The sequence below is a fragment of the Chlorocebus sabaeus genome, chromosome 23 (genome assembly GCF_047675955.1).
Source record: "Chlorocebus sabaeus isolate Y175 chromosome 23, mChlSab1.0.hap1, whole genome shotgun sequence".
NCBI lineage: Eukaryota > Metazoa > Chordata > Mammalia > Primates > Cercopithecidae > Chlorocebus > Chlorocebus sabaeus.
The window spans coordinates 1,483,739-1,544,686 of NC_132926.1; the positions used below are offsets into that span (position 1 = coordinate 1,483,739).

General features: G+C 57.9%; 1 protein-coding gene across 1 annotated transcript; it reads left to right on the top strand.

Annotated features, from left to right (window-relative positions):
• Nucleotides 1-8,814: 8,814 nt before the first annotated feature.
• FLT4 (fms related receptor tyrosine kinase 4) lies at nt 8,815-55,549 on the top strand. Its single transcript, XM_008015555.3, is given in 31 exon segments — nt 8,815-8,917; nt 25,587-25,683; nt 26,880-27,124; nt 27,323-27,435; nt 27,680-27,842; nt 27,950-28,089; nt 28,356-28,524; nt 28,822-28,939; nt 31,667-31,821; nt 31,909-32,071; nt 34,606-34,732; nt 35,809-35,917; nt 36,722-36,837; nt 36,839-37,085; nt 37,374-37,520; nt 37,619-37,750; nt 37,912-38,018; nt 38,319-38,454; nt 38,888-38,992; nt 39,309-39,422; nt 39,654-39,742; nt 39,871-40,018; nt 40,449-40,543; nt 40,942-41,064; nt 42,144-42,255; nt 43,117-43,216; nt 43,616-43,721; nt 44,631-44,779; nt 46,087-46,207; nt 47,382-47,467; nt 53,355-55,549. Coding segments are annotated over 31 exon segments (4,089 nt in total). The 5' UTR covers nt 8,815-8,859; the 3' UTR covers nt 53,554-55,549.
• The last annotated feature ends 5,399 nt before the right edge of the window (nt 55,550-60,948 follow it).

Here is a 60,948-nt window from a genome sequence, read left to right on the forward strand (position 1 = left end):
GCCGGACGTGGTGGCGAGTGCCCGTAGCCTTAGCTATGCGGGAGGCTGAGGCAGGAGAATGGTGTGAACCCAGGAGGCGAAGCTTGCAGTGAGACAAGATCACACCACTGCACTCCAGCCTGGGCGACAGCGCGAGACTCTGTCTCAAAATAAAATAAAATAAAATAAAGCTACAATAGTTGCCAAAGGATACATTGCATAAAAAGACATTAAGTGCAGCATCAAAACCATAAAACCTGGGAGGAGGAAGAGTAAAAATGGAGAGTTTCTGTATGAGATTAAAATTAAGCTATTACTATCTTAAATTAACTTGTTATACATATAAGATGTTTTACGTAAGCCTCAGGGTCATCACAGAGTAATCACAAAGCAAAAGCCTATAACAGGCACCCAAAAAATAAAAAGGAAAGAACCAAACCGTACCACACTAGAAAGCTGTCAAACCACAGAGGAGGAAAACAGAAGATCTACACAACTAGAAAACCATTTAACAAAATGGCAGGAGTAAGTACAGGCCTATCAATAACAACCTAAAATAGAAATGGATTAAATTATCTAAACGATGTCGAGGAGCTGAATAAATAAAAAGACAAGACCCAGTTATATGCTGCCCAAGCTCAGCTGTAAGAACACACGTAGACCAAAAGTGAAGGGATAGAAAAAGATATTCTATGCAAATGGAAACCAAAAGAGGAGAAGAGTGGTTATACTTAGATCAAATAGACTTGAAGTCAGAAACTGTAAAAAGACACAAACAAGATCATTAGATCATGACAAAGGAATCCTTTCAGAAAAAGGACATCACAATTATAAATATAAATGTACCCAATACCAGAGCACCCAAATGTAGAAAGCCAATGTTAGCAGATTTAAAGGGAAAAACAGGCTGCAATACGATGATAGTAGGGACTTCGACACCCCACTTCCAGCAGTGGGCAGATGATCCCAAGAGAAAATCAATAAAAAACACTGGAGTTAAACCTAAACTCTAGACCAAACGGACATGACTGGTATTTACAGAACATTTCATCCAACAGCTGCAGAATACACATTCTTTTTTTTTTCTTTGTTTTTTTCTTTGTTTTTTTGAGATGAAGTCTTGCCTTGTCGCCCAGGCTGGAGTGCAATGGCCTCCCGGGTTCAAGCAGTTCTCCTGCCTCAGCCTCCCGAGTAGCTGGGATTACAGGCTCACACCATCACACCCAGCTAATTTCTTTTTTTTTCTTTTTTCTTTCTTTTTTTTTTTTTTTGAGATGGAGTCTCCCTCTGTCTCCCAGGCTGGAGTGCAGTGGCGCGATCTCGGCTCACTGCAAGCTCTGCCTCCCGGGTTCACCCTATTCTCCTGCCTCAGCCTCCAGAGTAGCTGGGACTACAGGCGCCACCACCACGCCCGGCTATTTTTTTTTTTTTTTTTTTTTTTTTTTTTTGTATTTTTAGTAGAAATGGGGTTTCACCGTGTTAGCCAGGATGGTCTCGATCTGCTGACCTTGTGATCTGCCTGCCTCGGCCTCCCAAAGTGCTGGGATTACAGGTGTGAGCCACCGCCCCGGCTAGTTTTTCGTATCTTTAGTAGAGATGGGGTTTCACCATGTTGGTAAGGCTGGTCTCAAACTCCTGACCTCGTGATCTGCCTGCCTCACCCTCCCAAAGTGCTGAGATTACAGACGTGAGCCACCGCCCCTGGCCAGAATACACGTTCTTTTTCTTTCTTTCTTTCTTTTTTTGAGACAGAGTCTTGCTTTGTCCCTCAGCCTGGAGTGCGGTGGTGCAATCTCGGCTCACTGCAACCTCTGCCTCCGGAGTGCAAGTCACTCTCCTGCCTCAGCCTCCTGAGTAGCTGGGACTACAGGCGCTCGCCACCATGCCTTGCTATTTTTTTTTTCTTTTTTTTTTTTTTTTTGTATTTTTAGTAGAGACAGGGTTTCGCCGAGTACACATTCTTCTTATCAGCACATAAACATTCTCCAGCATACACCAGATCTTAGGCCACAAAATAAGTCTCAACAAATTCTAGCGAACTGAAATCAGATCCAGTATCTTTGCTGACCACACTGGAATAAAACTAGAAAATCAATAACAAGAGAATTTTGGAAACTGTACAAATATGTGGAAATTAAACATGTTCCTCAATGACAATGATCAAAGGAGAAATTAAGAGGGTAATTTAAAAATTTATTGAAACACACCAAAACCTAAGGGTTGCTGCAAAAGCAATACTAAGAGGGAATTTTGTAACAATAAGCTTCTACATAAAAAAAAAAAAATAGAAAGATTTCAGATAAACAACCTAACAGTACACCTCAAAATAACAAGAACAAACCAGACCCAAAATTAGTAAAAAGGAAAGACATAATAAAGATCAGAGCAGAAATAAACAAAATGGAGATAATTTTTTAGAAGATCAATTAAACAAAAAGTTTCCTTTTCACAAGATAAATGAAACTGACAAACCATTAGCTAGACTAATTTAAAAAATATGGAGGAGGCTGGGCACAGTGGCTCATGCCTGTAATCCCAACACCTTGGGAGGCCGAAGCGGGCAAATTACCTGAGGTCGGGAGTTCAAGACCAGCCTGACCAACATGGTGAAACCCCATCTCTACAAAAAATACAAAATTAGGCCGGGCGCGGTGGCTCACGCCTGTAATCCCAGCACTTTGGGAGGCCGAGGCGGGCGGATCACAAGGTCAGGAGATCGAGACCATGGTGAAACCCCGTCTCTACTAAAAAATAGAAAAAAAAAAAATTAGCCGGGCGCAGTGGCGGGCGCCTGTAGTCCCAGCTACTCGGGAGGCTGAGGCAGGAGAATGGCGTGAACCCGGGAGGCGGAGCTTGCAGTGAGCCGAGATCGCGCCACTGCACTCCAGCCTGGGCGACAGAGTGAGACTCCGTCTCAAAAAAAAAAAAAAAAAAAAAAAAATACAAAATTAGCCGGATGTGGTGCCGCATGCCTGTAATCCCAGCTACTCAGGAGGCTGAGGCATGAGAATCACTTGAACCCGGGAACCGAGATCGCGCCATTGCACTCCAGCCTGGGCAACAAGAGCGAAACTCTGTCTCAAAAAAAAAATAATAATAATAAATAAAATAAAATTTACGTTCTTTCAGTCCTTCCACGTTCCTCTGCCTGCTTTGTTCTAGCCACACTGGCAGCTGATTAGATGGTGGCCACCCACACTGAGGGTGGATCTGCCTCTCCCAGTTCACTCACTCAGATGTTAATCTCCTTTGACATTTGACAACACCCTCACAGACACACCCAGGAACAATATTTTGCATCTTTCAATCCAACCAAGTTGACATTCAATATTAATCATCACATACATTAAAAATAAAAATGAAGAGATATTTCATGTTTATACATTAAAAGAAAGTTGATTTGCCCCAAATTGGTCATAGATTAATTGTAACTCTAATCAAAATCCCAGCATATCATACATGTGTGGAAACTGATTAAAAATAAGTCTAAAATTTAAATGAAAATTCAACTTGTGAAAAATTGCAAAGTCACTTTTGAGGAACAGGTTGGAAGGACTTACACTTCCAGATATGTAGATTTTTATATAACTAAAGTAATGAAGATATGGTAGTATTGAAACCAATTCAATAGTCCCATAGATAGTTTTTTTTTTTTTTTTTTTTTTTTTTTTTATAAATGTATAAATGGATGTTTCTGGTCTTAAAGCTTGAGCCTTACATTTGTTTTAGCTGAGTTCCTTCCTCAGGAAACAACCTTCAGTCCTCTCAAAAAAAAAAAAAAAAAGTATCGAAGAACTGAAAATCACCAAATCTCCACATCCAGACAATGAGATGCTAGACCCCTCATTCATCATGATTGCTTCCTTGCCCCTCTTTAGTTTGTTTTGTTACACATTGTGTCATTTCTTCCTTGCTATATAAAACCCTAGTTTTAGTTGGTCGGGGAGATGGATTTGTCAGCCACAGCACCTGATTAAAACGTTCCTCCTTGACAATATACTTGTCTCCTCTGTCACTGGCTTTCTGTGTGGTGGGTGGCCAGACCTAGACTGAACCTCTCATGTTTTGGTGACAGTATCAGTACAAAAATAGGCAAAGCCCAGAAAATGAGCCATCAGTGTAGATCGTTAATTTATGACTGAGGTGGAACTAGAGAAAAGAGTAGAAAGAATGACCTTCTCATAATGGTCATGGGGTAGCAAGATATCCCATGGGGTGAAAGACAGAAACTCGACACAATACTCCTACTTCACCCCACACAGAAAAGGCAATTACTGGGCCCATAGGTCTAAATATGAAGGAAAAAAATAAAATTTATAAATGATAAAAAGTAAATATCTTCATGACATCAAGATAGAGAATGGTTTCTTTAAAAGAACACAAGGTCGGGCACGGTGGCTCACGCCTGTAATCACAGCACTTTGGGAGGCTGAGGAGGGCAGATTACCTGAGGTCAGGAGTTCAAGATCAGCCTGGCCAACATGACGAAACCCCACCTCTACTAAAAATACAAAATTTAGCCAGGCGTGGTGGCACACACCTGTAATCCCAGCTACTTGGGAGTCTGAGGCAGATGAATGGCTTGAACCCAGGAGGCGGAGGTTGTAGTGAACCAAGATCTAGCCACTGCACTCCAGCCTGGGCAACAGAGCAAGGCTCCATCACAAACAAAAAATAATAATAATAAAATAATAAAAGAACACAAATAACACCAACCACAAAGAAACTAATTCATAAGGGTGCTGTGTTAAAATTAAAATCTTCTGTCTTAACCCCGCCTCCCAAATAGAGACCATTAAGGAAGTGAAAAGTCAGACACTGAATGAGAGAGGATATTTGTAGCACGATGTCCTCAAGTACCTTTTCCACAGTATCTGCCATCCCACATGCTGTTCTGCGTGCGACCTTGCCTCCCTCTAATAATCGTGGGGAACACGTCCCCTAGGCAGGCTGTGACTTCTTTGAGACTATCTAGTTTCCACCTAGTTCTCTTGGATAGTCACTCTGGGGCAGCCACCTGCCGCACAAGAACTTCACCTAGCGTGGGGTTGCCATGCTGGAAAGGCAGTGAATGCGCGCACTGGTTGGCAGCCCCAGCTGAGCTTCCGGACAATAGCCACTCCAACCACCAGGCATCGAACCCAGCTAAGTAAGCCCTTGTCAAATTCCTGACTCTCAAAAGCATGAGCAAAATGAAATAGCTGCTGCTTTGCCCCACAACATCTTGGAGTACTTCGTTATACAGCAATAAGAAAGGAACTAACAAGAGATTCATATCCAGAATATATAAGGAACTCCTACAAATCAATAAGAAAAAGACAGATGGGGAGTGGTAGTTAAGGAACAAAAGACTTGAAATCTACATGGCCAATTATAAAAATGTGCTCAACCTCAAGGGTAATTAAAGAAAAGTTAATAGATCAGGCATGGTGGTTCCCCTCTGTTAATCCCAGCACTTTGGGAGGCTGAGGCAGGTGGATTACCTGAGGTCAGGAGTTTGAGACCAGCCTGGCCAACATGGTGAAACCCCGTCTCTACTAAAAATACAAAAATTAGCTGGGTGTGGTGGTGGGCACCTGTAATCCCAGCTACTCCAGAGGCTGAGGCAGGAGAATTGCTTGAACCCGGGAAGAGGAAGTTGCAGCAAGCCAGGATGGCGCCATTGCACTCCAACCTGGGAACAGAGTGAGGCTCTGTTTCAAAAAAAAAAAAAAAAAACACCTAATGAAACCACAATGAGATGCCAACGCAAACCAACTAGAATGGCCACATTTTAAAAACCAAACCTGACAATACTGTAGGTAAAGGTGTGCAGCAATGGTAACTGCTTACACTGCTATGAACATGCAAAATAGTACAAATAACTTGAAAAACTACTTGGCACTGGCTACCAAAACTGAAGACAGCATATGTACACCAGGAAACATACACAAGAGTGTTGTGGCAAAAGTTGGAAACTGGTAACCACTCAAACTTCCATTAATAGTAGATGGACAGGCCGGGCGCATTGGCTGACGCCTATGATCCCAGCACTCTGGGAGGCCGAGGTGGGCGGATCACGACGTCAGGAGATCGAGACCATCCTGGCTAACACAGTAAAATCCTGTCTCTACTAAATATACAAAAAGTTAGCCAGGCGTGGTAGCGGGCACCTGTAGTCCCAGCTACTCAGGTGCTACTCGGGAGGCTGAGGCAGGAGAATGGCATGAACCCGGGAGGCGGAGCTTTCAGTGAGCCGAGATGGCACCACTGCACTCCAGCCCGGGCGACCAACGAGTCTCAAAAAAAAAAAAAAAAAAAAAAAAAAAAAAAGTAGATGGACAAATTGTAGTGTATCATACTGTGGAAAACTATGAAGTTACAAAAATGAGCAAAATATAGGTTATCATAGCAATATAGAAGAATCCCACTAATGGTGTTGAGCAAAAGAATATCAATGGTATGAATGCATTGAGATAAAGTCAAAAAAAAAAAAAAATGCAAAATGTTAGCTAAACAGTAGGGACACATAAACACACAGACAAGAGTAATAGACACTGGAGACTCCAAAAGCAGGGAGGGAGGGAAAGGGGCAAGGGCTGAAAAATCACCTTTTGGGTAGAGTGTCTACTGTTCAGGTGATGGGTACACTAAAAGCTCAGACTTCACCTGTACACAATATATGAATTAAGAAATCTGCACTTATGTCCTCTAAGTATACTTTAAAATTTTAAAAGCATATTCTGGCCAGATGCAGCGGCTCATGCCTGTCATCCCAGCACTCTGGGAGGCTGAGGCAGGCGACTCACTTGAGCCCAGGAGTTCCAGACCAGCTTGGGCAACATGGGGAAAACCCATCTATGCAAAAAATTCACGGGGCATGGTGGCGCACACCTGTGGTCCCAGTTACTTGGGAGGCTGAGGTGGGAGGATTATTTGAGCCCGGTGGGGGGTCAAGGCTGCAGTGAGCAGAGATCATGTGCCACTGCACTCCAGCCTGGGTGACAAAGTAAGACCCTCTCTTTAAAAAAAAAAAAAAAAAAAAAAAAAAAAAAAAAAAAAAGTATATTCTGGGCCAGGCACAGTGGTTCACTTCTATAATCCCAGCACTTTGGGAGGCTGAGGTGGGCGGATCACGAGGTCACAAGTTCGAGACCAGCCTGGCCAACATGGTTAAACCGCCATCTCTACTAAAAATACAAAAATTAGCCGGGTGTGGTGGCAGGTGCTTGTAATCCCAGCTACTCAGGAGGCTGAGGTGGGAGAATCTCTTGACCCCGGGAGGCAGAGGTTGCAGTGAGGTGAGATCGTCCCACTGCACTCCAGCCTGGACAACAAGAGAGAGACTTCGTCTGAGGGGGGAAAAAAAAGTATATTCTGAGAAGAAAAAAAGCAAAACATACATTTTGGTGATAAAATGATAAAGAAAAGCAGGGAAATGATAACGCCAGGGTAGTGGCCATGTTTGGGGTTAGTGAGGGGTCTGTGATGGGTGGTGAGGGGATGTGGGGATGTCATTCTATGTCCCTTGGCCTGGGGAATGGAAACGCAGATGCTTGTTGCTTTAAAATTCAGGTTTATAATATGCTGATATATTATGTACTTTCCATAAGTGTGTTACATCTCATAATAAATCTTTCAAAGCTAAAAATAATCAATATATGATTGATAAATACCTAACTTCATGTATCATTTGGTTACCTAGTTTCCCCAACCTTATTTATTAAATTTTCTAAACTATCCTCACTGATTTGCGATTCCAGCTTAATAATATAGCCAATTCTTACCTGGGTTTGAGAGAGCTAGTAGTGGTTATCGAAAATCTGCTCTTGCTTTTTGGCGAGGATGAACGGGCTTTGGGGGGCGGGGGTGGGGGGATGGAAAATGTGAATGAAACGAAAAGCAGGGAGGGAGGATGAGACAGTCATGGTCATGGGCTTTATTATTAAACAGGAAAAATCTAGAGACAAACTGAAAAGAGAACGGAAGTCTGTGAGAGGGTTGCCAAGTCAGAAAGCAAAAGCAAAGTGTCGCTTTATTAAAAAGGTGGGGGCGGGTCCTGATTGAGCTGAGAACAAAACATTTGGGAGGGTTCTAAAGCTTGGAGGCCAGGCCTGCAGGGTGGGGGTGGGTTATCCCGGGTGTCCCGCTCAAGGGTGCAGCTTCCATCGGCACTGTCCATCGCCACTGTGCAGGTAGTTAAAGACTGCTGAACGGGTTTTGTTTGCTTTTGTTTTTGTTTTTTTTGAGGCGGAGTCTTGCTCTGGCTCCCAGGCTGGAGTGCAGTGGCTCGATCTCGGCTCACTGCAACCTCCTTCTCCCGGGTTCAAGCGATTCTCCTGCCTCAGTCCCCCGAGTAGCTGGGATTACAAGCGCGCACAACCAAGCTCGGCTTATTATTTTATTTATTTATTTGTTTATTTTTGAGACTGGGTCTCCCTATGTTGCCCAGGCTGGCGCCAATATTTTCAAAGATTTAACATACCGCTATTTTTACATGCACTGCTTTTTTGCTTACTCTAGATTTTATTGATGGAAAGAAAGGACAGAAAAGGGCGCGTGCCGCATTTTGTGCCCCTTGCCCACCAGGCTCCATTCCCTCCGGAGCGCACACCGAGGCCGTCTGCGTTACCCGCGTCCCCGCGCCCGGAGCCGCCCAGGAGGGGGCCCGGACCCCGCGGTGCAGAGCGCGCACTGCTCGGGTGGACCGGACGCCCCGCGGCGGGCTGGGAGGGACCGGGGGGAAGGGGGGGCGCGGGGGCGGCCTGAATCCCTGGCCCGCCTCCCCGGGCCCCCGCCCCGCCCCGCCCCGCCCCGGGCCAGCCCGCGCCCGCGCCCGCGCGGACACTTTCAGCCCCGAGCCGCGGCCGCTCAGGTCGGACCCACGCGCAGCGGCCGGAGATGCAGCGGGGCGCCGCGCTGTGCCTGCGACTGGGGCTCTGCCTGGGGCTCCTAGACGGTGAGCGCGGGGCCGCCGGGGAGGGGGACGGCCGGGGAGGGGACCGCGCACCTGGGGCGGGCGCTGAGACCGCTCCGATGGGGACGGGCGGGGGACACGGTGGCCCCGGTGCGCGGACGCCTGAGGGAGCACGGCGCTCGGGGCCCGGGACCTCGGGATGAGGAAAGGGCGGGCGGGGACTGCAGCCGGGTCAGGGCCAGGGCGGCCGGGCCGCGCCTCGGCGCAGGGTTCGCCCTCCCGGCCCCGAATCGGCTTCTCCGTGGGTGGCTCCGGGTCCTCCAGCCGGGCCCCGTCGGGCTGCGCGCTGAGCCTGGATCCTTCGTGCCCTTCCTCGCTTCCCCGCGGGGTCTCTGCGCCGCGCCGCTGGCCCGACCCACGCGCACCGGAGATCCTGGCCATCCCGGCCCCAGACCCGGGTGCGCACTTCCCGACGCCCGACGTCTCCGCTCGCGGGCGGTCCCCCAGAGGGCGCTCGAGCCGGGCTTCCACCTCCCGCGGCCGGGGCTGCGGCGCAGGGGCCGGGACTCCCGTGCGCAGGAGGCAGACGGGTGCGGGTGCAGGTGCCGGTGCAGGTGCGGGTGCGGGTGCCGGTGCAGGTGCGGGTGCAGGTGCAGGTGCAAGTGCAGGTGCAGGTGCAGGTGCAGGTGCAGGTGCGCGCTGGGACCTCAGAGGAATCTTGAGGCGGCGAATCGTGGGCTGTCAGCGCGGCAGAAGGGGCGGAAGGCCAGGGGTCCCCGGATTTGAGGGGACAGGGGCCTTGAAGGCCGGCTGAGGAGCAGAGGCCCCCACGGGAGGGTCCCCTGCCCAGGAGAGGCGGGGTTCGGTTTGTGTTGGGAATGTGGCTCTGTCAGGGAGGGACCCAGACCTGAGGCGGAGGCGGAGGGGTTGGAGAGAGGGACTGGGGGGGATGAGGGAGGGGCAGAGGGAGTGGATGGCGATGTCAGGATAGGTAGTGGATGGCGATGTCAGGGAGGAAGCTGAGAAGATGAGCTGGGAGTCCACACGGAGCTGGTGTCCCTGGAAATCAAAGGGTGGAAGAGCGGGGTCAGGGGTTCCAGTGTCTGAAAGGCGAGTGCCGGGAGCTCTGAAGCCGGCGATGGGGACCTCAACATTTCTGCAGCCATACGAATCAAATACTGGCTTTACATGCTTGTAATTCCCACAGGGAGTGTCAGACTCATTTTACACATGGAGAAGCTTAGAGCAAGGACGTGTGTCACTTCCCCAAGATCCCCAGGAGGCCCAAAGGAAGCCCGACAAAGCCTGCCTTCTGCCCACCACCTGTATGTCCACTGGCTGAAGGGCAGAGGCCAGGAGAGGGGACAGGTCTGGCTCCACCAGGGGAGGAGGGAGGAGAACGTCCGTCTGGGCCCCTGAGTCGGGCAGGTCAGATCAGGGCGCTGCCCTTGGCCCTCCTGGACCCAGCCCAGGACCAGGCTCTCACAGGTGCTCAGGATGTATTTGTGAGTGGCTGTTAGAGCTTGGTTGGACTGCAGGGCTGTAGAATGGGAGACACTTAACCCAGAGGAGACATGGGATGGGCGCCTGAGTGCAGTGTCTGAGGCTGAGCTGAGGAGCTGGAGAGGAAGCAGAGAGACCCAGGAGGGGACCCTGGAGGAGGGGCCCAGAGGCAAGGGGGCTTCCGGGGAACATTCTGCAGGTCTCAGGAGAACCAGGAGGGGCCAGTGTCCTGTGCTCCCGGGTGGAGCACAGCGGGATATGGGGTGAAGGGTGATGAGGCCATTTTCTGCAGTAGGTGCAGTGACTTAGCGACCCAGTTATGAAGAGGAGAGAGGGCGTAAGGTGGGGGCCCCATGGAGAGGGGTGTCCTGGGCTGGACCTGGGTTTGGCTGGTGGGGAGATGGCAATAGAGACTGAGGTCATCCCTCCCTGAGCCCTGCACCTTGCTCTGCCCCTTGCTAGGCTGAAGGCCCCGGGAGCCCCCAGCTTGATGGGGGATGCCATGGCGGGAACACAAGCCCTCAGCTGCAGTCGGGTGTCAGGGCAGCTGGAATGGGAGCAGGCCGGAAGCCTGAGCACCCTGAAGCTGACCCCTTAAACGTGTGCTGTTGGTCATAGAACCGGACTTGTCCTGCCTCCCCCGTAAAGTCATTTCTGTGTGACCTGGGCCCCCTCCTTTCCCCTCCTTGCACCTCAGTTTCCCCAAGCATAACCATGGCATAAGCTGGCAAGCACCGGGGTTGTGTGGGTTGTGTGTGCTTGGGCTGGACTCCAAGACTCGGTTTCCTGCTTCAGTTCCACAGTCTTGCCCTGGTGGAGAGGGTAGGTCACAGATGTCTCTCGGGGCTTCGTCTAGAGAGAGGCCATTGGCACCTCTGCACTGTGGCTGCCAGCTTAGGGACATGCAGGAGCAGGGTCTGCTGGGCATCTGGAGTGGCCTGGTCTCGGGATGTTTGCCCTTGCTGTGAGCTGAGTCACACAGGCCCAGGAGTGGACAGATGTGTGCCCAGGGATGCAAGTCAGTGCAGGCAGAATGTGGGGACCAGGCCCACTTTACTTGTGCCTGGGGACCTTCTGCTGCAGCTCAGGACTCTGAGGACTCGAATGCAGGTGCTGTTCCCTCCTCCACCAGGCCTGTGGCAAAGCGCCAGTGTAGCTAAAGGGGTCCTGTGCCCTCCCAGAGCAGCCCCACATGGCTGGGCCCAGACAGGGTGTGAGGTGTGATATGTGGTCTGTCTGGCTAATTCTCCACCGTGACCCCCAGCAGTGGCACCCCGACCGAGGGAAGGAGCCTGCAGTTCTATGCAAGACCCCAGCATAGTGCCTGTTCAGGGTGGCCCAGGGAGGACTTGGACCTGGCCCCATCCCACAGGGGTTTCCTGTGCCTTGCAGGGACACATGCTATCAGACGTCTATTGCCCAGGGATGAAAGTGTTCAGGGGCCCTGGTGAGGCCCAGCTGGTGGCTGTAAGCTGCACAGGAAGGCAGTGTCGCTTCCAGCTAAGGGCTTCCTGGTGGGGTCTGCAGAACTCCAGGACAGGGAATTCCAAACAGGGCAAAGAACCCCGTGAAGTCTCAGAGGCAGGCAAGTCCAGATGGTGAATGTGGCCAAGTGAGTCGTCCGGTGAGGCTAGAGTCTGGGAGGAGTGGATGGGAGGTGGGGGAGACGAGGCTGGAGACGGGGCAGCGCCAGCAGCAAGGAGGCTGGTGTCCAGGGGAGACAGGAACTGCAAGTGGATAACCCAGGGGATAAACTGGGGCGGAGGCAGGTAGCAGCGGGGGATGGTGGGGACGGAGGGTCTCAGGTCTCTGACTTCAAGGATAGTTTATCAAAGGGAGACCCTGGAAGAGGAGCAGGGCCTCGGGGTGGAGGTGTCCAGTGGGATTTCCTGGGAGGCCTCAGCTGATGCAGCCAACCAGATAAGGAAGGAGGAAAGTTGGGAGCACTTGAGTGCGATGCGGCAGAGGGGAATGGGGGAACCCCGGGAAATTAAGTGAAGTCAGCTGCAAGGGGAGGTTCTTCTCTGTGTCTGGCTCACTCCCCTCCTGCTGTCTTTTGGGTATTTTCCTCCACAGGGCAGTTTTCTCTCCGCCAAGGAGTAGCCTGTGCCCCACGTTCCTCTGAGATGCCACTCAGAGTTGGGGGTGGGCAGGGAGAGGGGTCTGGAGAGCCGCTCACACCCCCTAGACTCTGAGCAAGATTCAAAGTGTCCAGCTGGAGCCGGGGATTCCTGAGTTTCGATCCTTTTCAGACTCTGGCTTCCTCTGGAATCCGGGTTTTCCGGTCACACTGAGGAGACAGGTCTGGAGCAGGAAGGTGCAGGCGTTCATTCCCGGTGGGGGAGCAGGGGCCAGCCCTGGCCAGGCTGGACGGGGCTCACCGCAGGCACACTCCCGGCCCCGTCTGAGGCCCACAGCACCCTAGCCTGCAGCCAGGCCTGGGCAGATCCAGGTGGTGAGTCGGGGGCCCCGCCACGTGGCCAGCGAGGTCAGCAGGGGTTCATGGGAAAGGACTTGTCGGCCACAGGAGAGGACATCCTGCTGCGTTTCCCTCTTCCTGCGGCAGGAGCTGGTGGCCCCGATTTAGCAGCACTGGGGGGCCACCTCTGCGCCAGCTGGGTTGTCTGATAACGCCGCTCGTCCTGCCGGCCAGCAAGTAGAGCCCTGACCCCACGGAAGCCAGGGAAACTGCGTGGCAAAGCGGGCTGCCCCACGGCAGTCCTGTGCTGGGAGCTTAGCATCTGCTCAGGCCCCCTCCTCCTGGTCTCCACCCCCACGGGGTACTCAGGCAGCCCATGCTCCCCGCGGGTCCAGCCCCTCTCAACCTCATCGCCACTCCCTGCTTCCAGCATCTTCCAGAAATTTGTCTCCATTCTGCCCCAAAGGGACTGACATAAAATACGAATCTGAGCCTTCAGGCCACCCCCCCGCCCCCACTCACCCACAAGATAAGCACCAGCTTCTTGGGCTCGTGGTACCGGCCCTTCCTGCTGGAGTCCCAGGCCGTCCCTAGCCCCACGTCCACCCAGCCTACACTCACTGCACACACCAGCCCTGGCACCATGGCCTTTCACCCGCTCTGGACACGCCCTTTGGGAGACTGTGGGAACTCCAGGCAGACAGGGTGCTAAGGGGCCTTCCAGGGCAGGTGAGGGCTTCGTTCCCGCTCAGTGTGCCTCTGGGAGCACAAAATTCAGACTCTCAGGTGGGTTTAGGGAAGCCCTTATCACCACCCAGCTCAACACACTGGCCTCAAAGCTCCTCTAAATTCTACCAAATGGAGATGGATTTGTTTGAAGCAGCAAGCGTGCACACACACACAGATGTGGAGTGTCTGGCAACGAGCCACACCTCAGTGTGAAAAGGTTTCTCAGATTGCTTCACAGCAGGGCGTGTACAGGTTTTAACCTTGCCACACAGACCTTATTCTTATTATTTTGGAGATTCGAAAATTAAGGCTACAAGAGTGAAACGGCTCTCTAGATAATAGATGGCTTATTTCGGGGAGGTAATAGGTGTCTGGTATCTGGTTCCAAATAGCACAGGGGCCAAAGGGGAAAGAAGGGGCGGGAAAGAAGGGGCAGGCACACAGGCCGCTGTCCACGTTCTCCAGGGAATGCCCTAGAGGGCTGGCCAGATGGACTCTTCAATTTCTAACCACCTCATGGCCATTTTTACTTTGCTGTCCCAGAGACTTTCCAAAGTAGCATGTCACAGACAGTTCCCCCAGGCCCACCATTTGCCCGGTGTGCCCCTCTATGCACAGCCTCTCCACCCTCCCAGTACCCTGTGCCCTCTTCCCCCTCACCCCCACACCTGCCCACACATCCTATGGTGTCTTTTTGTCCCTTGGATCCTCAAAGTCAGCCACGGGTAAATTGCTGACCAAGTCCAATGCTGGGAATGCCACTGCGAAAAGACAAACAGAAGCCCTTGTCTTGAACTAACACGGTGAAACCCCGTGTCTACTAAAAATACAAAAAATTTGCCGGGCATGGTGGTGGGCGCCTGTAGTCCCAGCTACTCGGGAGGCTGAGGCAGGAGAATGGCGTGAACCCGGGAGGCGGAGCTTGCAGTGAGCCGAGATCGTGCCACTGCACTCCAGCCTGGGCAACAGAGTGAGACTCCGTCTCAAAAAAAAAAAAAAGAGTTTGAGAGCCTGGCCAACATGGTGAAACCCTGTCTCTACTAAAAATAGAAAAATTAGCTGGGTGTGGTGGCAGGCGCCTGTAATCCCAGCTACTTGGGAGGCTGAGGCAGGAGAACTGTTTGAACCCGGGAGGCCGAGGTTTCAGTGAGCCGAGATCGTGCCACTGCACTCCAACCTGGGCAATAGGACGAGACTCCATCTCAAAAAAAATAAATAAAAAGAAAGAAAGAACTGTTAAAAGTGGTAATGAGCCAGCAGAACTATGGAAAAGTCCATGGAACTATGGAAAAGTGCAGGAGTCCTGGATGGGGAGCCTCAGTGTAAGATGCTGAAGCAGCACAGGAGCTCAGACGTCAGAGGTAGGGAGGGACTGTTCCAGATCTATGGCACATGGAGGTCTGGAGCTGCACTGGGTGGGTGGCAAGGAGGCAAAGGAGGTGCCAGATTCTGCCCATAAGCAGCAGAGAGGGATGGTTTTAGGCAGGAGAAGGACTTGTGTTCTGGAAAGATCTTTTGACCTCTGAGCAAGGACTGGGCCAGTGGGGAGACACTGGTACTGTGATCCGGGGAGAGCCGTTGAGGCTGGCCAGCAGTGGGGTGGGGAGGAGGGAGAGTGGAGGGACAGCAGCCCTGGAATGCCCGGGAGGGGCTCTGCGGCCAGAAGGTGTCCATACCAAGGTGCGGTCAGGATGGTGAGGAGAGGTGGGGGCAGGGGCCTGGCACTCCCAGCCACCCAACCCGTGGTGCCCTCCTCCTGGGCCAGCAAGCTCCTACTCAGTCTGCAGAGCCCATTTCAGCTCAGAATGGAGGCAACTTGGTGGCCGATTGGCTGTGGGGGATGAGCGGGGTCAGGAATGTCTGGTGGGTGAGCATCACTCCGACAGCCAACCTAGTGGGAGGGAGAGCGGCGCTTCCAGCACTGATGGAAGAGATGATTACATTTTGTAAAATGCAGAAATGCAAAGTATAGACATCTGTAGAACAAACAGTAGCTTCCCGTAGTCCTGTCTTCCCAAGACAATCTTTTAATGGTCATGTATTTTGGAGCACATTAGCCCCTGTGTGCTAGCTTCCTATCTGGACAGTGGCAATATGGAGGCTGCTGCAGGGGTGTGAAAGCGTGTGGAATGCACACGTGTGTAGGGCTGTGCACACACGGACAGTGCTCAGTGCCTGCTGTTATTGTTGTGGCAGGAGGTATTGGGAAAGCAGAATTTGGAGAATTTGCCATCGCTGTATGGACACTGTTTATCATTACTGTGTGGGTGCCTCCTTCTCCACATTCTTGCCAGCGCTGGGAATTCTCTTTCTTTGTGGTACTTGCTCCTCTGGCAGGTGCACAGTTGTGAGATCCGTGCCTCCAGTCATCCTCCCCAGTGTTGGGTGTGGGCTGGGCTCGAGGGCTGGGTCCTCCAGGACTGGAGCCCAGGAGAGCTGTCAGGGAGGGTGGGAGCACAGAGTGGGGCTGAAGCCCCCCGGTGTGCTGCCATCGAGAGAGAGAGTAAATCCAGTGTGCAGGACAGCGGCCCGAGGCCGGCTGGGGACCTGTGTTTGCTTCCACGGCCTCATCACCCTCACCGTGCTCCATTGGCTCCATCTACTTGAGGACCCGAAGTCACGGGCACTCTGGCCTGTGTGCCCTCCTCCTGGGCCAGCAAGCTACAATGCCCCTTCCGACTCCCATGAATCCCCTCCCACCAGCGAGGCTTTGCCCCCCTTGCCCTGAAGACAGCACAGGGTCAGAGTGAAACAGCAGCTGTAGCAAACCAAGCATTCAGGAGGCAGGTGAGCAGAGAGATCCGTGTGCATGAACCACAGACAGCGTGTTCTTTCTTTTCTTTTTTTTTTTTGACACAGAGTCTCACTCTGTTGCCCAGGCTGGAGTGCAGTGGCGCAATCTCAGCTCACTGAAACCTCCGCCTCCCGGGTCCAAGTGATTCTCCTGCCTCAGCCTCTCGAGTAGCTGGGACTACAGGTGCCCGCTACCACGCCCGGCTAGTTTTTGTATTTTTAGTAGAGATGGGGTTTCACCATGTTGGCCAGGATGGTCTCAATCTCTTAACCTCGTGATCCGTCCGCCTTGGCCTCTCAAAGTGCTGGGATTCCAGGCGTGAGCCACGCGCCCGCCGACGGTTTATTCTTAACCATGTTGTTTGTGGTCTGTAGCTCCCAGTGATCTTAGGGCCAATGTATATCTCACAAGTGGGAAAACTGGGGCTTGGAGAGAGGAAATGATTTGCCCGAGACCATACAGCAGACAGCAGAAGTGTGGGGTGCCCAACCCGGCGTGTGGGCTCAGCTCTCAGGCCTGCAGGATGTGCAGTGAGGACCGACAGCCCCTTCAGCTCTGGAGGCACAGGGGCTGCTGGCCAGGTTAGCGGGGGCCACCAGACAGGACGCTCCTGCTGCCTTCCCGCAGGTCTCTGCAGAGGCCTCGCCCCAGGAGTGAAGAAAGAAGGTTCAGGTGACCCTCTCTGCCCAGCCCCAGCTCAGCCAGCAGCTCCGTTGCTCCCCACCAGCTCCCTCCACTCTGCAGCCTGGCTCTGGCTGCCTTGTCCTGCTGGACTCAGCTGCCCAGAGAGTGTGTGTCCAGCCGGCAGGCCTGCCACACAGCCCCTGTCTTCCCAAGCACCCCAGGGAGAGGGAGAAGTGGGGCCGGGCCCAGGGTGGCCACAGCAGGGCCATGCTCTCTGCCAATGTGGAGGGGGCCCCAAGCTCATGGATAATCCCAGTGCCATCCTTGTGCCAGCTGTGCTGGGCCTGGGATAGAGCCATGGGCTGATGACACCCCAGCCCAGGAGCCGCTTGATGACACAGATCCTCCACGTGCTGTGGGTCAGGGCCAGAGTGGGGATGACATGCTCAGCTGGGGGCAGCAGGGCAAGCCTCACGGGCCCTGGAGCTGGGGCCACAGTTTGCCGGGCACAGAGGGAGAGGGAGGACAGAGGACACAGCTCAGCCGGGCAGGGAGGCGGCTGCTGGAGAGCAGGGGCCCGGGAGGCTGGCACTCAGGGTAGTGGTTGAGAGAGATGGCAGGGCGAGAGCAGGGCAGGGCTGCAAGGATGTGGCTAGTTCTACCCTCACTCTCTCATGCCAGCCCCCTCAACTCTGCACCAGGAGCTGGGCCCAGCCATGCCCTGTGGACTCAGCCATCATTCTGAGGGCAGCTCCCAGAAACCAACTAAGGCCAGCCCTCACCCACGCTGCCCTGTAGAGAGGGCCGGGACCCTGTCCCACCAGGGTGTGGCACAGCCGGCCCATCTCAGTCCCATCCTGGTGGGCCCAGAGAGGATCTGATGAGAAAACAGGGATTCTGTACGGAGCAACAGATGCAGGACACGCAGGTGTGGAGCCGCGGGAGGGCCCAGCTCACACATCGTGGGAGGAAAGCAAGGCTGGCTCTGCCAGCAGCTCTCACTGGGCTGGGCTGGGCTTTCCCTCCGTTTTCAGGAAAGAAGCTTTTGAAAAAAACGGCATCATTAGCTTAAAGGGCTTTGCCTGCAGCCAACTAGGGCATGAAGCCAGATGGAGGCCAGGCTCCAAGGAGGGGTGTGGTGGAGGCCACTGGGGCGCAGGACCAGGCAGCCATGTGCCTCGTACGTGGGCCCTCCTGCCTGCGGGGATCTCTGAGGCTTCAGACCAGGGGCTAGGAGGAAGGCCGGGCTGGGGTCTGGCCTGAGCCTCTGCCCCCAGCCTTTGGAGGGGAGCCTGGTCCTGGGGCAGGGACCATCCTGGACTCAGCCAGACTGGGTTCCCGCATGGCCGCCTGCTGCTGTGAGGCCTGGAGCCTCAGTTTCCTCACGCGCTGACCTGGCTGTTGAGCCCTCCCTCCCAGGCTGCTGTGAGGATCCAATGAGGCAGTCGCAGTCGGCCGGCTGCCCGCCGCCTCGCTCATTGCCAGCGCCTAACCCATGGGACATTTCCCCACCCTGCCTGGCCCTCGCAGAGGGGTGCCAGCACTTCCCAGGGGGGGTGCAGGACCCTCCTGTGCCGCTCTCATGCCCGCCACGCCTGTGGCTGACGCCAAGGCCCCGTGGGCCAAGGCCGGAGGGTGTCCTGGGGCTGCGGACAGCACAGAGGAGAGGAGGTGTGCACTCTGGCCTTGCTGACCTCCGCCCGGTGCCTGCCCCCACCATGCTGCTGCAGGCTTGGGGACCAGGGTTTTGCGGGGCCTTGGGGAAGGAAGAAGCCAGTTCCCGGGCCAGGAACAGGAAGGCAGGGGGAGCGCGGCAGAGGCCAGGATGACAGTGCTTCCTGCTGCGGGAAGGGAAGGACAGCAGAGACAGACAACAGCCAGGCAGGAAGGATGCACCTTCTTCAGAGCTGCAGGTGGGGGCTGGGCAGTCACAGAGCCTCTGGACGTGGCAGCCTGCAGGCCTGAATCTGCCCAGGGGAGCCCATTCTGTAAAACGGGAAGCATCTTTTCCAATGGAAACGACTCTTTGTCAGGCTCTGACAAGAGTCTCTGAGGTCTCAGAGAGGTCTGTAGAGCCATCCATCCATCTACTTTCTATCCATCCAACCATCTGACCATCCACCCATCCACGCTTCACCCATGTGCCCACCTTTCCACCATCCATCCTTCCATCCAGCCATTCATTCATCCTTCCATCTGCCCATCCATCCATCCTTCTGTTCATCTACCCATCCACGCATCCTTCCATCTGTTGATCCATCTTTCTATCCACTCATCCATCCACCCATCCATCCATCTATCCATCCACTCATCTACCTGTCTATCCATCCATTCATCTGTCTGTCCATGCATCCACCCATCCATCCTTCTACTCACCCATCCATCCACCCACCCACCCACCCACCCTTCCACCTATCCACCTACCTACCCATCCATCCATCTATCTACCCTTCCACCCATCTACCCACCTACCCACCCATCCATCCATACTTCTTCCATCCCTCCATTTTTTTCATTCAATGAGTATTCACTGAGACTTTACTCTGTGCCGGGTGCTGTGGGAAGCATGGGGTGGGATAAAAAAGAGCTGTCTTGGTCCTTACCCAATTGAAACTTACTGCCTAGTGGAGGACATGGACAGATATAGCTTAAACAAACAAGCACATAAATAAGTAATTCCAAGTTGTGACAGGAAGGATGCCGTAAGCAGCCGGGAGGCTAGGATGGAGCTGTTTTGTAGGGGTGAGGAGGCCATGTCTAAGCTGAGTCCTGAGCGTGAGAAGTCAGCCTGAGGGCACAGGACAGTCTGGTGGCTGGAAAATGTGAACGCGAAGGGGACGAACCACGAGGGTGTGGAGAGAGGGGCAGCAACCAGGAGTTTGGATTTTCTTGGGAGTGCAGAGGAATCCAGTGCACTGACGAGATTGAAGCACAAGTGTGATCAGGCTTGTGCTTTTTCAAGTATTACTCACTGCAGGGAGCAGGGCCTAGAGGGAGGCCTGGAGGAGGACAAGAGAGGGCCCAGGAAACCACTCGGGTGCGTGCAGTTGTGCTGGCCCCAGTGGGAGAGCAGGGGCGGGCCCTAAGGTGTGTCCAGCCTGACAGGCTTCAGTGGTCTGTCAACGGATGGGCTGGGAGAGGATCTGGGGAGAGGGAGCTATGGAGGGAGGAGCCTTTGGTGGGGCTGGAGGGAGTGCGTGTCTGCAGTTTAGCATTGGAAATGCAGACTGCCGGTTGTCTGTGGGGTGTCCAAGTCCAGTAGGCAGCTGAATGCTTAAAAGTGAAGTTGCAAACAGTAGTCCTGGCTGCAGCTAGAGACCTGGGAGGTGTCTGGACTCCAGAGAGACGGTGGTGCCAGCACTGTGTGTTGGGCAGAGGGGAGGTGGGGAGAGGTAGGTCACAGATGCTGCCCAGGGGAGAGCAAGCGCAGCTCCCTGCCCTGTGTGCCCACTAGGCCTGCAGCCTGGAGGTCATGGGAGGCCCTGCCCAGTGGCTCCATGAAGTGAGGGGGCTGCACCCCATTGGTGGATGAGGGGAGACCAGCAGAGGGGACAGTGAACGCTGTGGCCATGAAGGGGGATAGGAAAAGGGGCAGTGGCTGGAAGAGAGTGTGGAACCAAGGAATTATTTTGTTTTGTTTTTAAGATGGGAGATGGGCCAGGTGCGGTGGCCCACACCTATAATCCCAGCACTTTGGGAGGCCAAGGCGGGTGGATCACCTGAGGTCAGGAGTTCGAGACCAGCCTGACCAACATGGAGAAGCCCCCGTCTCTACTAAAAATACAAAATTAACCGGGCGCGGTGGCACACGCCTGTAATCCCAGCTACTCAGGAGGTTGAAGCAGGAGAATCGCTTGAACCCGGGAGGCGGAGGTTGCGGTGAGCCGAGACTCGCCATTGCACTCCAGCCTGGGCAACAAGAGCGAAACTCCGTCTCAGAACAAAAACCGATGGGAGATGATCGCATAAAGACTGGTGATCAGAAGAGAAATCTGTGGCGGGGGCCCTAGGCACGATGGAGGGCCTGGTTTGGGGCAGGCGTGTCAGAGGATTTCTGGGGCCCTGGCTGGCAGTGTGGGCTGGGATATGGGAAGATGGGGTATTTCTTTTTTCTTTCTTTCTTTTTATTTATTTATTTTTTTTTGAGATGGCGTCTCGCTCTGTCCCAGGCTGGAGTGTGGTGGTGCAATCTCCACTCACTGCAAACTCTGCCTCCCGGGTTCAAGCGATTCTCCTGCCTCAGCCTCCCGAGTAGCTGGGATTACAGGCGCCCGCCACCACACCCAGCTAATTTTCGTATTTTTATTAGACATGGGGTTCACCATGTTGACCAGGATGGTCCGCCCACCTGAGCCTCCCAAAGTGCTGGGATTACAGGCGTGAGGCACCGCACCGGCCAGTGGGATGTTTCTGTCTCATGATTTTGCCCTCTTGATGCTGAGAGTGAGAGAGGAGCACCCTGAACTGTGTGCACCCAGGAAAAGGAGGAGGAGGAGCTCACATGGGGGACCTTGTGCTGCCGTGTTGCTCTGTTCGGGACGCATGCTGTCTCAGGGTTGGGACAGAGGACAAGAGGTGAGGGAGCTGCAGAGGGATGGGCTGCAGACCCCATGTGCCAGGACCCCATGTGCCAGGACGGGGCAGCACCAGGAGGGCACCGAGGGGTGGGGAGGAAGCAGTGGGGGCTTTGAGGAGGCTGAAGGACGTGGTGTTGTGGAGCAGGAACAGGGGAAACAGGAGAGAGATAAAGACATGCGTTTGGGATGGCGCGGCCTCTGGTGATGACCAGGTCCAGGGTGTGCCCTCGGAGCTGAATGACTGAGGAGGAGAAGAGGGGAGGACCATGCATGGGGATCTCAGAGGCCAGGGTGCTGGTGAGTCAGCCCTGTGGAGGGTGAAGTCATGGAGAAGGGCAGGAGCTGGGGTGGGGGGGATGGTGAGCCAGGAGCTACGGTCAGCAGAGAATGAGGGGAAGTGACGGGGGGTGCAGCTGATGACAGCTTTAGTGGGGAAGAGGGTGGTGCCGCCAAAGAGCAGGACCCTCAGTGGGAGGGCAGGTGGCTGCGAGGGGTTCAGGCCAAAGGGACTGCTGTAGGGAGGGCAGGTGGCTGCAAGGGGTTCAGGCATGTGGGGTGGAGAGCAGTAACCGCCCAGGGGCAGTGGCGTGGCCAGAAAGCCAGGCTTCACATAAGACAGGAAGGGATATTCGGAGTGGACAGTGAGGTCTACAGCAAAGTTTGCCAATCACACAGGGCACAGTGGAAGGTTGGTGAAGGCAGAGGGGTCACTGGAATAAGTTATGGCATGTCATGGAAAAGGAGAGCTTGCGTGGATGGGCAAGCACGGTGGATGGTCCTGCTCAGCGGTGATGCAGGTGCTTCCTTTGGTGGTACGATGCCTCCAGGAGGAAGCTCCTACAGACTCCCCTCCCCACCCACCCTTCACCCATCCACTTTCCTTTCACCCATCCACCCACTCTTCCACCCATCCATCCATTCATCCTTCCACCCACTCATCCATCTATCCACCAGTTTACCCACCCATCCACCCATACTTCTATCCATCCATACATCCATTCTCCCACCCACCCACCCACACTTCCATCCACCCACCCACCCACCCATCTGTCCGTCCACCCATCCGTCCATTTGTTCATCTGATTCATCATTTATCCATCTGATTTCCATCCATCATCCATCCGACCATTCTTTTTTTTTTTTTTTTTTTTTTGAGACGGAGTCTCGCTCTGTCGCCCACGCTGGAGTGCAGTGGCGTGATCTTGGCTCACTGCAACCTCCACCTCCTGGGTTCACGCCATTCTCCTGCCTCAGCCTCCCAAGTAGCTGGGACTACAGGCACCTGCCACCACACCCAGCTAATTTTTGTATTTTTAGTAGAGACAGGGTTTCACCGTGTTGCCAGGATGGTCTGGATCTCCTGACCTCGTGATCCGCCCACCTCGGCCTCCCAAAGTGCTGGGATTACAGGCGTGAGCCACCGTGCCTGGCCCATCCGACCATTCTTATATCCACCCCTTGAACCTCCTTTGCACATCTCTGTCTTGGGCTTAGAAAGATGAATAAAATTGAGCCTCTGTTCAGATGTGATCATAAAACCACAATTCAGTCTTACTGTGTTCCAGCAGGAGCTCGAGGAGGAGGAAGAGGCCGGTGCTGCCTGAGTGATGAGGACATCTGAACCAGACCCTAAAGAGGGAGGCCCTAGGGAGGGAAAGAAGGAAGGAGGGATGTCTGAGGAAAAAGGACAAGTGTTCAAGACAGGAAAACAACAGGCTTTGGGAGGATGGGAGGAGGAGGGCCAGCCTCCTGGGAGAGGAAGCTGGAGAGAGGCAGTGGCCGGAGGGCAGAGGCCCAGCCCACCTTGCTTTATCTTGGGAACAGAGGGGAGCCATCCGAGGAAGCTGGGCTGACAGCTGCCGTACAGTGGAGCTAGACGGTGTGTGCTGGATGTGCACTCCTGAGAAGGGGGGCCACCAGCTCAACATGCCACACCTCAGTGGGGTGGGGATGTTCTCTCTCCCATAGTGAGGGCGTGGGGCTGGGCATAGGGCTGGGCATGGGGCTGGGCAGGTGGACACTGGACTCGAGCCTGGTCTCCTGACCTCCTACTAGGCCCACTGGGAAGGTAGAGTCCATTCGTCCCGACAGGTCCAGCCCCATGCCCATCATCCCTCCTCTGTAGTGCTGAGAAAAGACCACCGCTCACTCCGGTGCCCACATACATGCCCAGCCGTCTTCCTGGCGTGGACTGACTTTCCACTACTTGGAAAAAAATCCCCCTCCTTCAAAGCCCAGCTCAGCGGGATTCCTTCTTAGCTCCTCACCATCCGAGGGGAGCCTCCTCTCTGCAGGGATCCCCCAGCCCCTGGCCCAGACTCCTCTCGTGGCAGCCCCAGGGGTGCAATCTGTGGGCTGCCAGTGCCCAGGCCCTGCTGCTGTGCTGTGAAGGCTGGGCACCACCCAAGGGGAAGGGGCTGCAGAGTCCACAACCCCCTTCCGCCTCGGGGCCCCAGGGGCGGGCTGGCAAAGCAAAGACGTGGTGGTAGTCACAGCAGCAGACAGGCAGGCAAGGTGCTACCTTCTGAGGGTGGCTGGAGGGCCTCAGCGTCCCAGTCTGGACAGTGAGTCTGGATGTGTGGTTTAAGGCCCTTCCTGCTCTGGACCCATAGTGAAGTGGTGCCTGGAAGGGTTTGGCCAGGAGAGAGGAATAGAAGAAGGGAGAGGCCGGAGGTCGCTGACCAGTGACTGTGTTGCCCGTGTGAGGCCAAAATGAGATCTTGGCATGCAGCAGGTTCCTGGTGCCGCGTCCTGGGATGGCTTGGGGTCAAGGGTTCCCTGGGCTCCACCCCACCCCCATTAGCTTCAGGGCAGGACCCTGGGGCCTCAGGGAGCTGTCCTCGGGAGGACAGGAGAACTACACTGCTGCTGCCCCAAACCCCGAGGGACCCGCCAGACTGGAGGGGCCTGGGGGCAGAAGAGTGGACTGTGCCCCCAGGAGGACAGGGACCTGGGGGAGGAACAGGACGCAGCCCTGGGCCTCTGGCCATGCAGCCCTCCCTTCCTGTTGTCTCAGGATGCCCCCGGCAGGATGCATCTGCCAGAGTTCCAGACCCAGACCTCCCCTGGGGCCTGCTCCCACCCACACCGGGATCCCACCACATTCACACTCATGTGTGTACACACGCTAGCATGTCAGAGATGCACAAACATGCATGCTTGCACATACACACAAAGCCACACACACCACTCACAGGCACACACAGACTCACACACCCAGGCCTACAGGGACGCGCACACACACACACACGCACACACACACACCACCCCACGGGGAGGAGGGTGTGGGGACAGCAGGGCTGAGTCCTGCAGGACGGAAGGCCCAGCCCCGCCAGCCTACAGTCTCTGGCTGAGGGTGGGTTTCAGCCAGATGGGGCTGGTTTGTTTGTGTGTCTGAAGATCCCTGTGAGAAGGTCTGGGGGTGTCTAGGGAGGCCTGGGCAGGGAAAGCCCAGAGGAGGCTGGGGCAGCTGGCAGGGTCTGTGAGGGTGCAAGAAGCTGAGGAACCAAAGGACACCTGTGAGGTGACGCCATGTGGCCTGGGAGGGGGCGAAGCCACTGGCAGAGAGCAGGCAGGAGGGCGGAGGCCTGCGTGGTGTGGGGAAGACCTGGGATGTGCAGGACCCCCTGGGAAGCAGCAGGTGTAGGTCAGCAGGTGTAGGTCAGCAGTTGAGGAGGGAGGGCTTCGGGCAGCAGCACTGCAGAGGCCATGATGCCGAGGGGACGTGCTCCAGCACCCCTCCCCCTTCTCCTTCATGCCAGCTGCTCCACTCACTGGGGTCAGAGGTTGGGGTTTAGTCCAGGGGTGGAGTGTAGGTGAGGATGGCGGCTGTGGGGCGAGGCAGGGTGAGCCTATGGGAGAGGTTCATGGCTGTCTTGGGGCCTAGGGGCTGGTGCTGCTCACGGTGCACATGGTGAGGCCAGGCCACACCTCGCTGGCTGAGAACCTGGGCTGCTTCGGCCCCGCAGCGGGTCCACTCTTGTGATGCAGAATGCCCAACCATGCCCGATCAACGTCGTGTGAGCTCACGACCCAGCACCACGCTGACCCTGTCTCCCACCCCAGGCCTGGCGAGTGGCTACTCCATGACCCCCCCAACCTTGAACATCACAGAGGAGTCACACGTCGTCGACACCGGTGACAGCCTGTCCATCTCCTGCAGGTACGGGTTCCCTCTCCCACTGGCAGGCCAGGGAGGCTGCAGAAGCCCAAGGCTGGAGGTAGTGGCTGAGGACCCAGATGGCAGCCCCTCCCAGGGCAGAGTGGCCTCAGGGCTGTGGAGTCTCCCAGGCTGTGAGTGACTTTTGTCCTCCCCAGCCTCAACCATACACCCCCATCAGCATTTATTTCTTTTTTTTTTTTTGGAGACAGAGTCTGGCTCTGTCGCCCAGGCTGGAGTACGGTGGCGCGATCTCAGCTCACTGCAAGCTCCGCCTCCTGGGTTCACGCCATTCTCCTGCCTCAGCCTCCAGAGTAGCTGGGACTACAGGCGCCGCCACCTCCCCTGGCTAATTTTTTGTATTTTGAGTGGAGACGGGGTTTCACCGTGTTAGCCAGGATGGTCTCCATCTCCTGACCTCATGATCCGCCCACCTAGGTGTCCCAAAGTGCTGGGATTACAGGCCTGAGCCTCCTTTTTTTTTTTTTTTTTTTTTTTTTTGAGATGGAGTCTCACTCTGTCGCCCAGGCTGGAGTGCAGTGGTGTGATCTCGGCTCACGGCAAGCTCCGCCTCCCGGGTTCACACCATTCTCCTGCCTCAGCCTCCGGAGTAGCTGGGACTATGGGCACCCGCCACCACGCCCAGCTTATTTATTTATTTATTTATTTGTATTTTTGGTAGAGACGGAGTTTCACTATATTAGCCAGGATGGTCTCGACGTCCTGACCTTGTGATCCGCCCGCCTTGGCCTCCCAAAATGCTGGGATTACAGGCATGAGCCACCGTGCCTGGCCCCGCATCAGCATTTCATATGGGGCCTCATCTCCCTGCACCCCACTCCTGACACCTCACACTGACCCCTGGCCACCTCCCAGGTCATCTGCACCCACTCCCAGCCACCCTGGGAGCCACCCACTGGGGTGCCAGAGGTGGTATCTCCCCACCTTCCCAGCTGTGATCCGAGGCCTGTGCTTGTCTGCAGGCCAGCCTGCCACACCAGCCCCAGGAGCCCAGTCGAGGCCCAGGGGCCGGGGAGTGCCCTGCCCCGGGCAGGGTCTGTAGTGTGCGCCCAAACCCTGGGCAGTTCCATGCTCCGGGTAAGACAAGCCTGGTGAGGCTTGGCCTGAGGGAGGCTCCTCAGGGATAGTCCCCATGGGCTGCCGCTGGGGCCCACCTGACCACTCCTGTCCTCTGCCAGGGGACAGCACCCCCTGGAGTGGGCCTGGCCAGGAGCCCAGGAGGCACCAGCCACTGGGGACAAGGACAGCGAGGACACGGGGGTGGTGCGAGACTGCGAGGGCACAGACGCCAGGCCCTACTGCAAGGTGTTGCTGCTGCGTGAGGTGCGCGCCAACGACACGGGCAGCTACGTCTGCTACTACAAGTACATCAAGGCCCGCATCGAGGGCACCACGGCCGCCAGCTCCTACGTGTTCGTGAGAGGTGAGACTTGGAGGCAGGCCAGGCTGGGGCAGGGTCCCAGGCAGCTGGGCCCACACCGACCGCCCCCAGCCTGTAGACCCCGGGCTGGTAAGAGGAGAGAACGGGGCCCCACCTGCTCCAGCACCGCCCAGCCCCATGGAGCCCTCCCCCAGCCTGGCGGCCACAGCCCTTCCCCAATACCTTGCTCCCTCTCCATAGACTTCCAGCAGCCGTTCATCAACAAGCCCGACACGCTCCTGGTCAACAGGAAGGACGCCATGTGGGTGCCCTGTCTGGTGTCCGTCCCCGGCCTCAACGTCACGCTGCGCTCGGTACGGCCCCACCCCAACCCCAGGATCCGGCCCTCCAGTCCCACCCTGGGATCCGACCCCACCCCCACCCCGGGATCCGACCCCACCCCCACCCCGGGATCTGACCCTCCACCCCCACCCCGGGATCCGGCCCCACCCCCACCCCGGGATCCAGCCCTCCAGTCCCACCCCTGGGAAAGGCAGCTGCCCGTCTGGCCAGGAGCAAGGGGGCAGCTGGTCACTGATAGTGGCCTTGTCCCTCCAGCAAAGCTCGGTGCTGTGGCCAGACGGGCAGGAGGTGGTGTGGGATGACCGGCGGGGCATGCGGGTGTCCACGCCGCTGCTGCGCGAGGCCCTGTACCTGCAGTGCGAGACCACCTGGGGGGACCAGGACTTCCTTTCCAACCCCTTCCTCGTGCACATCACAGGTAACTGGGCTGTGTTCCATTCACAGTAGCGGGGCTGTCACTGCCTCGCTGGCCTCAGTGGGTGTCGTCCTGTGAGGGCGTGGGAATCACTGTGCCTGTGTCAACAGGCAATGAGCTCTATGACATCCAGCTGTTGCCCAAGAAGTCGCTGGAGCTGCTGGTAGGGGAGAAGCTGGTCCTGAACTGCACCGTGTGGGCTGAGTTCAACTCGGGTGTCACCTTCGACTGGGACTACCCAGGGAAGCAGGTGAGGTCGGCAGCCCTGCCAGGCTGTCCTGTCCCCAGGAGTCCCTGCCACTGTCCAGCATGCACTGAGCCTCTGTGTGGAGGATGTGCGCACCCAGGCCTGCCCCAGGTGCCCCAGTCTGATGGGCAAGTGTTCCACCCAAAGACGACTCAGGGCCTGGGTCCAAGGCTTCTGGAGCTGCCCTGGCTGGGCCGGGAGGGGTGCCTTTGGTGGGGTAGCTGTGCAGGAACCCGCTGCTGACGCGGGGCTTCCCTGGGTGCGGGCAGGCAGAGCGGGGTAAGTGGGTGCCCGAGCGACGCTCCCAGCAGACCCACACAGAGCTCTCCAGCATCCTGACCATCCACAACGTCAGCCAGCACGACCTGGGCTCGTACGTGTGCGAGGCCAACAACGGCATCCAGCGGTTTCGGGAGAGCACCGAGGTCATTGTGCATGGTATGGCATGGGTGGGTCAGGGTCAGGCGCCATCAAGCCTGGGAAACAAGGGTCCTTGTGCCATGTGGGCCTGGGCCCAGAGCTCATGGTGCACGTGAGCATTCGGGAGTCCAGCCAGAGGGAAGGGAGGGCCATGAGCGGAGGAGCTGCCCAGCTCCTGCACCAGCCCAGCTCCTGCATGGCCAGCCCCAGTCTACAGGTGTCTGGCTGCCGGGGCTGCAGGGGCCATGGGGGGAATCCCTGGTCAGTCAACGACGGGTCAGTCCTGGATTTACACTGACTTCTCCTGTCTGGCAGAAAAGCCCTTCATCAGCGTCGAGTTGCTCAAAGGCCCCATCCTGGAGGCCACGGCGGGAGACGAGCTGGTGAAGCTGCCCGTGAAGCTGGCAGCGTACCCTCCACCCGAGTTCCAATGGTAACAGCCCTGGCTCCCCTGACCCCACCGCTACCCTTCCAAGCCGAGGGGCAAAACAGACCACGGGGGAGGAAGGGCAGCGTCCTCGCCATCAGGACCTGCACGCTGAGACCAGGCATGGCAGGAGCCTCTCTCAGGAGACGCCCCAAGGAGCCCGCCCGTCATGTGGTATTCCAGATGGAAGGTCTATCTGTGCTCCTGCCACACCGGGAAAGGTTTCAGTACCAGCCTTCTGTTCCATGTGGGTGTGGTGGGCACATCGAGGGGCTTTTCCTAACTGCCTCCTGACGGCTGGATGCCTCTCTGCCTGCAGAGTCTCCAGGGCCTGCCCTGAAGCAGTGGCTTAGCGTTCCCTATGCCTCCTTCTAACGAGGCTGCCTCTCCCAGGACCCTCCTGCCAAGAAATGTGGAGATGCCACAGGGAACTGATAGATTGCCTGGGCTGGGCCTGGGCTGTGTGGCAGTGAGCAAGAGAGCTTCCAGGAGGCCGGCAGGCTGCTGGAGTCCCCGCAGACCCCCGATCTGCAAGCTGAACGAGGCTACCCTGCAGTGTGCCGAGGCCCAGGGAAGGGATGCCTCAGGGGTGGCTCTGCCTCTGCTGGCTGCTCCCTGCAGGCTGTGGGGGGGCATGGCACCCCTGACAAACACATCCGCAGGCCGTCTGAGTAATCCACATGGCTCACCCATGGTCAGCCACACTTTGAGTCCCCATTGCATGGATGAGGAAGCAGATGCCAGGAAAGGGTATTCGTAACTGACCCCCAAGTCCCCAGGAGGGGTCTCTGCTCTGAGCTAGCCCAGGAGCCTCCTCCTTTTCAGCCTGGGCACCTCCCTCCTGGCAGGGCAACTCTTCCTGGAGCTGGGCATGCAGAGGCCCAGGGTTTCCTCAGCCAGGGCCCCCTGCACTGGCTGGGGGCTGGTCTCTCCTAGGAAGGGGAAAGGGTGTGCTGGCCCCGAGCCCAGTGTGACCCTCCCACTGAGGACACAGACTTCGGTGTCCGTCCAAGGCACCTGGTCAGTGCCAAGGCCCTTGGGGCAGAATCCTGAGGGCACTGGCAGATCCTGGAGCCTCACTCACAGGTGCAGCTCCTGGAGACTCCCGGGCCCTGTCCCCCACCCTCCAAGGCCAGCAGGACTGAGCCTGCTCTGGGCAGGTGGCAGCTCTGTTGCATCCAGGGTCTACCCAATCCTCAGGCAGCTGCCTCTCAGAACAGCTTTCCAGGATCACTCCTGCCACATCTGGTCCTCTACCTATGGCACCCACCCAGCCTTCCTGTGGTGCCCACTCTTCCTATGGCACCATCATGTGACGATGGCGAGCAGTGACTGGGTGGATGGTCTGGCAAACACATGGACAGACTGGTCCGTGGCTTCCAAAGCACCCATAGTGTGTCCAGCACGCTGCTGGCACTGTCCAAGTTAAACCTCACGACAGTTGCAGGGTGCATGTCATCTCCTCCGCTGAGGCAATGAAAGGGTCTCAGATCGGGCAAGTGGCAGACGCGGGACCAGAGCCACGCAGACAGCACCACCTCAGTTCCGCCCCGGCCCGGGCGTGCCTCACTCTGTGACCCCAGGCCAGGCAGCTCCCCTCTGGGTCCCTGCTGTGGTGTCCCAGTTGAGAACAGGTCCCTGCATCCCCTTCTCTCTTGGTCTCTGCCCAAGGGCTGTGCCTCTCCCGGGCCACACTGCGGTGTCTCTCTGGTCTGCCACACTCAGGACTGGGGCAGGCACCTGTCCAAAGGAGGAGTATCTCCATACAGAGTCCAGGCCACAGAGACAGGTTCCTGCAGGGGCCCCAGCACACCCTCTGGGGCTGAGACATCTGCTTCCTCACGTGTGCAGCAGACATGTAGGGAGCTGGGCGCAACTCTGCAGGAGGCAGCCCTGCCCTTGTGGGGCTCCCAACCCAGGGGGAAGATGAGCAGTCAATAGACACAGCAAGGCAGGGGCAAGCCACAGCGTAGGACAGGCAGGCAGGCTGCACACCCCACCCGAGTGAAGGAGGCAGGGAGCCCTGGCTACAGAAATGAGTGTCCCAGCGAGGCGGGCAGTGAGAGACAGGCCTTGGGGTGGGGGGTGGACAGCAAGAAGGCCACGTGTCTGGAGGGGCCACACACATGGCAAGGAGCTAGACTGCTCACAGGGACTGCACCTCCACTCCTTCAGATGTCTGTAAGAAAGAGGACAGGGTCTCGGGCCTGCCACATCTGGGCGCCCACCCACCCTTCCTATGGCACCATCACATGCCGATGGCGAGCAGTGACTGGGTGGATGGTCTGGCAAACACACAGACGGGCTGGGTGGAGGAGCCAGGTGTGTGGGATCCTCCTGGGCTGGGCTGGGCACGCCTGGCCGAAGGCTGTCTGCAGCCACAGGTAGGGAGAGAGAAGGCGCTGCCCCAGCAGGGACATGGTCATCTCGCCACTTGTGGAGAGATCACAGAGCCTTTGGGGCAAGGCAGGGGATGCGACTGCAGACCTCAGTGACCGATGCCCCTGAGCCGGCCGCCTGACACGGTTGTCACACCTGGGAGATGTGGCCTGGAGATATCTCCAGGGACTTAGGCCTTCCCCTCGCAGACCAGTGTCTCCCGCCCTACCCTGCACTCCTGCCAGCCCCTCCCTCCTCCTGACCGTGTATTTGGGGCCGGGGGCTGGGGGTGCCAGGATGAGGTTGGGGCTGAGGTGGGATCTGTATGGGCCCTGACCTCCTTTCCCTGGCCAGGTACAAGGATGGAAAGGCACTGTCCGGGCGCCACAGTCCACATGCCCTAGTGCTCAAGGAGGTGACAGAAGCCAGCACGGGCATCTACACCCTCGCCTTGTGGAACTCCGCTGCTGGCCTCAGACACAACATCAGCCTGGAGCTGGTGGTGAATGGTAGGCCAGGGATGGGAGAGCACACAGGTGGGCGGTGGGCGGCATGGCATTGGAAGTCAGCTGACCGGCCATCTGCTGTGCCCCCAGTGCCCCCCCAAATACATGAGAAGGAGGCCTCCTCCCCCAGCATCTACTCGCGCCACAGCCGCCAGGCCCTCACCTGCACGGCCTATGGGGTGCCTCTGCCCCTCAGCATCCACTGGCACTGGCGGCCCTGGACACCCTGCAAGATGTTTGCCCAGCGGAGTCTGTGAGTACAGCTCCTACGTGTGGCCCAGGCCCCCTGCACAGCCACGGCCCCCGCCCCCAGCCTCCGCCGTGAGGAGCCCTCTTTATAGCGCCCCTCACCACCCAGGCCTTCCCTGTACCCCTCCCCAGGGCCCTGCTCTGAACTTGAACCCTACCTTCAGCTATAGCCAATCCCTGGCCTCACCGCGCCTGAGTGAGGCTCAGAGCCTCCCTTGCACCCCTCCTCCACCAGCTGGCCAGGCTGGACAAAGGATGGGTCCGGCCCCCACCCACCTCCCTCAAGAGCGAAGACCTCTGGACACGTAATTGCATCATCTGGAGGGAGGAGGAAGCACGTGCCTCTGAGCACCCAGCAGGACACCTCCAGTGGGGCAGGGGTCTGGGAGGGTGTTATCTGAGCCTCTGGGATGGTTGCACTGAGCCCCACGGCACACCGTGTGTGCTCACGTGCCTCAGCTCATCTGTGCAGCACTCACATCACCCCCTTATAGACAGGGAAACAGGATCAGAGAAGGGAGACAGCTTTCCCAGGGGCACAGCTGTAAGCAACAGGACCAACCCACCTGCTGGGCCATGCTCCCCTCACCCACCTGCTGGGCCGCACTCCCCTCACCCACCTCACCCACCTGCTGGGCCGTGCTCCCCTCACCCACCTGCTGGGCCATGCTCCCCTCACCCACCTCACCCACCTGCTGGGCCTCGCTCCCCTCACCCACCTGCTGGGCCATGCTCCCCTCACCCACTTCACCCACCTACTGGGCCGCGCCCTCTCACCCACTTCACCCACCTGCTGGGCCGCGCCCCCTCACCCACCTGCTGGGCCACGCTCCCCTCACCCACCTGCTGGGCCGTGCTCCCCTCACCCACCTCACCCACCTGCTGGGCCGCGCTCCCCTCACCCACCTGCTGGGCCGCGCTCCCCTCACCCACCTCACCCACCTGCTGGGCCACGCTCCCCTCACCCACCTCACCCACCTGCTGGGCCACGCCCCCCTCACCCACCTGCTGGGCCGCACTCCCCTCACCCACCTCACCCACCTGCTGGGCCGCGCTCCCCTCACCCACCTCACCCACCTGCTGGGCCGTGCTCCCCTCACCCACCTCACCCACCTGCTGGGCCGCGCCCCCCTCACCCACCTCACCCACCTGCTGGGCTGCGCCCCCCTCACCCACCTGCTGGGCCGCGCTCCCCTCACCCACCTGCTGGGCCGCACTCCCCTCACCCACCTGCCACCCACCCACTGGGCCGCGCTCCCCTCGCCCACCTGCTGGGCCGCGCTCCCCTCCACTGAGCGGGATGCCAGCAGGACAGATGGGTTTCACAGGACACTTAGACAAGAGCAGGGGATGAGAGGAGGGCGCCCAGGTGGGCAGGGCTTGAAGGCACTAGGGAGCCAGTGAAGGGTGTTGAGGAGTGGAGACCTGGCTCAGGTTTTCCTTTTAGCAAGAGATCCTAGTGTCAAACTGGGGCGGATGGGAGTTGAGAACCTAGATGGGAGATGAGGGTGGCCCCACTGGCTGTGGCTCTGCTGTGGTCAGTGGGGGTGGCTCAGTAGGGGTGACCTGAGCTGGCCCCAAATGTCCAAGGTTCATAGGTATCCCTCTAGATCATGTGGCCTGTAGCTCGCTGCCAGCACCTCCAAATGTCCTTCCTTCGGGGTGTGCCACCTTTATGCTCTGTGCCCTGTGATGGAGCCCTTCGGGGAGTCCCTGCTCGGCTCCTCCACAGGGGCAGATAGGAGCCTCCCTTGGGGCCCTGAGGCCACCCCCTCAATCCTGGCAGGAGGCCAAGGCTGCTGGGGGTGCACACGCAGCCCAGAGGGAGGCGACAGCTCCTAAAGCAGGAGAGAGGGAGAGGCTGGGCAGAGACTGGGGCAGAATGGGACTGCGCTGCGCCTGCAGCCATGTGGGCAGATCCAAGGTGGCCTCTGCATGAGGGAGCAAGAGAAGCGGGACGGGGCGCACAAGTGCTCGAGGGACAGTGGACACAGGAAGGTGGTGTCGGCAGCCTGTGTAGGACAGGTTGCCGGGTCCTGAGCCTGAAGGGTGGGAGACAGAGCTCCAGAAACAGGCCGGGCACGGTGGCCCACACCTATAATCCCAGCACTTTGGGAGGCCAAGGCCGGCGGATCACCTGAGGTCGGGGGTTTGAGACCAGCTGAGCAACATGGAGAAACCCTGTCTCTACTAAAAATACAAAAAAATTAGATGGGCGTGGTGGCACACGCCTGTAATCCCAGCTACTTGGGAGGCTGAGGCAGGAGAATCGCTTGAACCCAGGAGGCAGAGGTTTCAGTGAGCCGAGATCGTGCCATTGCACTCCAGCCTGGGCAATAAGAGTGAAACTCCATCTCAAAATAAAAGAAAAGAAAGAAAGTCACCTTCCCATCTCCCTCACTCAGGCCCAAGGGCCAGCCTCGCCCACCATCCCATATGAGAAGGTGACTGGGTGTGACAAGGGCTTGACCCCGCCCCCGAAGTGGGCCCTTCCTGCCTGTATCCCTGACCTGCCCTTGCCTCTTCTGGTTCTGGCAGCCGGCGGCGGCAGCAGCGAGACCTCATGCCACAGTGCCGCGACTGGAGGGCAGTGACCACACAGGACGCCGTGAACCCCATCGAGAGCCTGGACACCTGGACCGAGTTTGTGGAGGGGAAGAATAAGGTACAGGCCAGCAGTGCTGCTGAGTGCCCAGGGAGAAGGAGAAGGGAGGAGAGAGGCGCCACTACTGCCGTGTGGTTTCCACCTGGCTTCCAGAGTGCTGGGCAGAGCGGCCGAGAGTGGGTGACCTTCCTGCAGTCTGTAGGCCTCGGCCACCCTGCCTGCAGAAAGGTCTGAGGGCCAGCCTCCGGCTTTGTGATGGAGGGCGGACCTCCGGCGGCTTCCAGACAAGGAAGCTGAGATGCAAGGCCACCTGGCCAGGCCATGAACCCCTGAGGCCCACAGGCCCCAGGGCTAGGAGGGGACAGGGCTGGAGGCTGACCAGGTCTGCACAGAGGGCTGTTGAGCCGCTGGCGCGGCCTGGGGGCAATGCCGAGAAGGGGGTACTGAACAAAGGCACCTACTTCCTCCAGTCACTTCCTGTTTTCCTACACACCTCCAGAGCCTCTTCCTGTTCCAGTCCTGGACAGGAAGTGCCCAGCTGGGGGTGGGGTGGGGGTGGGGGTCTTTGGATGGTAGGCAGGGCCTATGGCCCTTCCTCCTCCCCTGTGTCTCAGGCTTCCTACTCCCTGGGGCCTCGGTCCTTCTGGGAGCCATCCCCACCCCTCGCAGTAACCCTGGACCCAGGAGTTGCTGTTGTGGACAGTCCTGGGCTGAGGAGGGCATCTCACAAGGATCTCAGCAAGCAGCGACTGGGTTGGGCCTGACCCCATCCAGAAGTGACTGGCCTTTGCTGGACTGACCCTGGTGCCCCTCAGCATAGCCACAGACTGAGCCCAGTCCAGGCCAGAGGTCTCTCTGGTCCTGCCAAAGGCTGCCCTATGACGTCACCGCAGCCTAGGCCAGCAGTCCCATGCACTGTCCCTTGACTTTTCTGGGCAGCTGCCTCCCCCTGCTGCCCAGGGGCCTTCTCTTCCCTGCCTCACCATCCCTGGTCCTGTGAGTTTCGGTCTTCTCCAGTCCAAAGCCTGAGTTTCCCCCATGACTGTGGTGGGCACAGCGACCTTCTTGCAGAAGGGGAGGGCCCAGGTTGGGAGAACTTGGGCAGGAAATGGATCCTTTTGCCTGTGCTCTCCCAGACCGTGAGCAAGCTGGTGATCCAGAATGCCAACGTGTCCGCCATGTACAAGTGTGTGGTCTCCAACAAGGTGGGCCAGGATGAGCGGCTCATATACTTCTATGTGACCAGTGAGTGACCAGACCATCGCGGGCAGGCCTGGGTACAGGGTCAGGAGGGGGCAGGTTTGGGCGCATTGAATTTCTGGGGTCCGTGGGGCACCCAGGAGAGAGATCCAAGGCCCACCAGTTGTAGACAGGAAAAATAGATTTGAGGGTCATCAGCATAGGGCCTGGGTGCTGGTGCACTGGGATGAATGGTGTCCTCTGTCCCCAACCCTGAGGTTCCTCCCTCGAGGATGCCCTTGGCTCACTACAGCTCCTCCTAGCTATTCCCACTCCACTCTCCCCTTCCCAAGCCCTGGGACCTTGTGACTCACGTGTGAATTTTGCTCTGGGGAGAAGATCTGTGGCTTACTCAGATTTTCAAATGTACTAGTGACCTCAGGAGAGCTGAGCCCAGGAGAAGACGCCACTGGGTCCCAGAGTGTAAATCAGGGCACCAGCAGAGAGATGGAGCCCCAGAGAACACCTGGGGGCTGGGGAGGCCACAGGAGCCTGACCAGAAGGGACTAGAGAGGCAAAAGGAAATGGGCACATGGCACTGGGAAAAGCCAGGGAAGACACTGTTTCAAGCTGAACATGGGGTGGGCCGTGGCAAGCTTCAGGAGAGAATGAGGGCTCAAGTCTCACTGAGTGGTGTGACGGAACTCCTGATGACCTGGGCTTCTCGGGGGTGGGGGCAAGCAGTCCAGCTGGGGCTCCTCCAGGACAGAGGGAGAGAGAGAGGGAAGGAGGCAGGAGGAGACCCCGGGGCGGCAGGTGGATGGGTGAGCAAACAGGGCAGTGTCACGGGCCTTCTTCCTCCCTCCACAGCCATCCCCGACGGCTTCAGCATCGAATCCAAGCCATCCGAGGAGCTACTAGAGGGCCAGCCCGTGCTCCTGAGCTGCCAAGCCGACAGCTACAAGTACGAGCATCTGCGCTGGTACCCGCCTCAACCTGTCCACGCTGCACGATGCGCACGGGAACCCGCTGCTGCTCGACTGCAAGAACGTGCATCTGTTCGCCACCCCTCTGGCCGCCAGCCTGGAGGAGGTGGCGCCTGGGGCGCGCCACGCCACGCTCAGCCTGAGTATCCCCCGCGTCGCGCCCGAGCATGAGGGCCACTATGTGTGCGAGGTGCAAGACCGGCGCAGCCATGACAAGCACTGCCACAAGAAGTACCTGTCGGTGCAGGGTGAGGCTGGCCGCGGGGAGGGCGGGACGCGCTCTCTTCTAGCCGAAGCTGCGTCTGCCTTTGCCCCAGTGTGGCTCGCCCCTGGGAGGTCAATTCACAGCCCTGGCCTGCGGGAGCGCCCCCTCCTAACTATCCGCCTCCCCCTGCGGAGACGCGCCGCGCTCCCGCCCGGCGCACAAACCCTGAGTCCAGCTTTCAGGGATCCTTCCCTCCCTCTGCTCCCAGCCCAAAGAGGGTCCTCCTGCTAAGTGCAACTCCACTCAGTTCCTTCTCAACCCCTGCCCCCAGCCCTGGAAGCCCCTCGGCTCACGCAGAACTTGACCGACCTCCTGGTGAACGTAAGCGACTCCCTGGAGATGCAGTGCTTGGTGGCCGGAGCGCACGCGCCCAGCATCGTGTGGTACAAAGACGAGAGGCTGCTGGAGGAAAAGTCTGGTAGGGAGGGTGGCCCGGGCGAAGGGCAGGTCCGGAGGCCCGCGAGGCCAACGACCCCAAACCCAGGTGGACCCACCCCTCTACCCCACCCGCTGCAGGAGTCGACTTGGCGGACTCCAACCAGAAACTGAGCATCCAGCGCGTGCGCGAGGAGGATGCGGGTCGCTATCTGTGCAGCGTGTGCAACGCCAAGGGCTGCGTCAACTCCTCCGCCAGCGTGGCCGTGGAAGGTCCGGCCTCAGCCTGCACCCCTCAGCCCCCTTCCTGCCCCCAGTTAGCGCCTTCCTGTGGCCACTTCGGGCAAGTCGTGCCCACCAGAAGCGGCGCTGCCTGCAGTGCACCCTCTGCCACACACACATACACACACGCCGGCCCCTTTCTGCCCACGCAGGCTCTGAAGATAAGGGCAGCATGGAGATCGTGATCCTTGTCGGTACCGGGGTCATCGCTGTCTTCTTCTGGGTCCTCCTCCTCCTCATCTTCTGTAACATGAGGAGGGTGAGTGTCCCTCCCCTCTCCTGGTGGGGTCTCTCTCAGGACTCCCCCACCCTGGTCGCCCTTAAGATAAAGAATAAGGTGCCTGCCCTAGTTGACCTGGCAGCCTTGTCTCCTGGGTAGCCTCCCAGCCCTCCACCCTGGGCTCCAACCCCGCAGAGGCTGTCTGCCTGTTACTCCGTCCCCTCCTTGACTGAGAGCCCCGCAGGACGTGCCATCTGTCCTGGGCAAAGTTCTGCCCCAGCCACAGTGGTACGGCCAAGTCAGTGAGCTGCCCCACTCCTCCCTGTCCCGTCCCCGCAGCCGGCCCACGCAGACATCAAGACGGGCTACCTGTCCATCATCATGGACCCCGGGGAGGTGCCTCTGGAGGAGCAATGCGAATACCTGTCTTACGACGCCAGCCAGTGGGAGTTCCCCCGAGAGCGGCTGCACCTGGGTGAGGCCAGCACCAGCCTGCCCAACCCACACCTCCTGCCTGGCGCACCTGCTGCAGGCTGGAGTTCCTGAATCCCTCCATTCTCGAAACCCCCACCAGGAAGGTCTGCCTGGCCTGACCTGCCCCTCTGGGCGTGGGTAACCAGAGCCTTAGCCAGGGTTCCCAGTTCCCAGGCTCCCCGAGGTCACCCGCTGCCACCCTGAGCAGGGTGGATCTGCCACACCTACCCGGGAGGATGCGCGGCTTCCTGTCCACCCTCTCCCTCTCTTCCCGCTGTGGCTCCCACGCTCCTCCTGTTTGGCAGAGAGGCTCCCACGCTCCTCCTGCTGCCAGGCCTGTCCTCCTGGACCTCTGGCCGGGGCTCCCCTGCTGCCCACCTGTCTCCACCCTCACCCCATACAGCTCACCTGCAACTGGCTCCCTGCCCCGACAGGGAGAGTGCTCGGCTACGGCGCCTTCGGGAAGGTGGTGGAAGCCTCCGCTTTCGGCATCAACAAGGGCAGCAGCTGTGACACTGTGGCCGTGAAAATGCTGAAAGGTGTGGGGTCTGCGGGCGAAAGGGGCAGCCTAGCTAGTGAGGAGCAGCAGCTCTGGGTGGGCCGGTGGGCCGGCAACTCAGGAAGGGAAACTGAGGCTGGGAGCCAGTCTCATCCAAGATTCCACAGGGAGGCTGCGGGAGTCAGAGCCAAGGTACCACCTGAACCCCCTGCCTCAGTGGGGCCAGCAGGATGTCCTGGGGCCTTGGTACCCCTCCCCGTCCCCAGAGTGCTGGCTGTGCCTTAGCTAAGCAGCCCGTGGCGGGAAAGGGGGCCGTGCCCGGACTGGGGCCGACGTGAGGCCTGTGTCCCCTCCAGAGGGCGCCACAGCCAGCGAGCACCGCGCGCTGATGTCGGAGCTCAAGATCCTGATTCACATCGGGAACCACCTCAACGTGGTCAACCTCCTGGGGGCGTGCACCAAGCCCAAGGGTACGGAGCGGGGCGGCCCGCTGGGACGGCGAGACCCTGGGCGCAGGGCGCCGCGGGCGGGAGGGGCTGCAGGGCCGGCGCTGGGAGGCCCGCGGGGGCGCGGGTGCAAATGCGGAGCGCGGGTGCAAATGCGGAGCGCGGGTGCAAATGCGGAGCGCGCCTGCAGTGCGTCCCGGGTTCCGAATGAGCGTCCCGGGTTCCGAACGCACGGCCCGCCCCGTCCCGCCGCAGGGCCCCTCATGGTGATCGTGGAGTACTGCAAGTACGGCAACCTCTCCAACTTCCTGCGCGCCAAGCGGGAGACCTTCAGCCCCTACGCAGTGAGTGGGCGGCCCGCCGGGCGCGAGCTCTGCGCCTGAGCCTGCAGGGCGCCACGGGCGGCGGGGGAGTGGAGGCGCCTCTGCAGTGGACGCCTGGGCGCCCTCGAACCAGCTTCATGCATCCGCAGGAGAAGTCTCCCGAGCAGCGCGGACGCTTCCGCGCCATGGTGGAGCTGGCCAGGCTGGATCGGAGGCCAGGGAGCAGCGACAGGGTCCTCTTTGCTCGGTTCCCGAAGAACGAGGGCGGAGCGAGGCGGGCTTCTCCAGACCAAGACGGTTAGAGCCTGGCTTCTTCCCCTTTCCTAGTGCCTGACAGGCCCGGTTAGATACCATGATCAGGCACCCTAGGGAAACCCAGCCTGGGGCCCTCGGTGGGGGCTTTCATGGGAGAGTGTGGAATGGGCTCTGCCTTAGGAAGGGAAGACACCTGGGGACAATTTTCACACAGGTGTTCCACGATTGACTGGGTCATCACAGGCTGAATAGGAAATTGCCCTGCAGACCAGGCAGGCAGTTGAGGGCCAAGCAGCAGGTGCCAAGCCCCCACAGAGCAACAGTATTTACTGCTCTGGGAGTAGGATGTGGGTGTTCCGGAGGCTGAGGGGGCAGGAGAGGGGCTGAAATGCTTGTTAGCTGCTCCCTGGGGCTGGGTAGATGGAGGCGGTGGCGGAGGCGCCTCCTGAGCCCACCTCGCTCTGCTGTGCAGCTGAGGACCTGTGGCTGAGCCCGCTGACCATGGAAGATCTTGTCTGCTACAGCTTCCAGGTGGCCAGAGGGATGGAGTTCCTGGCTTCCCGAAAGGTGAGCTTCCCCTGAAGGCCCTTCAGACGGGGAAAGGGTGGGTGCATCCCCACCAGTCGCCAAGAAGTGCTTGGTTCAGACTTCACCCTGCAGGGGCTCTGAGGTCCATTAGCGTCTCTCCCACTTTGCAGAGGAGGAAACTGCCCAAAGCAGGGAGCTGACGTCCCAAAGTCTCTTGGCTGGTCAGCAGCAGAGTCTGTCGGACTCCACGACTTTCTCTGCTTCCCCACAATTCCACAAGCTGTCTCCATGATGAGTCCTGGAGATGGATAGAAATCCTTCCCCACAGGCAGGGCACCCCCATGGTCCCCACTGCTTGGGCACCCTGGAGTTTCAGGTGTGGGTGTTACCCCAGGGGCCTGCGCTGACAGCCCCCCTTGCGCCTCCCTGCACCCCAGTGCATCCACAGAGACCTGGCTGCTCGGAACATTCTGCTGTCAGAAAGCGACGTGGTGAAGATCTGTGACTTTGGCCTTGCCCGAGACATCTACAAAGACCCTGATTACGTCCGCAAGGGCAGCGTGAGTGCAGGCCATTGAGGAGAGGGAATGTGGGGCAAAATAGGCGATGGGGTGGGACCCCAGACTGCCTGTCCAGGAGAGGGAGTGCTGGCACAGGGTGATACGAGCTCCTTGGTTGGCCAGCCACCTGCCCAGCTGCTGGGGGACTCCCTGCCCCCAGGGGACCCTAGTGACCACCCCCCCCCCCTACAACTTAGGCATCCTGGGGCAAGGAAGTGGAGATGGGAGTTGACAAGTGGGGCCCCAGTGCTCCAATTGGAGCTTGTGCTTTGCCCAGTGCCATGGTCCATGCAGTGGGCCTTGACTCCCAGGGCCTGCCCTGTGGAGCCTGTGTGTGCAAGGCATTGTGTGGCGTCTGTCCTAGAGATGGACCAGCTTGGTGGAGTATGTGGAACCCAGGAGGCGGAGTGTGTCTCATGAGTGGAGCTCAGGCAGGGCAGCAGGTGCCTGGATGAGCCTCCAAGGCGGGTCAGGGTTCCGCCCCTGGGAGAGGAAGGGGGTCAGAGTGAGGTGGAGGAGCAGGATGGGCCCAGGGCCTGGGCATGATGGGCCATCCAGCCCAGTGTGGCCGCTAGTTGGAGAGAAGGATCAGGTGTGCACTTACAGAAAGCCCCCTGACACCACAGGCTGGGAAGAGAGGGGAGTAGGGGTGCTGGGGTGGAGGTAGAGGCCAGTCCAGAAGGGCCCTGGCCCTCAGGGCTCCCAGGTAGAGACCATGAGAGGGAGACAGAGCTGGTGGCGGAGATGCCTCAGGAGCCCAGGAGGAGGGCGTTGGGAGTGATGGCCCAGCTTCTAGGGTAGGGACAGTGAGTAGATGGAACGTGCTTGTCAAGGGAGATGGTGAGAGTGTGCAGGGGTGCGTTTCATCAGGAGGCTGGGTTGGGGGTCTAGGGCTGGAAGAAGGCCTGCGGTCTCCCCCGATACCCCTCCCCTGAGAGCTCAGGGGAAGAGGGGTCCCCGGCAGATCCAGGAGAACACCTTCAACCCAGGCAGAGGGCCCTGGTCGGGGGTGCCAGAGCGCCTGGCCTCAGCCCTCTCCTCCTATCCACCGTGGGACATGCTTCCCTCCGCCTCCCCAGGCCCGGCTGCCGCTGAAGTGGATGGCCCCTGAAAGCATCTTTGACAAGGTGTACACCACGCAGAGTGACGTGTGGTCCTTTGGGGTGCTGCTCTGGGAGATCTTCTCTCTGGGTGAGTGCAGGATGGGGTGCCGGTGGGGAGAGGAGGCGAGATCACTGGTGGCAGGTTACATGACCAGCCCTGCTGGAGTAAGGGACTGGGCACCTGGAGGTATGTGCCAGGTCGTGCTGAAGCAGGGGCTTTGTGGGCCACCAAGAGCCCCCCACCTCTCCCCAGCCTGGCCCAGCCTCCGAGAGGACTGCCTCCAATGTGGGCCACCCTCTGTGGGGTGCATGCTGAAGCCTGGGCCAGGGCTGAGCCTGTTCACGTGGCAGCCCCAGAGGGAACTCAGGGCTCAGTCAGCGGACGTGCCTACTGCAGGAGCTCCATGTGGGAGTGCAGGCCCCACTGCGGGCATGATGAAGTCTCCAGGCCAGGGTAGGGCAGTGAACTTGAATAACTTAAAACGTCAGCAAGTGGCAACAGTGATACATGCTACTACGGAAACTAAAGGAGCAGGAAGAGTGTAGGAGGTGCGAGAGCTTGGGTCAGCCAGAGCAGCCCAAGGAGGGAGGTCAGCGATCCAGGACAGGGAGCAGCAGGGCTGGTGGGGAGCATCAGAAGCAGTGAGAGGCGAGAGAGGATTTGTTGAAACTGACCGCAGGCGGCTCCCCCACCACTGATGATCCGGTATCCATGATGTCTACTGTGTTACCAGTGCATGGATGCTCTTGGCACCCCTAGCAAGCAGGCGGCACAGTCCTCTTTTAACCAGATGAAGAACTAGAACTGGGGAGGGCCGCGACCTGCCCGGGTCCCAGGTAGCGCAGGATCGGATGAGCCATCTCCACCCCACCACGGGGATGGGGGAAGGGACAGATGGGGTGACGTGGGGGGGCTTGCTCCCCACCCACCTCCCCTTCTTGTTGTCAGGGGCCTCCCCATACCCTGGGGTGCAGATCAATGAGGAGTTCTGCCAGCGGCTGAGAGACGGCACCAGGATGAGGGCCCCGGAGCTGGCCACTCCTGCCATGTGAGCCTCCCCATGGCCCTGCAGGTGTTGGGGGCAGTAAGCATAGGGGGCGTGGGGATTGTGGCCTTGAGAAGGTGGCATCAGGGAAGCCAGGGCCAGTAGGACAGGCCTGGGCACCACTCTCAAGACACACGGGTAGTCTGTGGCATAGCGGCAACGGGCACCAGGAGGGAAGGCTGGGTGCTGTCGGAACAGACAGAACCGGGTGTTCAGGGAAAGCGTCACCAGGAGGTGACGCTGGGCTAACACTTGAAGGAGGAACGAGGATAGCTGGACAAGGGTGGGGCACGTGTCAGGAGGAGGGCAGAGTGGGTGAGAGGGCCCAGGAAGGCTGGGGGACTGAAGGTGCTGGGGCGGGGGTGGGGTGCACGCGGTCCAGCAGCGCACGTGATCCTGCAGACGCCGTATCATGCTGAACTGCTGGTCTGGAGACCCCAAGGCGAGACCTGCGTTCTCGGAGCTGGTGGAGATCCTGGGGGACCTGCTCCAGGGCAGGGGCCTGCAAGTGAGCCCCTTCCCCACCCTGTTCTGCTATGGCCTTTGGCCCCTGCCCTGGCTCCCTGGCCCCAGCTGCCTCTCCAAGCCCCTCTAGGCTCTGCCCACCTCTAGGCTTGGGTGGTGCGGTCCTGGCTCCCTACCCACACCTCGTCCCCACACCCTTGCATCTTTCTGTTGAGCACACGCCCACTGCACACCTACGCTGCCTGTTCCAGGTGCTGTGTGGATAGTCAGAGCCTGTCCCTGCCCAAGGGGAATCCTAGGCTGGTCCCCACTGGCCTGTGAGGCAGCCCCTTCTCGCTGGCATCATCATGATGCATTCGTTCAGCTGGTCCCGGTTCTGTCCCCCACTCCACTGAGCACACGGACCCCTGACCTGTGTGTCCTGACGTCTCTCCCTCCCCACGTGGTGCTCCTCCAGGGTGGAGGATGGGCCTGCTCGTGACCCAGCTCAAAGTGGGGCCTGGAGCAGGGACCCGGGAGCGGCCTGTTGCCCGGGACTGGGGACTGGGGTGGGTGCTGTGGCTCTAGTTCCATCCAGAGAAGGTAGGAAGTGTTGACCCCAGTTCTGAGGCTGCAGGCTCAGCCGGGGACTGGAGGACGGATGATCCGGCCGAGCCCCGGCCTGCCCCACCTGCCTTATCCATAAACGAGGTACCTGGAAGGGCTGTTGGGAGAATTTGGTGAGGTTGTCACAGCCAGCATTCTGCTACCTTGACCCCTTACCTGTCGTGACGGCTGAAATGTGCTGGCTTCTGCACGAGCTCATTTCCTCCTTGGAGCACTCACGTGCCCGCATGGTCTGTTAGGACCCTATTTCAGGGCCCAGGAGCCCAAGCAGTCCCGAGTGCAGGGCTGAGGGCTGAGGGCAGCGGCTGGTGGTTTCTGGCCCAGCTGCCTCTCCTGTTCCCGCCAGGAGGAAGAGGAGGCCTGCATGGCCCCACGTGGCTCTCAGAGCTCAGAAGAGGGCAGCTTTTCGCAGGTGTCCACCGTGGCCCTACACATCGCCCAGGCTGATGCTGAGGACAGCCCGCCAAGCCTGCAGCGCCATAGCCTGGCCGCCAGGTCAGCTGTCCTGTGGGTCCAGGAATGGGGGGAGGAGAAAGCCATGTGAACAGGGTGCATTTTATCCCTCTGCGTCTTTGGGGGAAAGCAAATCATGCGACGTCAGAGACCAGTGTGCACGAACCCAGAGCACAGAGCGGCTTTAAATGACCCACTGCAGTTCCCCTCCAAGGCCATGTGACCTGGCTGCGTGCTTGTTTTTGAGTCCTGTCCACCCATCAGTGTCCCCTCACCCCAACATCAAGGGTACTTCTTTTTCTTTTCTTTTCTTTTCTTTCTTTTTTTTTTTTTTTTGAGATGGAGTCTCGCTCTGTCGCCCAGGCTGGAGTGTAGTGGCACGATCTCAGCTCACTGCAAGCTCTGCCTCCCGGGTTCACGCCATTCTCCTGCCTCAACCTCCCGAGTAGCTGGGACTACAGGCGCCGCCACCATGCCCAGCTGATTTTTTGTATTTTTTAGTAGAGACTGGGTTTCACCGTGTTAGTCAGGATGGTCTCTATCTCCTGACCTTGTGATCCGCCCGTCTCGGCCTCCCAAAGTGCTGGGATTACAGGCGTGAGCCACCGCGCCCGGCAAGGGTGCTTTTCTCACGGAGAGGTGGAGTGGACTGTGTTTGGGCCAGTATTCCTCCCAGGAGTCTCTGATTATCTAAATCACTGACTAGTCTGGGGGTGAGTCCCCAAGAGTCCCTGGGAGGAGGGAAGGTCTCCAACTGAGGCATGGTCAGGAGGAGAACATAACTTAATTCCCAGAACTCTGCCCAGGCTCTCTTATCCCTGGCATTTCACACTCAGGATGGCTGTGCCGCCCACATTCACACCGGCATTGCTGAGATGCAGGCTCTGCCTCAGCACATGGCAGGGCTAGGCCTCGGGGACAACCACAGTGAGCTGGATTTTGCCAGGCTCCTTCCACCAACCCCGCAACATGTGCCTTAGTGCACACACGTGTGGGCAGGGCAGTCGGCAGCTTGCAGCCCCAGGGCTGCCCATCCCTGGGAGGAGCTCGATGCCCCACGGGGCTGGATGCCCCTCACTTCCCATCACAGAGCTCAGCAGTGGACTCGGGAGGAAACACGGCCCAGGGTGGGGGTGCACACCCAGGCCCTGCTGCTGAGGCTGTGGGGTAGACATCTGAGGCCAGGCCCACGGAGGAGCCGCTGCCAGCACTCAGACCCAGGCCCGTCCATACTCCTGCCCCAGGCTGGGGTCCTTTCCAGGAGAAGAGGAGGCACAGGGACAGCAGAGAGAACTTCGAGGAGAGTTGTTGGGGTGCATTCCTCAGCACCTTCTGATTTCTCCCCACAGGTATTACAACTGGGTGTCCTTTCCCGGGTGCCTGGCCAGAGGGACTCACACCCATGGTTCCTCCAGGATGAAGACATTTGAAGAATTCCCCATGACCCCAATGACCTACAAGGGCTCTGTGGTACTTCACATGAAGGGCAGGGGCTGTGCTCTCGGGTCAGGGCTGGGACCGCCTCGGGAGGCAGCCTCAGAAATTCGTAAGGCAAATGGCAGAAACCAATTGCAGGCTTTTTAACAGAAAAGACTATCATTTCAAAGTGCAAGTCCAGGCCGGGCGCGGTGGCTCACGCCTGTAATCCGAGCACTTTGGGAGGCCGAGGCGGGTGGATCACGAGGTCAGAAGATTGAGACCATCCTGGCTAACACGGTGAAACCCCGTCTGTACCGAAAATACAAAAAATTAGCCGGGCGTGGTGGCAGCGCCTGTGGTCCCAGCTACTCAGGAGGCTGAGGCAGGAGAATGGCGTGAACCTGGGAGGCAGAGCTTGCAGTGAGCCGAGATCGCGCCACTGCCCTCCAGCCTGGGGGATAGAGCGAGACACCGTCTCAAAAAAAGAAAATGCAAGTACAGGGAGAGCCTTGGGCACATTTGGGCCCTCCTACGATGCCACATCTCACAGCTGCTTTCTGTCCTATGCCCTTGTCACCCCCACACGAGGCCTCCCCTCCTCAGTAGTGCAGAAACCCCAGTGGAAGGACAGCTCCTCCTCCTCCTCGGTGGCAGGTTTGGGAGTCCTGGGCCTGGTCAGTGAGCGCTGGGCAGAGGGGCCCCATGGGAGCCTTTGGCCAGACCTCAGGGACCTGGGTTCCTGCCTTCAGGACCACTTGAAGACGCTGGGGGGCTCTGAAAAGATCGCAGTTTCCCTGCTGTGTGATTCAGAATAAAAACCACACCAAGCCACAGTGAAAGGGTAACAAAGCCCCCCAGGTCGGGAGGCAGCCTCACAATGACCGTTTTTTGAACTACGAGCTGCTGGGTTGTGAGTCCTGTCCCTGGTTCTCCCGCGGCTCCTGCTCTTTGCACACTGAGCATAGGCTTGGCCACCGTGGAGTCCCCCAGTGTGAGGTGTCCACGCACCAGACACAGCCCCCGACCTCAGTGTCTGCCTCCGTGGCAGGAGCGTGTGACCCTCACCCTGGGATGAATGGACACCTTGTTTCCGGCTCCGTGTCCCAGGGACGGGTGTTAGGTCAGCCGCACCGCAGGGTCGTGCCGCGCTGTCCTGGCTGGGGGTGGCTGCCCTGCAGGAGGGCCTCAGGCGGGGCCCACAGCCTGGCTTGTCCTCTTCACGCAGGACAACCAGACGGACAGTGGGATGGTGCTGGCCTCGGAGGAGTTTGAGCAGATAGAGAGCAGGCATAGACGAGAAAGCGGCTTCAGGTAAGGGCTTCGTGAGCCTCCTGCACTGCGGGTGTTGACATTGCCTTCCCCTGGAGGAGGGAGGCTGGGGCCTGGGCGTGCCCAGCCCTCTTCCTGCAACCTCTCATGGCTCCCTGTGACCTTTTCACATGTTCAAGGTGAGCTGCCCTGAGACTCCCCTCCTCACCTGGCACCACAGCAGCCCCTCCCTGTCGCATGCTGACCACCTGCGTGCCGGTCCCGACACCTCCCTGTCACCTGACAGAGCTCAGACGCTGTGTCTTTCTGACACGACGCAGGACCCGCCATGCCCAGGGCACACACACCCTCCTCCAGGTTGGGGAGGCTGTCCCAGCCCCAAAACCCCTGAACTTCATCCAGTGGCTGCAGAGCCAGGTAGATACTGTAATCTGAACTGGCTGGTATAGGGTCTGGTCCTACGGAACTTAGCGGAGCTTAGCGGGTGTTCTCCCCATCTGTGGAGATGAGAGATCGTAAGAAACAAAGACACAAGACAAAGAGAGAAAGAGAAAACAGCTGGGCCGGGGAACCACTGCCACCAAGATGCGGAGACCGCTAGTGGCCCCGGACGGCTGGGCGCGCTGATATTTACTGCGTGCAAGACAAGGGAGCAGGGTAAGGAGAGTGAGTGGTCCAAGTGATTGACAAGGTCAAGCAAGTCATGTGACTGTGGGACAGGGGCCCTTCCCTGCTAGGTAGCCAAAGCAGAGAGGGAAGGCAGCATACGTCAGCGTTTTCTTCTCTGCACTTACAAGAAAGATCAAAGACTTTAAGACTTTCACTATTTCTTCTACTGCTGTCTTCTAAGAACTTCAAAGAGGAACCAGGAGTACAGGAGGAGCATGAAAGTGGACAAGGAGCGTGACCATTGAAGCACAGCACCACAGGGAGGGGTTTAGGCCTCCGGATGACTGTGGGCAGGCCTGGATCATATCCAGCCTTCCACAAGAAGTTGGTGGAGCAGAGTGTTCCCTGACTCCTCCAAGGAAAGGAGACTCCCTTTCGCGGTCTGCTAAGGAACAGGTGCCTTCCCAGACACTGGCGTTACCGCTTGACCAAGGAGCCCTCAAGCGGCCCTTATGTAGGCATGACAGAAGGCTCACCTCTTGCCTTCTAGGTCACTTCTCACCATGTCCCTTCAGCACCTGACTCTATACCCGCCCGTTATTCCTTGGTAATATGAGTAATACATCAAAGAGTAATATCCAAAAGCTAGTGATTAATGTTTATGCTAATGATCAGTAATGTCCATGATCATCTATCTAATTTGTATTATGGCTATTCTTATTCTAACTATTTTCTGTATTATACTGAAACAGTTTGTGCCTTCAGTCTGTTGCCTCGGCACCTGGGTAATCCTTCGCCCACAGGCTGGGATGTATTTTGGCAAGAGAAATACCCACATATGCCTGTCCAGATAGAAAGTGAACTCTATTTGCTCAACATGATAGCCAGGGGAAAAACAGTTTTGGCCAACTTGAACATTGAAACTAAGCTATAGATTAAACAAAGACTTTAGTGTCTACTTAAAAGATTCACTTTATTTTTATTTATTTATTTATTTATTTATTTATTTATTTATTTATTTTGAGACAGGGTCTCACTCTGTCTCCCAGGCTGGAGTGCGGTGGTGTGATCTCAGCTCACCACAACCTCTGCCTCCCAGGTTCAGGTGATTCTCCTGCTTCAGCCTCTTGAGTAGCTGGGTAATATTATAGGAGTATGCCACCATGCCCAGCTATTTATTTATTTATTTATTTATTTTTTATTTTTTGAGACAGAGTCTCACTCTGTCGCCCAGGCTGGAGTGCAGTGGCCGGATCTGAGCTCACTGCAAGCTCCGCCTCCCGGGTTTACACCATTCTCCTGCCTCAGCCTCCCGAGTAGCTGGGACTACAGGCGCCCGCCACCTCGCCCGGCTAGTTTTCTGTATTTTTAGTAGAGACTGGGTTTCACCGTGTTAGCCAGGATGGTCTCCATCTCCTGACCTCGTGATCCGCCCGTCTTGGCCTCCCAAAGTGCCAGGATTACAGGCTTGAGCCACTGTGCCCAGCCTGTTTTTTTTATTTTTAGTAGAGACAGAGTTGCACCACATTGGCCAGGCTGATCTTGAACTCCTGGGCCTCAAGTGATCTGCCCGCCTCAGCCTCCCAGAGTGCTGGGATTACAGGTATGAGCCACCGCATATGGCTTATCAGCTGACTCCTGTTAGTACCTGGTTTTGGAAAATTAATGGTGGTCACGTTACGGAAATAGCTTTGGGCTAATTTTTCTTCACCAAACAGCATTTTGACCTGCAAAAAACAAGGTAATTAAGTCAAAGGTATGGCAGAGGATGATTGCCACGTAAATTCAAACTTCTGCACACCTTCGAAAAACAGCACAGCTCCTTGAGATCAAAGAAGGCTGCTCAGCCCGCGCCTATGGCTCAGCTAGGAGAGAAACTCGGTACACAGACCATGGGGTGATGGAGGAGACGGGGCTGCGAGGAGACCTCCCTTATCAAGTCCGAGGCACTGGGCAGCCATCCTGCTTCTGAAAGGGCAGCGAACCAGAAGGGAGTGCAGCTCCTTGGATGCTTGGTGGTAGAGGAAGAAGAAAGTTCCAGAAGATAAGGGTCCTAAGGAAGCAAGATAGTATCCAGAAGTCAGAAGAAGACAGATAAGCACACAGGATGGATTTGTGCGTTTGAGAAACTGCATCACCCTGTATCGGCAGCAGAGGGCACTGTTCTTTGTCCTCTGTTGATGATGAGCCAAGAAGAGGTTCCACAGGTCCCTGGCGGGTGCGTTCGCTTGGCATACAGAGTGCTCTCCACACAGGTGCAAGGAGAGGATGTGCCTTGTGGGGTGTGTGGGGAGCAGAAGGAGGAATCTATCTGTCTGGTCCTTCGCTGTCTCCTGTTAACCACTGGTTGGCACTCGCCCCATGGGGGATCACCTGCTCCTCACTCCTGGGTTACATCATCCAGCCCTTTCAGTGCCCACTTAGGATGCCAGAGCCCATGCCCATGCATGCGGCATTTCACCTGCATCTGTGGGCAGAAGGAGATCAGGAAACTCTGGGCTCGTGGTCACTCAGCGTGACTGCATGGAGCCAGTGGAAGGCCCAGCTCTGTTGGGTGAGAGACTGGCTGTCCCCCGGAGGCAGGATGATACGGAACGTGGATGGAGCCTTCAGAAGGAAGAAAGCAGTCAAAGGAACTTGAGATGATGCCAAAGATATAGGTTTGATGTGGCACTTTTAAGTGAAGAAATGTAGGATGCCACCAAAATCCCTAGTCCCACCCACAGGAGAAGTGGCTCTTTCTGTGTAGAAAATCCTAACACGAATAATCCTGAACCCCCAAAAAAGCACCATCCATACAAAGTTACAGGAACAAGACAGAACATTAGAGTTAAAACTTCCCAGTAGACAACGGTTTAAATGAAACAGGAAAATGAACAAAATCCTCCAACGTGAATTAAACATATAACAAAACAAGCAGCGGCACCATGAATCTGATATTCAAAATTTCAGAATAGAAATGGATGGACAATGTGATGATACAAATGAGAGCAGACTAAATTCAGGAAAGAAATGGAAATAAAACATAGATTCGGCCAGGCAGTAGCTCTCACCTGTAAGCACAGCACCTTGGGAGACGAGGCCTGGAGTTCAAGACCAACCTGGGCAACAGAATGAGACCCTGTCTCTACAAATAATTTTAAAAATTAGCTGGGTGTGGTGGCCCACGCCTGTGGTAGCAGCTACTCGGCAGGCTGAGGTGGAAGAGTTGCTTGAGTCCAGAAGGTTGAGGCTGCAGTGAGTCATGATCGTGCCACTGCAGTCTAGCCTGGGCAACACAGCAAGACCCCATTTCAGGGGGAAAAATAACTAAATCCTTTCTAAAATGAGGGCACGACAGGGACAATATGTATGACCAGACTGACAGTGGCAGACACAGAGGATGGATGTGAAAAGAAAACAAAACTGAAATAAAAGAGGCAAAAGGATCAGAAATAAAGTGACAGGAATAGAAAAGATCCAATATATATAAAATTGGGAGTCCCAGAGGAAGAAGATGCAAACAGTAAAATAACTAGTATTTTAAACTTACAGTCAAGAGTTTTCAGTAGCACCAGGCAAAGCACCAAACAAGTAATCAACATCTTCAAAAAATGCAAAGAAAGCACTGAGGATGGTGCAGGATGGAGCAGGCAGAGAGCAGGGCAGGGGCAGAAACCACCTCCTAGGCCAAGGCGAGAAGCTTGGATTTCCTTCGTGGAGTGACGGGAAGCCGTTGGAGGGTGTGTCAGGAGGAGAATGACACAGTGTAACTTGAAGGACCTCTCCGAAGGGTGGAGCACCAGGGGGCCATGGTGGAAGCAGAGCAGTCCACAGGAGGGTGTCAGAGCCGGCAAGGATGCAGCGGACTCCGCAGGAGGGGCCAAGAATGGAGAAGCCCGCATGTGTCCTGGAGTTACAGTGGGCAGGACTTCTGGATGGATGGGATTGGATGGATGGGATCTGGATGGATGGGATTGGATGGATGGGATATGGATGGACGGGATCTGGATGGACAGGATCTGGATGGACGGGATATGGATGGACGGGATATGGATGGATGGGATCTGGATGGATGGGATCTGGATGGACGGGATCTGGATGGACGGGATATGGATGGACGGGATCTGGATGGATGGGATCTGGATGGACGGGATACGGATGGACGGGATACGGATGGACGGGATACGGATGGACGGGATCTGGATGGACGGGATCTGGATGGACGGGATCTGGATGGACGGGATCTGGATGGACGGGATCTGGATGGACGGGATCTGGATGGACGGGATATGGATGGATGGGATCTGGATGGACGGGATATGGATGGATGGGATCTGGATGGACGGGATCTGGATGGATGGATATGGATGGATGGGATACGGATGGATGGGATACGGATGGATGGGATATGGATGGATGGATATGGATGGATGGGATACGGATGGACGGGATACGGATGGATGGGATATGGATGGATGGGATATGGATGGATGGATATGGATGGACGGGATATGGATGGACGGGATCTGGATGGACAGGATCTGGATGGATGGATCTGGATGGATGGGATATGGATGGATGGATATGGATGGACGGGATATGGATGGATGGGATCTGGATGGATGGGATCTGGATGGACGGGATATGGATGGACGGGATATGGATGGATGGATATGGATGGATGGGATATGGATGGATGGGATATGAAGAGTGAGGGGAAGGAGGAGGCAAGGAGAACCCCAAGGTGCTCCAGCAGCTGAGGGGACTTTGGTGCCGTTCACTGAGACGGGCAAGACAGAGTGAGAACTGGGCTGGGGATGAAGTTGGACATTCTTCACAGTCTCGTGTCCAGGCTCGGACAAAGCTCCAGTGAGTGCAGAATCAGATCAATCTGCTTTGCTGTTTAGTCTAGTCTGTGTGTGTTTTTTGAAGTCTGAGCATGTCCCATGCTCCACTGTGTCCTTGGTGGTTCCTATCAAACCCCGACAGGGGTCCGGTCCCTCCTCCTCGTTATTCGTTTGTCTGTCTTTGAGGCCGAGTCTCACTTTGTCGCCCAGGCTAGAGTGCAGCGGCACGATCTCGGCTCATGAAACTTCCACCTCCTGGGCTCAAGCAATTATTTCACTTAGCTGAGGCCACAGGCGTGCACCACCACGCCTGGGTAATTTTTGTATTTTTTGTAGAGACGGGGTTTCCCCATGTTGCCCGGGCTGGTCTCTAACTCCTGGCTTGAAGCCATCCGCCTGCTTCAGCCTCCCAAACTACTGGGATTACCAGTGTGCACCGCCCGCTACCCGGCCTTCTTCTCTTACTAACTCCACCTCCCCTGTCTTGGCAGCTGTAAAGGACCTGACCAGAATGTGGATGTGACCAGGGCGCACCCTGACTCCCAAGGGAGGCGGCGGCGACCTGACCGGGGGGCGCGAGGAGGCCAGGTGTTTTACAACAGCGAGTATGGGGAGCTGTCCGAGCCAAGCGAGGAGGACCACTGCTCCCCGTCTGCCCGCGTGTCTTTCTTCACAGACAACAGCTACTAAGCAGCATCGGACGAGGCCCCCAGCACTTGGGGGTTCAGGCCCAGCAGGGCGGGCAGAGGGCTGGACACCCAGGTTGGGAACTCGTCTGGTTTAACTCTGGTGGCACAGGAGTGTCCTTCCCTCTCTGCAAGCTTCCCAGCTGGGAAGAGCAGAACTCCAGGCCCGAGGCCCCTGGGATTCTGTCACCACAACTGGCCAGGGCCACGCTCCAGCTGCCCGGGCTCCTCCCCCTGAGATTCAGATGTCATTTAGTTCAGCGTCCACAAGTGCTGGCCCCAGGGCCAGCCCTTCCATGGGAATGTCTTTGATGACCTCTTTCATCACACTGGGTGGCGGCTGGTCCCTGTTTTCCCGTGAGGAATCTGGTCTGGGAGTCACAGTGATGGAGGTCAAGGCACACCGGAGCAGAGTCTCCCAAACACCGTGTCCTCCACAGGCACACAGCCATTCTTCCCACGAGGCCGGCTGGCCTCACCCGCCTCTTCACAGTTGAAGGGAGGGGGCTATGTTTCCATCTCAAAGAAACAAGGGAGGAATTTGCAGGGTCCTCTTCTGGGCCTGACCAAACAGGTAACTAGCCCCTGGGGTGGCCGCCGGTATGACAGACCGGCGACACAGGCAGCCTGCACACCTGAGCCTGGGTGTCAAGAGCCATTCGGCAGGTCTTTTTCTTTTTTTTTTTTTTTTTTTGAGACAGAGTCTTGCTCTGTCGCGGAGGCTGGAGTGCAGTGGCCGGATCTCAGCTCACTGCAAGCTCCGCCTCCCGGGTTTACGCCATTCTCCTGCCTCAGCCTCCGGAGTAGCTGGGACTACAGGCGCCCGCCACCTCGCCCGGCTAGTTTTCTTGTATTTTTTAGTAGAGACGGGGTTTCACCGTGTTAGCCAGGATGGTCTCGATCTCCTGACCTCGTGATCCGCCCGTCTCGGCCTCCCAAAGTGCTGGGATTACAGGCTTGAGCCACCGCGCCCGGCCGGCAGGTCTTTTTCAACAGCTTCGCAGACTGTATAGCTGCTGTGAAGAATTTGCTTTCCAAATTCAGCGTGGAAGGCGCCCAGGAACAGTTACACTGAGTCTAGATGACTCTGGCGCCCGCCCCCGCTCAGGGCCGGCAGAGCAGTCAGCGCCTCTGGAGAAGGCCCCCCGCTCTCCCACCTGGCCCAGACTCGAAGGAGCCTGGGTCTAGAGCTGCCGGTCTGGTTCTTCCCTTTAGAGCCTGGACCTGCCACCTGCGGCCCCTCCCAAGCCATGAACCAGCTCATGAGAGATGAGCACCATGGGATCCACTCAGGAAGGCTCGGGGCTGGCACGAAGGACCCCCCAGCATTGCCCTGTGCCACCCAGCACTCAGTGGACATTCTGGGGCCCTGCCTCCGGCCTTTTCCTGGCCTGCGCCTGACATCAGCACCCTGGCTGGTCAGAACGCCACCCTCCCAGAGGAGCAGCCGGAGATCCTCTGAAGGCTGGAGCCATTCTGCTCAGGACCCCTATCCCAGCTCAGAGTGCCCCAACACCTCACCAGGAGAAAGACCCACGTCCCCCTGTTAGAACCACGGAGACTCACCACCGCCCTGACTCCCCAAACCCACTCCACAAGACGCTTGCAGGACAGGCTCCACGCAGCGAGCAGGGGCTCGCTCAGCTGACCCTCCCGTCCCCTCCCCTCCCACCTCCCTTCCCACCTCCCTTCCCCTCCCCACCTCCCCCAGTGCGTGTTACTCCAGGATACGTTGAGTGTATGTATAAGGTCATCTTCATTGTCCTGGGACCGCCCCTTCCTCCGCACCTCCTCCAACGTGGGACTGGCATGTCGGGTTTCCCTAAGAGGAGCCCGAGGCTGTTCTCTGCAGAGGACCAGCCCGCCCCGTGCGCACCTCTCCTCCTCGCTGCCCACCCAGGCATGTACCGGGAAGAAAACCAACTATGCCTTTCTAGACCATGTTCTCAGAAAAGATGGAAAATATTTAACAAGAGATAATAATAAATCTGGTGCCAGTCTGTGTGTGTGTGTTGGGGACAGGAGTGTTGCTTTTGTTGTGTTTGCTTCTGTAATCTAAATGGGAATACAGAAAAGTCCCCACACTGGGTTTGGACTTTTTTTTTTTTTTTTTTTTTTTTGAGACGGAGTTTCGCTCTTTCGCTCAGGCTGGAGTTCAGTGGCACGATCTCAGCTCACTGCAACCTCGTCTTCTGGTTTCAAGCGATTCTCCTGCCTCAGCCTCCTGAGTAGCCGGGATTACAGGCACCTGCCACCATGCCCAGCTACTTTTTATATTTTTAGTAGAGGTGGGGTTTCACTATGTTGGCCAGGCTGGTCTCAAACTCCTGGCCTCGGCCTCCCAAAGTGCTGGGATTACAGGCATGAGCCACCATGCTCGGCCGCTTTTCTTGTTTTGGTTGGTTGGTTTGTAGAAATGAGGTCTCACGGTGTTGCCCAGGCTGGATTTGGACATTTTAACTTTCCATTATAATTGACTGAATTTAGCCACTGACCTTGACGTATGCGTCAACCCAAGTGTCCACCAACATGGAGTCCTCCCGTGCCCAGGCCTGAGCTGCTCTCCAAGCCCAAAGTATGCCCCTGTGTGGTGGTCACTGAAACACCTCCCCACTCCCATCCTATACCACTTTCCTAGTGGGGCTGCACTCACGCTTCTGGGCTCCTCTGGTCCTTCCTGTCTTGGACCTTCAGGGCTGGGCTCAAGTGTCCGTCCAGGTTCCAGCCACCTTCTCACACCCAGAGCACCACTCACTCCAGGCTGCGTGGATGGAAACAGCCAGTGAGCAGGGAGGGAGGAGTCACACCAGGCTACACTGTGTGCCCACCGTGAGGGCCCCTTGGTCCCTCCTGCCTCCCAAGAACCTTCTCACCTTCTCCTCTCAGGCTCCAGCCCTTCTCCAGGTGCCACCACCCGCCTCTGCCTCCTACCTCCACCCCAGCCCTTCACTCTTCATTTCTGCCAAGAGCCCTTAGTCACCTGCTTGAGGGAGGTTTGGGGCCCAGGACATGTCCGAATGTCCTGTGATGCTGTTGCCCCATGGCGTGGGGCACTGCTTAGGCCCAGGCGTTCGTGTCCAGCAGGCAGAGCTCCTGGGTGGCTGCTCAGAGCCACACATGGTCCTAAGACCTGGCGTTGGAACTTAAAGGCCGCAGGCCCTGCTGTGGAGTGAAGAAGAACGAGGAGGAAGACCAGAGGGACAGGCGAGGGAGGGGAGTGGGAGGTGGGACAGGAGGCCACCGGGGCCCTAGGGCCTGAGAGCCCAGCGTTGGGTCTGTTTCTTATTTTAAGGCTGGAGGGGCATTCTGAGACGGGCTGACGTCTTTGACTGACATGTTTGCTCTGAGAAGGAGGAATCTCGAAGGAGCTTGGCGGGGCCTGCAGGGGGCAGCCCCAGGGGTGCGAGGATGGCTCTGGAAGGCCCTCTGGAAGAGGAGCTCCGTTATTAGCTGCCTGAATCCAGTGCAGAGTCCTACAGACATCCACATCAGATATTTGGGGAAAATCTTTTCCTCAGTGGTCTTCTCCAGCCGCCCCGCGACCTGCATCCTTGACGCCTCACCTGAGGCCCTGGGTGTCCTTGGCTGAGGAGGGGTTGAGCCAAAGTCCCAGGCAGCCTGGGAGGACGTTACGGGGACGGAGAGCCTGACTCCAGCCCAGGGTCTTTGTGGCTTTCTCAGTTCTGGGAGGCAGCAGGTCCAGACGGGAGGAAGAGCCCAGAAGAGAAGGGGGAGCACAGGAGCAGCAGCCGGGTCTGCAGGGGTGCCGGGGTCCTGGCGGGCTGGGAGGCCGGGTCTGCAGGGGTGCCGGGGTCCTGGCGGGCTGGGAGGCCGGGTCTGCAGGGGTGCCGGGGTCCTGGCGGGCTGGGAGGCCGGGTCTGCAGGGGTGCCGGGGTCCTGGCGGGCTGGGAGGCCGGGTCTGCAGGGGTGCCGGGGTCCTGGCGGGCTGGGAGGCCGGGTCTGCAGGGGTGCCGGGGTCCTGGCGGGCTGGGAGGCCGGGTCTGCAGGGGTGCCGGGGTCCTGGCGGGCTGGGAGGCCGGGTCTGCAGGGGTGCCGGGGTCCTGGCGGGCTGGGAGACCGGGTCTGCAGGGGTGCCGGGGTCCTGGCGGGCTGGGAGACCGGGTCTGCAGGGGTGCCGGGGTCCTGGCGGGCTGGGAGACCGGGTCTGCAGGGGTGCCGGGGTCCTGGCGGGCTGGGAGACCGGGTCTGCAGGGGTGCCGGGGTCCTGGCGGGCTGGGAGACCGGGTCTGCAGGGGTGCCGGGGTCCTGGCGGGCTGGGAGACCGGGTCTGCAGGGGTGCCGGGGTACTGGCGGGCTGGGAGACCAGAGGGCTGCCGGGAGGACTCCCACCCTAGATGCTCATTGTGCTCGGGCGGAGGGAATCCAAAAAGCAACTTCCAGCACCGACACAGGCTCCCCTCCCTCTCATTTCCCCACCCCATTGCCACTCCCGGGCCACTCCACCCCAGTAGGCCCAAATCGACTTTGTTTTTTGTTTTTTGGTTTTTTTTGAGACAAAGTTTCTCTCTGTCACCCAGGCTGGAGTGCAGTGGTGCAGTCACAGCTCTCTGCAGTCTTCACCTCCTGTGCTCAAGCGGGATCCTCTCGCCTCGGCCTCCTGAGTAGCTGGGACTACAGGGGCTCACTATACCTAGCTTCCGGTAGACTCGAAGCTGTGTGCTTAGTCCCGATAATCAGCCACAGTGTCCAAGGTGCTGTCCAGTCCCCGGGTCACTGGGGCCATCTCCACCCCGATCTCTGCATGTGGATTCGGTGGGGGGCCATAGCGTCACTGAGAGGCGGCTGCCTTTGTGCCTTTGGCAACCACCAAATGAGGCCTGGGTCTCCTCTGCCACTGGGCAGAGAGCCTGGAGCAGGCTGGGCTCTGGGGGCTCCTCAGGGCTGGGAGCAGAGGATGGGATATCAGGCGTGGCACCCTGCAGCTGGTGAGCCTGAGCCCAGCACCTCCCCTCAGAGTCTCGGTTTCTCAGTCATGGCTGCCACCTTGCAGAGCTGTGGTGATAAAAGCCATAAGGCCCCAGTGGTGCTGGGGAGACCCCACCCAGGTAAAAGCCCCTCTTCCGACCAAGTGATGTGAACAGGGCATGTGGCCCCCACTGACTCACCCACCCACCCACGCAACAGTTAACACCACATGCTCCCACCCATTTCCCATGTGCCCGATGGACTGAAGGTTTGTGTCCTCCTGAAATGCACGTGTTGAAATCCTACCCCCAGTGTGATGGTGTTAGGAGGTGGGGCCCTTGGGAGGTGAGTAGGTCATGAGGGTGGAGCCCCTGGGAGTGGGATTAGTGTCCTTACAAGAGGAGGAGCTCCCTAGCCCCCTTTCCACCGTGTGAGAAGTCAGCTGTCAGGAAACCAGGAATGGGCCTCACCAGCCCCCGGAGCTGCCTGCGCCTTCATCTTGGCCTTCCCAGCTTCCAGGACTGTCAGAAAGAAATGTGAGCCCAGCCTCAAAGCAACGTGCGTAGGGGAAATGCGTCCCTCCTGAGAGCGAACTGGGAGGTGTCTGAGGTCAGCAAGCACCCCCCACTCCCCCCACCCTTGTTCGGCTCTGGAGGAGTATCTGGCTGCAGCCGCCACCGCGGGGAGAGGGGACAGTCTCCCCTTCCTGGGCTGAGTGGAGGACACCACCTTCCCCTCAGGGGCGCATCCAAAGAGGGAGCAGAAACTCCTGAACTTTCCACCAGAGCCGCGGGCGACCACGTGTGGAGTCTGAATCCAGTGCAGAGTGCTCTAAACCTGAGGATGCACAGGGAGGCTGGAGGGTGCTGGGGCTGAACCGGGGCTTGAGGAGGAGCCCAGAGCAGCCACGGGGAGAGAGGATGACGGGATTTGGAACATGCTGGGGCAGCATCCTTGGCAGCCTGGGCTGCCCCTCTGTGGGACACGGGGTGGAGTCAGCTGGGCAGCTCGCAGGGTCCCTCCCATCCCTGGCTGCTGAGGCACTGCCAGGAGCTCCATCACAGCTGGCTTTGGGGCAGCAGGGCCACACAGGACTGCCCAGCCCTGGAAGGAGGCAGCTCCCCTGAGAAGCACATGGCCTCCCCTAGGGACAGCCAGCTTCCTGGAAGTCAGCAGCCAGTTTCCACGGCGTGGCAGCAGTAACGGAAGGGAAGACTTGGACGGGGCCTTGCTTTTGGGACGGCAGCGAGTGCATCTCTGCCACGGTGGGATGTTGGCCTGGAGTCTGGGCTGGGACCTCCCCTGGGTCTGATCCCCCAACTCTCACCCCTGCCTGGCTGCTCCGAGCCCTGGAACATGGAGGCAGCACAGGACGCTGTGCCTTCCAGGTCAATGGGAGGGCCTTGCCACCCCCTGGGGATACTAGGCATGTGAGGAGCGTGGCCTGGGCACCGTGCAGACCCATCTCAGACTGCCAGGGGACTGCAGGCAGGTCACTGATGTTCTCTGAGCTGTGTTTCTTCTGAATCATGAGGGTGATAATGCCCTTCTCACCCCAGGACCATTCCATTCAGGAAACCACTTCAGCCCCTGGACTCGGTGGGGCTCTGTGGACTGGAGTGCTTTCCTCGGTGGAAGGGTATTGGGGTGGGGAGGGCAGGAGTACTGCTGGGCTCTCCCAGACTCCCTGGCTCACCTGCTGGGTACACAGAGGTGTGGAGCCCTGCCCAGGGTCATCCCATGAATCCCCGCCAGCACCCCTTCCTCAGCCTCCCTCCTCACTGAACAGACTGCAGCAGGGAAGCCGGACGTAATGAGACACCGTGTTCCTTGGCGGCTGCGGCTGCTGTGGGCAGCTCGGTCCCTGGCGCAGTGGAGTGAAGCCTTACGGGAGGGCCCTGGGGATAGCACCAGCGCTTGTGTGCCGGGGCCCAAATTAGTATCGGAGGTTTGGCACTGCTGGCTGCCTGCCTCTCACTCCAAGGAGGACAACTGTCTAAAAAACGGGAGCTGAGAGGCCGGGCGCGGTGGCTCATGCCTGTCATCCCAGCACTTTAGAAGGTCAAGGCAGGTGGATCATGAGGTCAGGATGATCGAGACCATCCTGGCTAACGCGATGAAACCCCGGCTCTACTAAAAATACAAAAATTAGCTGGGCATGGTGGCGGCGCCTGTAGTCCCAGCTACTGGGAGGCTGAGGCAGGAGAAACGCTTGAACCCAGGGGGCAGAGGTTGCAGTGAGCCGAGGTTGCGGCATTGCACTCCAGCCTGGTGACAGAGAAAACTTTGTCGAAAAAATACAAATAGAAAAAAGGGAGCTGTGAGGTGGCAGAGAAGAATGAGGTATGAGGTCCTGGTGACATCCTTTGAGCCTGGATCAAGCTTTGCCTGAAGGCGGAGCCATTCCTGGAATTTCAGTCTTTGCTTAAGCCATGTGGGTCAGCTTTTCTGTCACTTTCACCAAATGCCCTGA